Here is a 72,089-nt window from a genome sequence, read left to right on the forward strand (position 1 = left end):
CTTGGTTCCTTAGTTGCTCTAGATATTGCACATACGGATCGACGGAACCGTAACTTGGATTTCGGGAAGTGAGTGATCCATTTATTGAGCTTGACATCTCGTTAGGATTCTCAGGATGCTCTTCTTCCATTTCTTCCTCGGACTCCTCCACAGGGTCCTCATCTTCTTCGGGATCCTCTTCTTCATCGGGATCCTCCTCTTCATCGGGTTCTTCTTCCTCTGGTTCATCTTCCTCCACTGGTTGTGCAGTTTCGTTCTCCATTGGGGGCATCTTGAAACTTTCGTAGGGCATTACCCTCATTTTGGGCTTGTGGGACTGCCCTTCGTTATTCTTTGGTTGGGAGCTAACATCATTGAAAGTAGAGCTTCCGGTAAACCATCGACATGGGTCAGAATGGCACTTCATCTAATCGGAGGATGGGCTTTGTGGTTCTTCCTTTATGGGTCGGTTTGAAAGGAAAGTATATGATGGGTGTGCATTTGGGAAATATCCAGTGGGATAATTTTGTGGTTCTTGTGATGGTTGATACATCGGTATGGTTGGTGGATGATAACTGGAGTGTCTTGGTGGTTCAACACTTGGCTTTGGTGGACTATCGGGTATGTCTATCGGGTAATGCCTACTTCCGGGGTAATATAAGGGTTTGGACAAGTCTCGTTCCACGTCTTGATCAAAGAACGCTTCATAATATCCATCGCTCATGTTGTCCTCGGGGTAAGGTTCGGCTATACCGGCTTCCTTGGCCTTGCGAATAAAATTCTCCAAAAGAGCTTTGAATGACATCTAACAATTTTGGGTGGTTTAGAATGTAGAGAGGGATAGAAAGGTTACCAGCCTATCTTATCCTTAAAACAAATAATCAAATAATTTCCTATACTTGGATCGAAGCTGGGGTATTGTTTTATGATACCCAATTCGCTAAGATCGATGGCTCTGATACCAACCTGTCACACCCCCATCTTAGGCCTAGGAGTGCGACCCATAAGTTGGTATCGTATTTGTAAATAATTTAGAGTTGCGTTATTTTGCGGAAGACTTATAAAACTTTAAGGATCGAAAGTGTAATTTATATATACATTCGGACGGGAATTATAAAATACCCGTTTAAAGTTGTTAACAAAAGATTACTTGTTTATGTTTTACAAACCACCATATTAAAATTATACAAAATGAATCTGAGCCATCGGATATTAGTACTTCGTCATTTCCAAGCTCTAACTTTGTTCACCTACAAAATGTAATAAAATACGTCAGCAACGAATGTTGGTGAACACGCTGACGCAAAAATATTTTTTTTACTTTATTACTCCTCGAGACTACGCCTGCCTCGGCCCAACGTGGCTTAGGAATAACAAAGTCAAATAACACATTATAAATATGAGCCTCTACTTTAGGTCACCTCAGCAAACACCGCAGCGTTCGACTTAGTTAAGTACCCGTAAATATACACAACTGTCGTACTCCCTGCAGGAGAGCGTCCTACGACCAAGGGTGGTGCGATCATGCCCATACATCGCATAGTACCACCTATGTAAGGATCCAGACATACGTATACCACAGCCTGAGGGCTAGGTTCATACCCTTTATTTATAACGGTTTTAGGAACACATAGTTCCTTGTTAACAATTTCACAAAACAAGTTGACTCATTTTTAAATAAGTAAAAGTTTGGGGGCGTATTCACCTTCTCGCTTTAGGATCGGCTTCACTCACCGTCCAAGGGTCTTTCCCTTTCTTTATCTCGCACCTGTAGTACGAGTATAAATATTTGTTAGTCGGATACACGATCCGGCTTAAGACCTTTAGTCTTATATCTCAATCCTCGATGAACCTTTAGTTCATTTTCTTTTACTTGAAAACCTTTAGTTTAAAAGTAAATTATAAACCTTTAGTTTATAATAAAAACCCGACGTTTCTTCTTCTCCAAGAAACGTAATCATTTTCTTTATTATTTAAGAATACTCTTTATTCAATAAATAATATTTTCATAACAAAGAATATATACATATATACTTACACACATATATACGTATTCATCATATTCCATAATCAATCTTTTATTCATTTCTTTGTTATGTTTTCTTTTCTTTTCTTTTATCGAGGTATCGAGTATAACCTCGACTTAAGGCTCAAGCCTTTAATATAATATTGAATTATATTGAATTCGTTATTACGCCTAATCTTAGTGGCGTATAGAAACCCTAGGGACTCGAGCAGCACTCCAACACCGCTTCTTTCTCGAACAAATCAACGAACGCCAATCTTCAACACACGATGGCACGCTTATCGAGACTCATTGCCATAACGACAAACACCTTCTTGGTATGTGGGTGGAGGGTGGCACAAACTTCAAGGAAACGTCGGTACACAAATGAAGGTTCGGGACACGCTTTACGATGAAATATGGCACGTTTATTGAGGTAAGCTAGAGAGAGTAGTGAGAAGTGAAAGCTGAGTTGGGATGTTGAAAATGAGCATCCCTTGGCCGCTATTTATAGACAAAATTTTGGTCCCCATAGCGCTACGCGATAGGTCCCTGGGCAGGCCTATCGCGTATCGCGATATAGACCTGATGACGCAGAGGGGTAGTCAGTCACCGCTCCACGTGGCAACACGTGGCGGCAGTGTTGCCACGTGGTGACACGCGGCAGCACATGGTGCCACCGTGTGCCACGTGTCGACACGTGGCAGTCACCGCTCCACGTGGCAACACGTGGCGGCAGTGTTGCCACGTGGTGACATGCGGCAGCACATGGTGCCACCGTGTGCCACGTGTCACACTGTGTCAGACTCCCCATCGCGTATCACGATGGGAGTCTCTTCTGACTCATCGCGTAGCGCGATGGGTCAGGAAAATCATATTTTTATTTTTAACCCTCAACTTTGGAATTTTGGCAATTTTAGTCTCTAGACTTTGGAAAGTTGATACTTTGAACTTGAAATTTTCACGTTGTTACAGGCCAGTTGGCGATGACCTTTTGCCGTTGGGTCACCCCGTACGAAGTATTTAGGCAATTCTGTTCGTTGGTCGCTAAAAAAAAGTATATATATCACATGCAATTAATTAAGCACTAAATACATATGATTGTTTAGTTTTTACAAGTCTGTATTTATAATTGGATTTGTAAAACACAAAAAGATGGCAAAGCTATGATTCATTTCTTGCTAAATTAAAATGTAGAACTAATTACAGGAATGGTTCTTCTGTTTTTGTCAAAAACAATCATTTTGATTTTTGATATGTAACTTTGAAAATGTGTTTGTCAACTTACAATAAGTATGAGCTTTGACATTAACTTATCTATTGGAATTATGTAAAATAACAACTATCTTACCTCTTAGACAAGCAAGATGAACCATTTGTGTAATGTACTCAAAGTAATAATAAAATGACTATTTTACCATGTTAAAGCCACTCTCAAAATCCGATTGTCGGAAATTTGTCCCTTTAACCGTCGATTTTGATTTTGACTATTTTACCATTTTACAAACCACTACCAATTGAGTTTGATATTATTTTTAAAATAATTACATAGAAGGTCTCTCTTGTTTGTAAAAACGATAAAACAGCCGATGTACATAAATTAAACATAAATTTTTACAGGTGTTAACGATAAACATTGTTTTCATAAAAGTTAATAGTTTACCCAAAACTTTTACAAATTGACACTTACAAATCACCAATAGCAACACCACTAGTTTCTAACGACTCCTTCAAATAAACTACTAGCTAAATTCGCTATATAAATATACGCTTGCCTTCCGATCTAGGAAAAATCCTCATATAAGGCCAACACTCGTGAACACTCGTCCGAAAACACGACAGTGCGGTGAGATAAAACTTGTTCAGTTCAATGATCAAACTAGTGAACGGCACCAACTCGCTAGTCTCTCATCATCAGATGGTTTTGCCTAAAACTAAATAATGAGGACATGAATTGAACATGGGTCACATGAAACACAAAAAATATTTATCTACAAATTAAATCTATATATCTATCTATCTAAATGTTTACTAAAAAAATCATATGTATCACTATCTGGTTACTCCCACCATTTCTCAAACCACCAGATTGCTCGATTTGTGATTTAGGTTTCTCATGCTTTTGACCCGAGTTCAGGGGTATGAGTCTCACCAAACCCGATTAATTCTTAAATAAGTTATAACATTTCATTTATTTATGAAACTCTTTCATAATCAAACAATAATTTTCACGATTATGGGTCTCACTAAACCTGGAAACCCTTAAACGAGTTATAACATCTCATTTATTCGTGAAACACTTTTATCATCAAACTCTAGTTTAATTCCTCTCCTTTACATATTCTCCGTCGACAGCTATCATCTTCATCACCGGTTAACTTCGATTACCACCCAACATCATCAACATCCTCTCTCATGCATCAACAACTATTTATGTTCATGTTTGCTCGTTTAAAAAAATCAACATGTTCGTGTTCGTTTATATTCGTTCATTAAAAATCTAAAAAACCTAATAAAAAAAACATAATAAACCAATATATACATACTAAATAAAAACAAAATCACGTTAAAAACAAAATATAAAATAATAAAACAATTAAAAACAAAACTCAAACAACCAGTAGCCTGAAACTAGTAAAATACAGTAAATAAAATGACTACACACTTACGTCATAAACAAAACAATTAATTAATAAACCCATTAATATATCCATAAATTCCAATCGGAATAAAGTTAAAACAAAGAAAAGAAGCTCTCTCTCTCTCTCTCTCTCTCTCTCTCTCTCTCCCACCGACGCCCACACATTCCGGCGACATTTACATCTCCGGCTGACCATCAAAACCCATTTCCCTAAACCCGTCTCCAAACACTCCAATCTTTTGCTTTCACTACAATCTCACCCCATATTAATAATAATATCTTCTTCCAAATCCAATTCCAAGATCCACTCCGATCCAACATCATATTATTATTATTATTCAATACCCACTTCACCAATCGGATCATACCACATTTAATTCCGGATTTAATCTTCGATACCCATCTGGGTTTTTACTGTATTTTCATTACATTATTATTATTATTATTATTCTGTAAATAATTATTATTATTTGTTAGGTGATGAATAGAATACTTAGTTAGGGTTTTGGATAACTGGGTTTGGGATTATGGGGTTTAAAGTGTTAGGAGAGAGTAGAGTTGAGAAACTGAAGAGATCGGTCGGGTACTCGTATGCTCGGTCCGGTAAAATGAAGCTCTGGATGATTAGGGCTACTACTGCCGTCATGTTGTGGACTTGTTTGGTTCAGTTGACTGCATTAGGGGATACTTGGGGACCTATGGTGTTAAAAGGTTGGCCGTCTCATGAATCGGTTTCGGGTAATGCCTTAGATGTTAAGTTGTTGCCGGCTGTTCCCGTTAGAGTTCTTCCGCCCAAGAGTGAGTTTATGTTGCTGCTTGTGTTGTGATGTATTATGATTATTAACATGTTACGTATATCGGATTTTGTGACTTTTTGTGTGGTTAAAGAATCCATGATAATATATTCGATTAGGCTAAAACAGGTTTTGAATCCAAGAAAGTTTGCCTTTTTGTGATTCGTATGTGTCGTGTTTTATGAAACTTGTCGTTCACAGTGTGTTTTGTTCTCCAATATGGTAAAAGTTACATTTTTGTCTATTCGGGACAGTGGAATTATTTTGGTCTACAATTATTTTTTTGTTTTTGTATTGAATTGTTCTTATTGTTTTAAAAGGAAATTAACGTAACTAGTGCGAATCATTTGGTTCTACATTTGCTTTCTTGTTACGAAATCCATTTAGGAGATTTCTACATATGTTAATGCATCCAATGTTTGTTTGTTTGTTTGTCTTTCTATTTATGTTCTGTTTCTATTTTTAATTTGGTTTGCGTGTGTTTTCATGCTGTATGTAGGGGTTTACAAGAACAATGGTTACCTACTGATTTCATGTAATGGAGGACTTAATCAGATGCGATCCGCTGTGAGTGCTTTCAGTATGAAATGAGCCCACACATTAATCTTTTGACTTTATTCGTTTACAAACTAGTAAAATGATTATTATTTTTATTATATTTTCATAATGCAGATATGTGATATGGTTGCAATTGCAAGATACTTGAATGTTACGCTTATAGTTCCTGAGTTGGATAAAACTTCTTTTTGGGCTGATCCAAGGTATACCATTTGCCGAAGTACTATCAGGTTTTAGCATGTAGAATTAAGAGAGTTAATTTATTGTTTTTTGTTTTTTCTAAATTGCAGTGAATTTGAGGATATTTTTGATGTTGATCATTTCATTACGTCTTTGAGAGATGAAGTCCGGATACTCAAACAGCTTCCTATTAGGCTTAAAAAGAAAGTCGAATTAGGAATCCTGCATACCATGCCTCCAGTTAGTTGGTCTGATATTTCGTATTATCACAACCATGTACGTATTTTTTCTCATTTCAATTTTTTTGAATAATATATGTTTATAGTTTTACCTTTTTAGTTTGATAAGTTTCTTCTTTATTTACATGTAGATTCTTCCTTTGATTCAAAGATACAAAGTTTTGCATTTGAATAGAACTGATGCTCGGTTGGCCAATAGCGGTCAACCGGATGATCTCCAGAAGCTGAGGTGTCGAGTAAATTTCAGTGCTTTGAGATTCACTAGTCAAATTGAGGAATTGGGCAGACGGGTTGTGAACCTTTTACGAAAAAATGGGCCTTTTTTAGTGCTTCACCTTCGCTACGAAATGGACATGTTAGCGTTTTCTGGTTGTACTCAAGGTTGCAATGATGAGGAGGTGGAGGAGTTGACCCGAATGAGGTTTGAGTTTGACTATTTTACTTCAAACAGCTCGTGGTGTATAAATATATTCTTTTCTAGAATTTTAACTTTTTTTTTCTTTTTGTAGGTATGCATACCCATGGTGGAAAGAAAAGATCATTAATTCAGATTTGAAAAGAAAAGACGGTTTATGCCCTTTAACTCCTGAAGAAACCGCTCTTGCATTAAGGGCACTTGATGTAGATCCTAACATCCAGATCTACATTGCTGCCGGTGAAATATATGGTGGAGATAGGAGAATGGCTAGTCTTGCATCTGCATATCCAAAGCTGGTAAGTATGCGAAGTCAATGCATTTTTTTTTCTTTTACTTTTTTATCGGGAAATTTATATTATATAATTTGACAACAGGTAAGAAAAGAGACTCTATTGGGACCAGACGACCTTAAATTTTTCCAGAATCACTCGTCACAAATGGCAGCATTGGATTATCTCGTATCACTGGAAAGCGATATTTTTGTCCCTACTTATGATGGAAACATGGCCAAAGTTGTAGAAGGCCACCGCAGGTACCGTTATGCTTACTTTTTCACTACACGTGACAAGATTCGGGGTAGGGGTGGTGTTATTGGTTAAAACAGGTTCGGGTCAAAATGTTTCGAGTCAGATTGGGTTGACCAAGAAATACTTATTTGAGAAATTGACTTACAAACGCCGTATGAGTGTATGCGTCCTCTTAGTCAATTTTTTTTTATTTGACATAAAACACAACCCGATTTGACCCATTTGACCTCTATAAGTAAATGTTTTTTTGATGAAAAAGTTTATAGATTTGGACAATATGCAAACTTTTTTCTTGCATCTTTATGCATTTAGCCAAAAATAGAATGTTTTAAAGTTGTATTATAACAGTTCAAGAATTTTAAATCGCTTTTCCAGATATTTGGGCTTCAAGAAGACGATATTATTGGATAGAAAACTACTTGTTGACCTAATCGACAGATACACGAGTAACTCACTGAGTTGGGACGAGTTCTCGAGTGCTGTCAAGGAAGCCCATGCAAACCGAATGGGGAACCCGACGAATAGATTAGTTATTCCAGACAGACCGAAAGAAGAAGATTACTTTTATGCAAATCCAGAAGAATGCTTGCAGCAGCCTTCAGAGAATGAACCTGTGAATATGATTCAATGAAGTGAAAGACATCATTTTTATCCAACAATTTTCATAAATTTGTACAAGTGCTAGAATGCGGTTTAAGGTATTGAAGAGCGTCTTTCACATGACCGGAAACTAAACTATTAATCTCTTGTTTTTATTGCTATAAACCTATTGTCATTGTCACTGACTATGATTTATGTATAGAAATCCCCTGACATCCCAGGGTCATACCTTTTTATTTATAAATTATAATTGTCTTACAAAGCATATAGGGATCAACAACTCTAAAAAGAGTCGAAACCCTAAAATGCGCGACAAAAGCAACCTTGAGGCGTCAACGAAAATCCTAAACGGGTATGATAGAATCTAAATCTTCGATCGGACAAATCAATGGTTAAAAAATATATATCATAAAATCTCACTTTTTTAGAAGTAACTCATTTGATGCATTGAATTATATAAAAATATATATCATAAAATCTATCACTTTATTTTGAACGACTATTTGGATTATTAACGCCACTGATTTCATATAAAAGAATCTAAATCTTCGAGCGGACAAATCAATGGTTAAAAATTATATATCATAAAATCTATCACTTTTTTTAGAAGTAAATCACTTTATGCAATGAATTATAAAAAATATATATATCATAAAATCTATCACTTTTTTTTGATCGACTATTTGGATTATTGACAGTCACTGATCATCTCCATTCCATTTTTATAAGGAAACCCACCATAGACGAAATATATGAGACTTGAACCTCTTACTTTTTAGTAAGATGGCAACGGATTTACCACTATACCAAACTTAATCTTAATTATCAAATTTGTTTTATTATAAATCAAATAATACTATTGATGTATATAAAATAAACAATTTAAGAGTGATGTGAGCTTGGTTTGTTAGGATTTATGATTTATTCATCGTCTACATAACCATGCAGGGTCGGCTCCGAAAAAGCAAAAGAATTTTAGGTCGAAGGCGAATATTTTTAGGCCTTAAGTAAAATGGATATTTTTTTGGGTTTAAACAATTTAATTTTATACTCCGTATTGGTTTACTTGGTTATAATTTGGGTTGTGTAAAAAAACTTTTATATAAAAATAAGATTAAACATATCTCAAATGCGACTAAACACATAACCTTTTAGTTGAGAGTTATACCCCTTGCCACTAGAACAAGCTAGTGGTTATGTAATTAAGTTTAAACATTATATATACATATTATATTTAATAAAAATACATATAATTTTTTTTTAAATTGGGCCTAGCGTGGTGTCAGGCCTGTGGCCGTCAACTATCCTGCCACCCCTAAGGGCCGGCCCTGTAACCATGCATTAGGGCATACACCAGTGCATCAACATGTACAATGTTAGGGGTTTTAAGTGAAACATAATTATAATTAGAAAAAACAACGATGTTTCAGTGTTTTACTTTGCAAAATTTTAAACTTTTGTTAAACGTACTTACACCCATGAACCATTGAAACACATGATTCATCCATCTTAGGAGTTTTAAATATTTTTGTTTTTTTAGCATAAACGACATGAATGTGTGTTTTTTTATTGGTGGCAGCATTATGTGAGTTGGTTATTCGATTAAATAAACATGTTATTGGGGTGATGGTGAAATGTTTGAATGATGCAACAAAGTGGTATTTTTAAAACACCTAATCATTCTTGTCTATATATTATTATTCTCTTTACAATTGTTAATTCTTTCTTAAATGCCGTCCTAATAATGATGTTTTAGTTTACTAAAATGGATGTATTTGGGTGGGAATATTTCCATTCCGACCAATTACTATGTTAAATCATACTTAGGTTAGTGGCTTTAATGGTGTATGCTTTGGTCAAGTGTTGTTTTAGGTAAATTTTGGAAGATATCAATGAAAAATAAGTAGGATGTATAACATTAAGGAATGGTACTTATATTTTTTTGGTGTTAGTGGATGATTTATGGAAGTAATTTAAGATGTGATTAGGTTTAATGTAAACATCTAGTTCTATTTATATATTTTCGTAAAAACATATTATCAAAAGAGAAATACCACCCTACACGTAATTTATATTATCCATATTAAAATTCAGATTGACAGGTAGAAATTGATGAATTCAAATATGACTCGTCTTTTTTTATTTGGGTTAAGCATATCAATCCTAACTCCTTCAAAAAGTTCTTAATTACTCCTTCAAAAAAAATAAAAGAAATCCCAACTCGAGCATAACTCATACATACTTAAACCAAGTAACCCGAGCATGACTAGTACAACTTGTTTATCTAAACATGCCCAACGAGTGGTTTTACTCTGACAATAAGCCATCTCTTGAGTGTTTTAGGCAAAGAAACCTCAATCCATCAAATAATCAAATAATCATTTTCTTAATCAAATGTATAAAAAATATAAAATCAAACCTCCCTTTTCTTGCATTTTTCATCTCTCATCGTGTCAAAACTTCATAAACATAAAAATAAATAACTTATAGATGATTAAAAAATTGTTGATTAATCCATTTGGAATGCAAAAAAAATTCAAGAAACTGGTTAAAGATTGAATTTTTATTGACACTCCCGGATCTCAAGATATTAAGAGGAGAAACCCATTTATCTAAACATGTCAAATGAGTTTACGAATTATAAGTTATCAGCGAATAGCGAATGATTTTGTTAAAATTTGTCACCCCTAAACTACATTAATTAATCAAAGAGTGTTTTCTACAAGGCTAATATTAATAATCTATCTATCTATCTATATAAATGTATATAAAAAAATCACACGTGTCACTCTCTGATTGCTCTTTACTCCTCTCAAAGTCATTCGATTGATATAATTCGGCAATTTAAAAGATTTGAAAAGTTTATATGCATTTGAATAGGTGATTTTTAACAAAACAATATAAGATACCGTTGACTTATCACCAAGTCATCTTTTAGTTAGATTTTGTTAACATTATTTTTGTTTTAAAACATGCTTTGTATCTATAAAACATAATTTGTCCTACTGACGTGGTTCGTGGTTACAATAATTTAATGGTTCCAAATTTAAATATCATCTTCGGATACTATTAATTTTATGAGTTACTAGGATTATGTTAATAAGCTAATAACAAAATTTGAATTTATAAATATGATTTTTTATGTAATCTAAACACTAATGATACACGCCACCTTAATAATAAAAATAAAAATATAACACAAGTGAGAGGTCGGGGGTTCAAACCTCACTATCACCAACTTATATGGGAGATATGAGGGATGACCCTGGCTTGCCAGGGTTCGAGTCCTGATCTCACCCGGTTTTACCGGCTCCTCGCTGTCGTGCCGTTTGGCGGGCGTGGGGGTCGGGTTTTATCCGGTGAATCCCTCAACAGGTGGACCGCTAGGGGCTCCGTCCGTCCGGACTAGTGGCCAGCTCGAGCTACCTTTAGCCATTGGGGACCGCGTACGGAGTACCCGACGTTACTTAGTTGGCCGTTCAAAAAAAAATGAAAGTTGAGTGTCATTCCATATAAATGTGTGTGATTAATTGATTGTATTATTGGATCACAAAAGCTGACTTTTATAACGGCCATACTTGAACCGTTCAATGTGAAGTTTATAATATGTCAATACATTATAATTTGATTATACTTTATATAAAGTGTTTGGTTAAAAAATTAAAACATGATCTATCAGGTTTAAATCTTAGTACGTTTATATACTTTTCGTGTCTTGTATCCGTTTAATTAGTTGATTTTGTTTAGAATCATGAAAGTTTTGAATGATGTTTGAAAGGAATTTGTATGCATTTCGATTATGTTTAGAATTGTAAAGTTTTGAATGATATTTGGAAGGGATTATTCGTACATTTATGCGTGTGTATCGACTACCTGGGAAGTTAGTTGGCTTCAACTCTTTTAGAGAAAAGTCTGACGTGACAAGTGTAGGACAAATGTGTCGAGTTGATCTAAGCTCGAGACCGACCTCATTCATGAAAGTTTGAAATGAGGCCAGAGTATTAGTCAAATAAAAGGGCATAACTATTGTGTTGCTTATAAATTCTATTATGTGTTTAAAAGTGTACAGTAAACGGGTAGGCTCGATGAGCCAAGCCTCAATGCATTAAGATAAAGAGCCGAGTAAAGCTAAGCCTGAGCCCAACTTGGCTTAACTTAGGTGTGGAAGAAAGGTTTCACTATGCTAGAAACGTAGCAAAATAACGTTTGTTATTCTTTACTGTATACCATCGTATATATTAGTATAACCATATACTCTCTGTAACTCCGTAATCCGTATTATATTATAAGATAGGTATCACATTACCCCTATTGATCTGTGTACCTCTTTTGGCTATCCACCAACATGAGGGGTAAAATTGTGGAATGCAATGATGATGTATAATCAAAGGAGATTGTCATGAAGTGTAACAAAAAAATCAGCTCTTTAATATCTAGCAAAATAACAATGAAATGATGAATAATACAGTTCACCACCCGCACCAAACATATGTGAACAAAATTTAAGGTGAATAAACCACATGTACACAGAAACAAACACAAGAATGATCCTCAACATGTTAAAAGAGGACAATAAATGATTAAATTAGATTGAAATCATTTTACCAACTTTTTACTTTAATTTATGTTTGTCTTCAACCTCTTCAAACCTTTACCACTCTCCTCTTCCCAATTAGTGTTTGCTAATCGCGAATGTACCACCGATTGATCATCAACCGAAGGCGTTTCCTTTTCCTTTTGCAAACATAAAACCGGATGAAGAAACACTAACCGGACCCCGGACAGATTACTGGTAACCTGGGGGTTGGAGAGATGTTTCCCACGAGGGGTTAGACCCTTGGAAGATGGTTCTTCTGATAACCTGCAAAACAGACACCGTGAGCTCGTCACTGAGAAGGGGGGGTTCCTCCTTGTGACCACCCTCCGGCGTGAGAATCAGACTAGATTGCTCTTTAAATATAAAAGTATATTAAGAGATTGCTAGAGCAGATATCAGGTATAATATGATGATAATGTAATAAGATATGATAAGATGAGATGGTCATACCATTTGGGGTATTTATAGCCGAAGGTAGGTTTCCAAGGAGGTATGGCCGGCTGCTACAGTGTTCCTGTTCATCAACAGTAGCCTACGCACGTGCCCTGCTGGTAGTTGGTGGGTAGGTAGCGGCTGATAGTGACCAGGCCTGCTGTATACTATTCCTGTTCCACCAACTGACGGCTACGCACGTGGTATGGCAGTAGTTGGTGAGTAGGCAGCGGCTAATAGTGATACAGTACAGGAGCATGCTGCTCGCCATACTGTATCAGTGAGCTGTCGTATCTCTGATCAGATCTTTCGCCCATACCTCGTCAGGTACAGTAAAAGATCCTTCAGTATACGGACTGGCTTATTTGGGCGGGAGTATTCCCCCTCCCGCCTCTGTGCGGGATTGCTCCCGGCTTGGCTCATTCCTTCAGGTGACACTGATGGAGAGCTAAGTGCCTTGTGCGTGTAGCCATGCTGCGCGGGTGGCCTTCCCTAATGGCTTGTATCCGAGGCTGCGGGGACAGGCGGAGTCCTTCACCATTGGGAGGCATTTCCTGCGGGACCAGCTTGCGTACTGCGCGTAAGGACGTTACGTCTCTGAGCATGGTTGGTCCTGCGGATCCAGTTGGTCTCTGCGCAGACGTCCCTGTTTAAGGTGAGTCTTGCGGGTCCAACTGGGCTCTGCTGGGACCTACCTCTTCAAGTCCCCCCAGTCCAATGTTCTTCTCATGAGTGTTTAATAAAGTGAGGTGAACTTTTGGACTTGAGCAAAGGGTTTTGAAAAGGGTTTTGTAAGGTTTTCCATGGGGATTCTTTCCGCGGAAGTCCTTGTCACTTGCAGAAATGCCCGAGTTTCCTGCTTGGTCTTTGGGTATGATGCGGGTAGGTCTGTAACCTCCTCGCAAGTCAGGAGCATTGAGTCCCAGTTGTATGTATTTTCCATGAGGTTTTGGTAGTTTTGAACATAGTGATCAATTATGTTAAGACCACCAATTCCATCTTGGAGCTTCAAACAACGTAGTTCTCGACGTTCCCGCTATGCGGGGATGTTATTTCCGTTTCCGCAAGCATTGCCCAGAAGATCCTTCTTGGTTTCAATTCCCAGCGGAGCGCTAGGTATGTGAAGGGTTTTGCCTTAACACTGTACCTGTGCTCGTCTTACGGTTACTTTACTTCCAAGGTATTCCTGGCGTCAATTCCCTGCGGGTGCTAGGTATGTGAAGGGTTTTGCCTTTACACTGTACCCGCACCCGTCTTATAGTTACTTGGTTGCCGAGGTACTTGGCTTCAATTCCCTGCGGGTGCTAGGTATGTGAAGGGTTTTGCCTTAACACTGTACCCGCAGCCGTCTTACGGTTATTTGTTTGCCAAGGTTTATTTGGCTTCAATTCCCTGCGGGTGCTAGGTATGTGAAGGGTTTTGCCTTTACACTGTACCCGCATCCGTCTTACGGTTACTTGCTTGCCAAGGGGTAAGGGGTATTTTCCCGCTTACTTTTTAATACTTTCGAATTTTGAATTTTGAAATTCGAAGAGTTGGTGAAAAGATAAACCTCTGAAACGTCGTGCGACGGTTTCTTCTGACTGTGTCAGGACGTGCAGGAAGTTATGGTGACGTGACAGAACATGGTCATTCCAGTCGCTTTTTCAGGCGCGTGGGAGCGATTTTTCGGGCGCGTGGCCGCGAAATTACTGGCACACGTCCTTTCAACAGCTGTTGCCAGCTTGCTTTTTGCCACGTGTCATAGTTTCATTGCACATTTGATTTCTCTCTCCTCCGCATTAAATTCACCGCATTAATTGCGATTACTATATAAAGGGGGAGAGGGTTATTTGCAATTCACACTTTCCACTTTCATCTCTTCTTCTCAAGTAATTTCCGGCGAATTTTTCTGTTCAGTAAAGCATTACCCTGAAATCTCTTTTCGTCTTTCTTCCACCATGTCTTCTCATGATGCTGATGACCAGAAGACTGCTGGCGAATGCCAGTGCTCTCTTCCTGTCGATCTGTACCAGTATATCATCAGGAAGTTCATGCTCGAGTCTCTCGAGCCTGAGTTTCCTGAACCCCACCATACTGTGTACGATGCCCCTAGTGGCAAGATCGGGGTTTATGCTGCATTCTTTGTCTACGGGAACCTTAGGTTTCCGTTGACAAAGTTTGTGTACCGTGTCCTAGAGAGGCACGGTGTGCACCTGACAGAGGTGCACCCCATGGCCATTGCCAAGGTCCGGCACTTTGAGTGGGTGTGCCGGATACTGGGCCTTGAGCCCCTCGTTGATCGCCTGATGACCTTCTATACATGGAGGTGCATCCAAGGGTGGTACACTCTTACAACCCGTATCAAGGGTTTAAAGATTTGTACCACCGAGCGGAGTCTTCGCTCATGGAGAAGAGAGTTCTTCTTCATATCCGCTCGCGCCATCCCCATCGCTATGAAGTTCAAGAATGGCCAGGCGCTTCCGAACCTTCCCGCCCTCAACTACGAGGAGGCGGAATGGTTCTCGAAGATTTCCCGGGTCCAGTCCCCGGTTTTCCGTTTTCCGGAGTCGGCGATGGTGATGTTGGGGATGAGCCGGGTGTGGAAGGCGGCGAATGCGGATAAGGTTCCGATCGTCCTTGAATATGGTTCGAACTCTGTCCCTTATGGTACGTCTTGTTTCATTTTGCTGACTTCGATTTTTACTAACTTTCTTGTTGATTTCAGAGGGGAACGATCTTCAGTCGCTCCTGAACCCGCGGGAGGAAGATGGTCCCGCGCGGATGGGTACTCGTGCTCTGGACGAGAACGAGTTGCCCATCTTAGAGCAGACCGCGGGTCGGTTCGTGGAGGTTTACCCGCCAGGCCAAGAGATCCTGAGCCACCGACGGCCAGGTAAGCCTATCTTCTACCCTGAACCTCTCAATGCTGTGCCTGCTGCTGGAGTTCATGACATTTCTTCTTCTGAGGAATCCGCAGAAGGTCCTCCACTGGTGCGGAAGAAAAAGGCTGCCGTCGGGAAGGGCAAGGAGAAGGTGGCCTCTACGGCCGACCCGGTAGTCCTATCTGACTCGGAGTCAGATAATGCAGAGGTGGCGGGGAAGCCCGGTGGTGAGGAGACCACCGCTCCGGAGGCTGCAGGTGTTACCTCCGGGGAGGCAGCGACGACGACGGTTACCGGTGTCAAGAGGCCGGCTCCATCGGGTTCGCCCCCGCTCGTCCGTGCGTTCAAGCTCAAGAAACCCCGTGAGTACCCCCATAATTCTTGTCTAGATTTGTTTCAAATAAATTTTTCTAACACTTTTGCTTGTGCAGGTGTGGATGTTGACGCATTCCAGGGTGGAGTTGGAGCAAGTATTCCCCCACCAATGACGGTAGGCTCGGTCAGCCTTCCCGAGGCGTCGACCCAGGCGTCTACGCCTGCTTCCGCTGGTTCCAGCCTTCCTGAGGCTGTTCCAGCTGAGAAGGTGTCTCCGCCGGCCGTGAGTGCAATTTTTACAGCATCTTTCACGGAGCCGGCGGTTACTGTTGCTGAGGAGGTGGCGCCAAACATGGCTACCACAGCGGCTGCCACTATACCTGCGCCACCGGCACCGACGGCCGGACCATCAGGTATGCGCCAGGCTTCCCGCCGATCTATGCCACCTTCCCGTCTGCCTGACCTGTTGGATGGATTTCCTTTAGGTTCAGGTGATGGGTTTGGCGGCTATCGGCCTGTTATTGACCCTACAGGTACGTAGGGTTCTTTTTCCCTTATATATTTTTATCATCTTTTCCTAACTGCCTTTGTTTCTTTTGCAGTGTCGGATTCCAATGAAGTGTATGTTCCAAGATGGAACATACGCCGAGGAACAACCCTTCGCACCCCTGTGGAGTGCGTGGACTGGGCTCGCCACGCTGCTCCTCATGGTGCGTTGGGGGAAGCCATGGCTAGCTACCAAGAGGGTAGGCTAACCAATGAGCTTCGGGTTCTCCAGGCCCGAACGCAGCCCCGCGTCGAGCTGCTTTGTCGTGAAAACGACAAGTTAAAAGCAGCTCGCGCCAAAGATATATCTGAAGCGCGGGCTCTTCGGGAGGAGAACCGGCAGTTGGCCGCTGCCGCAGCCGAGAAGGAGAAGGCATTCAAGGCCCTCGAGGTTGAAGTCCAGGCGCGACTCGAGGCCCGCTCCAAGGCTGCCCAAGCTGTGAATGAACAGCTTCGGCTGGCCAAGGAGACTGCGCGAAACTCAACTGAGAGGGCTGCCAAGGCTGAAGCTGTTGTTGAGCCGCTTCGCGAAGAGAATGAGCAGCTTAAATGCAAATTAAAGGCTCTTCAGCATGCTCATGACGCCTTGGCAATGGAAGATGCCAAGAAGCTGCAGGAGATCCTTGACCAGAGGGGGGTGCTTGACCGCACTGAAAGGAAACTCAAAAGCGTCGAAGAGGCTGCCGCCAAGGAAGTTCAACTTGCCAACCTTGATAAAAACGGAGCCGAACGTGCTTACAAAGAAAGTCAAGCTACCCTCCAATGGCTGCTTCGAGAAGCGTTGCCTCAGGTATCTTTATCTTTTTCTTTACGCTTTCCGCTCGTAATTAGAAAATGTTCTAACTTGTATTCTTTTGTAGGTTGCGCGTCGGGTCCTTTCAGAGACCTCTTATGACGATGCGATGAGCGCAGCCCTCAACGCTTCTCATGAGGATGGGGAGAAGACTGGCTTCCTGCTTGGTCTAGGGTTTGCTGAGAGAGGCTTTCCGCCCTCCAACTTCCCTTTATTCAATGTTAATACTGAAGCTGCTTATGACCAAGCTGTGAACCAGTACGCTGCCTTCCCGCATCCAGTGGTGGAGAAGGTGAATGAGGCTGCTGCTGCTGATGATGGGCTAAACATCCTTAAGGCTTTCCTTGGGCAGCCACGCTCAGACGGTGCTGGTCCAAGCGGAGGTGGCCCTGAAGCCTGATCCTGAAGATCTCTTCCCACCGCTAGGATAGACTTAGCTTTGTATAGATTTCTTTTAGGCGGGTAGTTACCCGGCCACTGTATTACATCATTGAAATATTAATCTTTTTGCGTATAAGACTGTTATTTCCTTCTTTGGGTTCCTTGCTTTATAAACTTATGACTTGCATACTTAGTTTAAATTAGCAATTTTCCAAGTGTTCAGAATAAGAACCTTTGAACGTGGTTGATAGTGGGTTAAAGTTTCGCTTCCTCCTTCGTGATTGTGCGGGTAGAACCGTCACTTGCACTTGGTAGGATGGCTAAACTTTAACTTTTATCTAACCTGCGTGCTGGTTTTTCTTACTTTTTTAGGATAAGTTAACCTTTGAACGTGGTTGATAATAGGTGTGAAGTTTTGCTTCCTCTTTCGTGATTGTGCGGGTAGAACCGTCACTTGCACTTAGTAGGATGGCAGAACTTTACCCTTATCTGACCTGCGTGTAGGTTTTTCTCATCTTTTGAGGATAAGTTAACCTTTGAACGTGGTTGATAATAGGTGAAGTTTTGCTTCCTCTTTCGTGATTGTGCGGGTAGAACCGTCACTTGCACTTAGTAGGATGGCAGAACTTTACCCTTATCTGACCTGCGTGTAGGTTTTTCTCATCTTTTTAAGAATTTTGTTTTGAACCGTTCGACGCGCGGTTGTCGATAGGTTAGTGTTCATTTTCCTTTCATGATTCATGCGGATAGACCGGCACTTTCATTTAATGGGATGAACTCTTTCAACTGACCTGCGTGAAGGTTTGTCACGTTATTGGTTCGTGCGGGTAGGACCGCCTTCCCATGCAATGACTTCACGTAATTATGCGGTGAAAACCGGCATATTAGTGTCCAGAAAAGTATAAATGTAAAATCATCAGCTTCGATATTCTTAAAGAGAATCATTTCCATTAGAAGTGGCTCTTGGCCTTCTCTTTACAAATTGGAATTGATTACATGCAAACTGTGTAATTGAACTCCCTTCCATGTTGGGATGGGAGTGCCATCGAGCCGATACGCACCTGGTTCGGGATCTCGTTCTTTACGCAGCATGTAGTCTCGTTTTTGAAGCTGGAATTGGTTCGTGTTTTCCCCAGCTGGGGTTCTATACGCACTCGCCTGCCTAGCTTTTATTTCGCCACGAGGTGCGCGAGCGTCCCATCTCTGACGAATGTTTCGACCATGTCTTTTACGTCTATGCATTCTTCAGTGTTGTGGCCTTTTGTTCTGTGATAGTCACAGTACTTGCTCCGATCAGCATCGTGACGATGCCGGATTACTGGAGGCTTTGGCCATGGGAGCTCCTCAGTAGCAAATATGTCAGTGACGCTTTTGGTAAGTGGCGTCCATCTGGAGTTCCGGTGCGGCTTTACATTATCCCTTTCACCCAATCGGTGCTGTAAGCCGGATGAGGTGTCAAAGTTTACCCTTGACTGCCAAATGCCTTGCTTCCGTTTTTTGTTCAATCGGGCGGTGAGGACGTTGTCCTCTCTCGTCCTCTGGGTGTAAAGGTTTGTGTTCTGCGGAAGGTCTCTACCCAGTTGCTTCTCCGTTTCCGCATAGCGTTTGGCTGCTGTCACTTTATTAAACACTCATGAGAAGAACATTGGACTGGGGGGACTTGAAGAGGTAGGTCCCAGCAGAGCCCAGTTGGACCCGCAAGACTCACCTTAAACAGGGACGTCTGCGCAGAGACCAACTGGATCCGCAGGACCAACCATGCTCAGAGACGTAACGTCCTTACGCGCAGTACGCAAGCTGGTCCCGCAGGAAATGCCTCCCAATGGTGAAGGACTCCGCCTGTCCCCGCAGCCTCGGATACAAGCCATTAGGGAAGGCCACCCGCGCAGCATGGCTACACGCACAAGGCACTTAGCTCTCCATCAGTGTCACCTGAAGGAATGAGCCAAGCCGGGAGCAATCCCGCACAGAGGCGGGAGGGGGAATACTCCCGCCCAAATAAGCCAGTCCGTATACTGAAGGATCTTTTACTGTACCTGACGAGGTATGGGCGAAAGATCTGATCAGAGATACGACAGCTCACTGATACAGTATGGCGAGCAGCATGCTCCTGTACTGTATCACTATTAGCCGCTGCCTACTCACCAACTACTGCCATACCACGTGCGTAGCCGTCAGTTGGTGGAACAGGAATAGTATACAGCAGGCCTGGTCACTATCAGCCGCTACCTACCCACCAACTACCAGCAGGGCACGTGCGTAGGCTACTGTTGATGAACAGGAACACTGTAGCAGCCGGCCATACCTCCTTGGAAACCTACCTTCGGCTATAAATACCCCAAATGGTATGACCATCTCATCTTATCATATCTTATTACATTATCATCATATTATACCTGATATCTGCTCTAGCAATCTCTTAATATACTTTTATATTTAAAGAGCAATCTAGTCTGATTCTCACGCCGGAGGGTGGTCACAAGGAGGAACCCCCCCTTCTCAGTGACGAGCTCACGGTGTCTGTTTTGCAGGTTATCAGAAGAACCATCTTCCAAGGGTCTAACCCCTCGTGGGAAACATCTCTCCAACCCCCAGGTTACCAGTAATCTGTCCGGGGTCCGGTTAGTGTTTCTTCACCGGACTAAATAATAAGTTTAATAATTTACAAAGCTTCATTAGAGTAATTAAAGTACTAAGTACCTTGAGATCATCGTTCGGTGAGGAATCAAGTGCACTAGTGTTTGATCTCTTTCCAAGATCAATTTGTACCGAGATGTTGGCGTGTGATAAATCCAAACCCGACCTTGTTAGTGCTTCCGTTATAGCACTGGTCAATCTGTTTTTGAGTAAAAATAATTAGCCTGGTATGAGTCAAACGGGTCGAAATTGACCTGAAATCTTTGTATATATTCTTTTTATAACTCTTATTATATCTGTCAAACACTATGCATAAATACAATAACTCCACTAAAGTAAATTTTATTAGTAATTTAATAACACATTTTGAGTTATCATTTTTTTAAAATATTACTAGAACTAATTACATGGTTTACTCATACTACGAATGCGGTATATAATTTTAAAAATTACACCTTTAGTCCAATGATTTTTACAAAAGTAACACCAATGTTTACAGGTCAGCCCAACTTGACATGTATTAAAGGTTTGTGGCTTTAACTAGTTACCCGACCGTTAAGTGCATATGGTAAAGACTCTTACCCTTGCGAGTAGATGGTTGAAATGCTAATAGTACCACTTTCAATGACCAGTTCTTGATCTTTCAACTTCTCACTTGCGATAGTGCAGTCAGTTTTACACGATCTGCTATGCGATAACCCAGGTTGACCCTGTCGGCCCGTATCAGGAATCGGAGATGGTTCATTTGTTGGTTGACTGGTTTCCTTAGTACAATCTAACAGGTTTTGTCTCACTGGATGTCCCGGTTCATCAACAAAGATGTCAGATTGTCGGTTATTCTGTTAAAAACAAGTCAGAAAAGATGTACATTATTTGGATGGTGGGAATCAACTTATAATTTAAGACTTATAAGGTATATATAGATGTGTGAACTTACCAATGGCACTGTTTTTTGGGTCCACCTATGAGATGAATCCTCATAGTTATGCACCTTTTCTTGTAGAAACTGAATGTATTCAATAACCTAAAAAAAACTTCAGAAGATCAAATTTGTTGGTGTTGATTTATAAAATTTGGTCACAAAATAGAAAACATGTCTGTCTAGTACAATACCTCTAACAAAAAGGATGCCTTGTCTCTCTTTTGATCACCATGTGGGATGATTCCTCTCAACTTCGAAAATCTGAACAAGGATTAAAGAATTTTCAGTTGAAAGTTATATATCTTTAAAAGAGTAATTTGTGATAAGATGGACGGGTTGGGTTGACCTGTAAGCACTTTTGTTAGTCTATTTTTAACTTTTAACTAATACTTAATGCATTAATAATTACAAGATCATTAATTATTACAAATTTACAATAAAAGTATGAATCTTTGATTAAACTTTTAAGCAAGTTGTATACATTCAATTGACTAAGGGTAATTAACATTTAACAACCAAGATAATATAACTTTGTAATCATATTTGGCACACTAATATTTATATTAAAATTGAAAGTGTTGATTAAAGTGTTTTACATCACAACATGACATGTTTGACTCACTAGTTTTGGCACTTCTAATTTAATGAATTCATGTGAACAATTGAGGTTAGACAAACATACCTATCATTGATTTTGGTTCTTCTACGCTGTTCTGTAGCAGAATGCTTTGAACGCGAACTGCTGGACTTTCGATCAGGATTTGCAGAATCAACTTTAACTGATACACTGCCTGCCAATATAAAGATGAATTTGCAGTTTTGAACTACCACAGGTTAGGATATCATCTAAGACATTCATATATGTATGTATGTATATATGGTGAGAGAGTGAGAGATATGGACCTTTATGGTGAAAGGAATGTTCTTTCTTGATAATAAACTCTTCATCAATGTCTTCATCTTCTTGAACACTCTTAGAAAATTTCACCATATCAGAAAAATACCGATTCTTATTCGAAGATGACGGGCTGCAAAGTTACATAAAGAATGACCGTTAATTTGGCATTAACTAACAAAGTAGTCAAGAGTTTATAAAAGATATAGGATATGACTAACTGAGAGGTTGAGAGAGAACTAAAGGCTGTGCTTGGATTATTATTATTGATGGATGATGACTGTGAGGATGTCATCCATGTCACTCCAATCTTCATCACCCCATCTATAAAACACATGTAACAAATAATCTATCTAAATTTTCACAAATAGTGTTCGTGTTTCATTACTTTAAAACTGTAAACTTATTACCTCTGGTGGTATGACTAGATCTTGCAATATTCTCCTTCCTTGTCTTTCCCTTGGAGTCTTCCCATATCATGAAACCGGTATCGGCTCCTCTGTAAGAAGTGCAGTTTGAATATTCATCATTGGTATTGCTACTGCTTGATTGCGCAGCGGAAATTATAACTCCCTCAGGCTTTGCTACCTTTTGGCTTTGAGTTTTGTTCATATGTGAAAAGCTAGGAAGAATGTGTTCCACCATACTTGGTGGAGTTGACTTTTCGATGTAGTTTCCTTCTTTGTACACATCTTTCCTTACTTGTTCTAGTGGTTGCAAGAAGTCATGAGTTTTAAGATAATCACCTGGAATCAAAATATGTATGTATATAAAACATCACATTGTGAACGGTTATTCATTCGATTTGTAATCTACCGAAGATTGTCATGAAATATACGTATTTTAGAACTAATGGTGTTCTCTAACAACATTCAAAACTGAGAAATTGGGCACACAATTAATACAATTGTTTCTAGAAATAGGATATTCCTTTGTGTATATATATTGACCTGTAAGCGCGTTTTATCTCCTAATAGAATTATAAATAATGTATTCACTATATTTTACGGTGAATAAAATCGTTTTTTTTTTATGTTAATGGCGAGGTGAAGAAAATAGTGATCATATATTTGATAATCTCATTTAGAGACTTAAAGTCACTCATATCAAGATAATTCCTTGTATGTGATGTTTTATTATAATCTATAATTATTTGTTCTTTAATATATAGAAAGGACAAAAACCGCAAAATTGTTTTATTTTTCGCTCTTTCATCCTCCCTTCTCTCTTGGACCTTTCTATAGAACATCTTCTAAGTTCTAACCAATTGTCAGTTCTAGTGAAAACAAACATGTGTATGTAAAAATCATAAAACACACAATATGTGCATTGAATGTAAATTGGCATAACTTTAATAATAAACACGAAAAAAAAACATGTTCCACAAAATGGAAACTTGCATCTAAAATTGTAAATTATAAACTACGCAAACAACGATTTCAAGAAAACATTTAAACATATTGATAAACACATATGCATGTAATATAATGAAAGCTAGTATATTTTGCAGTAAACCCCAACACGAAAATGGTATATGCAGCACAATATGTTAACGAATATAATTAAAGTCATACATACATACAAACATTATACATGGATTGTAAAGTTACTCTAGTTCACAGTTTTAACTTCAGAAAAACCTGTACACATGCATGTAAATGTTGCATCTTTATTTTTGTTAAAATAGGATTTTTTTTTTTTTGGTAAAAAAAAGGTTATATGGGATTGGTTGTACGGACTAAACTAGTGATGTGTGATTGGACAGTAAGAAAACTGGAAAGCAGAATTGAAGTTGGAAACACATGATCATTATACAAACATCTGAAAGCCTGCCTGCTGACTTAAGTTTTTAACTTTTTATCCCTCCACGGGTGGGGGTTGGGTTACGGCTAAAAATCCAAATATTATGGCATGCTCAAACCGTGTGCCGGACCCACAGTTTCATTCATTTGAGGGTAGTCACGGGTACCACCTAACTCTTCTTGTGGGTCCTTTTCCTTTTACTTGTGTGGATATATAATCAGATATCATATCATGTCATCCAATTTTTATTATTTACACTTTAACGTATACAATATTTGTATTTGTGCTTAGGAAATTATGTGCTAATGTGTAGTTTACTATTACGTCACTTTGTTATCATTTTTTTTTGATGTTGGTACATATATTATTATATGTTGTTGATTTTAGAGTCGTGGGTCTCTCTTGTATCAACATATGTATCCTTATGTATAGAGATCATAATGCATCGGTTTACGTAAATCTTACATTCCTCAGACCCTACTAATAACGTTTGTTATTTATGAAATTTACTGGATACGTTTATTGTTGTATATAATATTTATATATCAAACATAACTAACCTTAATCACGCATAGCTTACACAAAGTATCAAACACAGTGGTAACATTACCAATCAAAACGTCACTTAAGTGTCCGCTTATCCTATAATGACCAATATAATATCTTAAATCAATTAAATTTTCGTAAATGACATTGACTGATACATGTTGGACGTCTATGTTTATTTGTCTTTTTTATTTTCTTGTCAAAATAATACATTAATATTTTTAAATAACATAAAATTGGGTAAACATCCATTTTGAGTTTTTTAATATAAAAATTTACAAAATTATCCTTTTATTAAATTGTGGAAAGATAAGTCTTTTATGGGCCCTCAATAAATATTATATGTCAATTTAGAAAAATACCAACCAACCAAAATATGCACGTGATCTGAAACGTAAATCACAAATTCAGTTTCTTTTCACAAAAATAAAGGTTTTGACCACACTTATAGCTTAAACTTTGTGTACGCAAAACATCATTTGAATCGGTTATCCCTTGCCAGCGTAATCAAGAATTGTCAGCGTAATCGAGAAGTGACATCAAAAGCATGATTTTTTACGTAAAAGAAGTTAAAAGGTGTGACATACGGTTTTTGGGTCGCAAGTCATCTTGATTATCTAGTAACTTAAATTAACAATGATATATATTTTTAAAAAAATATAGACAATTAAAATAGTTTTATTTGTGAAAATGACCATTTAGTGATACTACATTAACATAACTCAATAATTGCCCTTTATATTTTATTTTAATAAAAACAAATTAAACAAATTTCAATTAATATATATTGTCATAGGAATTAATATAAATTCTCATGGGTTGTCAGTTTAAACCCTGAGCACACATAGGTTTTCGTCTCACCGTGTGTCACGCCAGAGAGTTATGCTCTTGTGATGGCACAACGGCTGCCAAGTGGCAGTCGGAGGCATCGTTTTCCGGGGGAACGTCCTGGCCAAACTCTGACGCTAGCGTGCGTCCGGTTAAGACAACATAGTCTGGCCAGAATGAGACAGCGGGACTCTCTAAATTTAAAAGTATAGCAGCCTAAATACAACAAAATAGTCGTTCTAAAAACCTTACGAACTATTTCCTTTACAACACAAAACACCTAATATTGTATTTAAAAACAACTAAAGGATATAAATAATTAAATAGAAAAAAAAGTTGAATTACCTGTAACGCTGGGGGTTGGATCTTGGTGAGCAAGTGAATAAAGTGAGAGAAAGTCATGTGTGGGCTTGACACCTGCAAATTCAACATCACACAAACACACATACATAAATGATAAACCTGTTAAAATCTTCTCACACGCGCCACTCCACGCGCAACCAACCGTTTTAATTCGTACGGTTAATTGTTATCTCTGATAATAATAATAATAATAATATAGTAAGTACCTGGGGCTCCACAAGGACGTGGTTGAGAAAACTTCATATTTTCTTTCCGGATCCAATTAATAACGCCAAATTGCTGCTATTGATTTAAATATTAATCAACGGTTAGATCGCGGGAAATATATACTCAGATTCACATATTCAAATTAGCTTATTAGATTCAATTTCCAGATCTAATTAAAATTAGACGAGTTCGCACGTATACTTACTTCCACACCTCAATTCTGTTAGATGCAATAGATTCCGGTAAAAATTCAATAACAGAGTCTGTTATAACAGAATTACCAACTTTCCAACACTAAACAATTCATATAATAACAATTTCCAGATCTAATTAGTATCAGCAAAATTAGAGCAATTCGGTTACAAAAATATCTTCTGTGAGCTCAATTCTGTTAGATGCCATAGATTTCAATAACAGAAACACTAAACAGTTGATAATATAGCAGAATTCGGTTGCGAAAATATCGAGTAATTATATACAGATCGATTGATTGATGCGTACCGCAGAATTTAGCGAAATTCAGCTTGCTCTTTAAGAATTCAAATCTCAATCTCAGATGTGTTAATAACAAATGGAGTACTTGAATTTGATAATTGAGTTATGAAGCTAAATTAACAAGTGTGATAAAGATGGATGGTTACTCTCTCTCTCACACGTACACACAAACAAACTGTGTGTGTGCTTTTGATGAAGAGAATGAAGAAATGGTTCGTAAACGGTCTCCGTTGAGTCTTTTATATGTGGAAGACGGAGATGTAACGCCGTTTTACTGCTCACGTCATTTGTTTATTTAGTTTATTTTTTATAACTAAAGGTTTTGGATTTACTATAAGTTTAGTAGCGTGATTTGTATTTAAAACGGGATCAAGGTTAATTTTGTTAATATATATTCTATGTAAAGTAGCACGATTCTTTTGAGTTTTGATTATCTAGTTTTAACTATTAAATTGTGATTTTAATAACTTATTATCATAACTTTTGTCAAACATATGCTACTATTATTGACATTTTAATACATGGAAAAACCAATTTTGTTATTAAATAATTTTAAGTTTTTAACTTTTACAATTAGATAACATCCAGGTCATCGTAACCGGGAACACTCACACGCCCCTTCCCTTAAGCGGGGACTGCATAATGTGTCATATTTAACAAGCGTAAATAATCATTCTAAATGTTTTAATAGTATAAGAAATAGTTACGTTAAAAAAGTAGTAGCTTTTAAAGATTTACTGGATAAACTTAAATCGTTATGAACGGCCTTCATCTAAACGATGATTTTTTAGGGTTTTCGATATATTTAGATTTATTACTGAATTTGCAAGTTGTTGATGGATACATATGCATTATTAAGTAAATGTAGTGGTTTTTTTGTGTAATTTCAAATTGGAAATAGAGGAAAGAATGTGAACTTTAACTAGTTAGCAAGTCTCAGGTCATGTTCGAAACCAGGTTTTATGCCCACCTCTACAAGAAGTCAATAGAAGATCCTTCAAGTTGTAAATGTGGTGGTTTTTTTGTGTAATTTTAGATTAAAAATAAATAAAAGAATATGAACTTTGACTAGTTAGCAAGTCTCAAGTCATGTATGAAATCAGTGTGACATTCGTCAATTTCGGGTCTCATTTTATGTTCGTTTTTTTTGTAAGCATTTTGTAACATGTCGATTTCGTTTTTTTATTGATGTTATAACTCTAGCGTGTGTGGGGTATTGTCAAATACAATTATTTATAATTTATAAGCTCGGTTAAGTAAACGTTAAGGACTAAAGTGGATTTCTTTAAAGTTATACAAGTTTTAAACCTTTATAAACTAAATACCAAACATGAGGGGCCAAACTTAAACATTTATTAAACACCTATATAAGCAACAAACCCTAACCCTAACTTTATATTTTCAGCCGCCACCCACCCTCCAGCCGTTTTCCGGCGACACCGTTTTCCGGCGACACCAAAACACCACCACCGATCTCCGGCTATCCCCTATACCTCACCTCCCTCAACCCGACACCATCAATCTTCTTCCCTCGACCTTCCGGCAGCCGCCTCTGGCAGCCGGAGCAGCAGTCCGGCGACCCCACGGCCACCAGCCTCTCTCTATCTCTCCGGCGCTCTCCCTCTCTGTCTCACTTTCTCTCTCCGACGCTCTCTCTCGCTGCCTCGCTCTCTCTCCCCACGGTTCTCTCTCTATCTCTCTATCTTTCTCCGTCGGCTCTCTCTCACTCTCCGTCTCTCTCTCTGCTCTCTTTCTCTCTTGCGCCATCTCTCTCACTGCTATCTCTCCCTCTCCGGCTGTCGTCTTCAAATCTCCGGCAATTTCGACTCGTAAACTTATATAGGTACAATTTAATTCGGGTTTTGTTATTATTAATTTTCATGTCGATTGTCGGGTTTAAATTGTTAATAAACGGATATATTGTTTGGTTATATACTTTGAAACGAGTTGGATTGGATATGATGTTGTTTTGATTTGGGAAAACTGGTTTTGTCGGCAAACTTAAACAAATCGGGTTTGGTTAGTTAAGACGGAATACACTCAGGTTACTAACCACTTAAAAATCGGTCTTGGATTTATGTTTAAAAATAAATATATATAATTGTTATATTATTATTTTAGGTTTAATTCATATTGTTACTATTATATATTACTATCACTATTATTATTATAATTAGATATATATATATATATATATATATATAATATATATAAAAGACTCATTTTTTTTAAGTTATTAATACTATTACAATTATTATTATTAGTATTAGTATTATTGTTAATGTTATTGTTATTATAAATATTAAAGTTGTTAATATTATTCTTAAAGATCATATTATTGTTATTTATTAAAATTATATTTCTTATCATTTATTATTAGCAACAATATTATTATATTTATTTTGTGAACTCGTTTAGAACTCGAACCGACATCGAGAATAGTATCATTATTTATTATCGATATTATTTACTATTATTATTATTTTTACCAACAACACTTTAATTAATACCAAGGCTTTTATCCTATAACTATTCTTACTTGTATTATTAATAATAATTAATGTTACATATACTATACTCTATTAGTATTAGTAATAATAATTATTGTTATTATTATTATCATCTTTATCTTATACATATCTATATATATATATATAACATATCTTTTTAGAATTATTATTATCATTACTATCATTATCATTAGTAATTTTATTATAAACTTTATTATCAATTCATTTTTATAAAACCGAACTCTTAATTTAAACCCGTCTCGTTTCTATTTACTATTGGTTTAGTTATTTAAAGCCCAATAAAATAATATTATTTCCATATTAATTATCATTTAAGTGCGAGTCCCTAATCATTAACAAATTAACCGGTAATCCGATTAACAACCTAACCTTCACGTCCAATGTTCCAATTTAGTTTCATTATAGTTTCAAGTTCATTAGTATATATTACATTATTTATTTTAGCTAAGGTGTTTATCGTTTCAAGTCGGATCTGTTCGTTTACCGTTCGAGCTTCATTTATTTATCTATTTATTTCTCGGTTCCTCAATCGAGGTGAGTAACTTCATACCCCGTTTTCTATCTTTTGTTTTGGGGGTGACATTTCATACTTATTAAACTAAATGCTTTAATTACTTGAATCTTTAAACCCACAAACTTGATTGTATACATTTACATGAATAATTGCTTGATTTGGTGTCCTATGCTTACATGCTTATATGCTTATGTGTTTATCGGTTTTGGATGGTGAAACTATAAATCCTATACCATTTGGCAACCCCTCATGGCAAGGTGTTGTTAACGTAATGCAATTAACGATAACTATAAAATCATAGAATAGCTAGGTGGTGCTAATGTGTTTAGAATTGTCATAAAATCCTAGATAGCTAGGTGGTGCTAATGTGTTTAGCAATTGTCATAAAATCCTAGATAGCTAGGTGGTGCTAATGTGTTTAGCAATTGTCAATTTATCCAACTCTAGTGCTTTTATTCATTGTTTTGTATACAAGTATTGTGGCTTCTTATTACTATATATTTATATGCTCAAACTTATGAATTGCTGACCAACCTTTGTGTTGACAAACTTTATTTTATGAAATGTTACAGGTTTGACTTTTGTTGACTTGAGGACTTGACGAAAAACGTTACCAAGACCATTAGGGTATTAGTAAAACGAACAATATAAATGTTACTTGTATTCAATTTGTTTGTGTGGACGATTTTATTTGTTGAAATAAAAAAGAGTTGATTAAATATTGTCACTTTAAATAGTGTCTTGTGTGTTTGTCCAATCACGTTGCACCCCGGCATGTTCCGCCGCCTTTGGTCGGGGTGTGACAGATTGGTATCAGAGCCACAAGACTATAGGATAGGTGGTTAGACATAACGACCTAGTATAGTCTTTACTTTAGGTTCCTTATACGTGTTGCCTATACGTGTTTACCCTACTTGATTGTTCAATACACTTGTTTATTTATATACTTATTTATTTTATCAAATAATAAATATACACATACACACTTTCATAGTACTCCAAGGTATCCTTACCTTAAAACGCAAAATCATTAGTTTTTATTGTGTTTTATGGATCACGAGCTTAACTTGGATCCCGTTGTTTCAAATCTCCTTAAAGATCGTCTTATATGAGATGACCACTTTAAGTAGTCGAATGCGAGCGTTCCGCCCACCATCCTAATTTTCGGTGTTAAGACAATAGAACTACGGTGATTTCGTGGACTAGTATTTTGACATTACGTTGTATTCTGATTTATTATTTTTGCTAAAATCGTTATTTGAGTCGAAGACATGAAAAAGATGCGGTGGTACGTGCACACGTTTAGACTCCAACATGTATTTTTGTAATAAAGGTTTTTAGTGTCGGAATATCAAGTCATGGTGGTTCATGCATGATTTTTCCGCCTTAAAATCTTAAAATAATATTATTACACTTCAAGAATTTAAACCATTTTTCCTTTATTTTGTTATAAATTCTAATCCCAAGTCTTCATTTATAAATGTTATATATTTTATATATATATATATCTCAATTTTATATGGTAAAGTTTTACACCAATTTTCTCATTTTGATTTCACATGGATTTTTTTATTGCAAATTTCGTTCATTAAAATCCCTTCGTTATAAAAAAATAAATATATGTATATATAAAGTTTGATCTATTCATAATACCATTTATTTTCATTAAGACAATTTACAAACAAAAATCTTATTATATAAATTTCATCATGCAATCTTTGGTTCATTATAAATTTTTGCAAATAAAAATTTACATCATACGATTTCCGCGTTTTAAAATTTTTGTGATAGTTTTGCCATGATTTTTCAAGAAAGTCACAAACTTATAGCTTGTAATCTTCTTGAAACTCTCATGCAAAACTTCATAGAAATTTTACTTTATAGACCAAAAAAAAATCGTTTACTTGTAATTTCTCGATTTACAATGCCGGTCATTTTAACTCACCATGATATTCTTCATTACACGATATTAAATAACGAACTTGGTAAAAAAAATTCATTACGCAACTTTGTATTCCCAAAAACGACATTCATCATTTAATATTGAGACTTCATAACAAATTTTAACATTCAATTCACGTATTTTAAATTTCCTCATAAGCAAAATAATAATAATAATTATTATTATTTTAATTTTTATAAAAAAAAATCGTGTGATTCACATGCTCGGATCTCAAAAAAAAATTCTATTTATATAATATAAATATTAACTTGTAATTTTTATTATCAAAATTTTCGTGGATGCTTCAAACATTATTTATAAATTATGATATTTTCAATTTAATACATATTATTAGTAAAAAAAAATCTCTTTATATGCAACCACGAGCTTCCAAACACCCGTATCTCATCTCATACTACCATCCTAAATCAAACCATCCTTACATTTCAAAAGTTTCCCGCGCACTCAAATATTTCCTCAATATAAACGAAACCTAACACATCAACGTTATACCCTCACCTACTCAAACCCCATGCAAAATTCAAGATGCACAACATTAACCCAACAAAAAGCTTTAAATACCGACGACACCTTTACGCCACGAACACCTATCAAACTCACTATCCAAATACTTCAAAGACACCGACAAACACACCCACAAAATACCTTGAACATACAATAAACAAAGCTTACCCAACTATGACTCAAAACCCTTCGACCCGTGCTACGTCGAGTCACAAACCATATCGCCACAATGTTTCCCCATCCAACCATAGAGTTTGATATCAAAATAGCAACCCAAACAATCCTTACAAAATACATGTATAAAGCAAATCTCAACCCAAACTAGCCTAGATCAAAATTATCCAATCCATCAATTTACCCGAGCTCAAATAAGCCAAACTTCACCTATTAGACCAACCACTACTCACACAAACATCCAAGCCTAAACCACTCAAAAGACCTAAACTCAACAAACCCCATCGATTCAATTCAAGAAAACCCAACTACTCAAGCCTACCTAAACACCCTCACTTACTACTAAATTTCCAACCCATTCACCGTACGAAGCCTAAGACCCCTCCCTACGCATGCAAGCTTCGTTTTTCCCTAAATTTTTATTTATTTATATATATACAACTAGTGTAATTATAACAACCTCATGTGTTCAAATAATCACTTATAGATTATAAACTCTTTCAAGATTAACAGTTTACATGTTATCTCCATATTTTATAAATTATCTTTGTAAAATGTAATATTGTCATGACAACAAAATTTGATTATGAGGATTTGCTTTAAAAGATTATTAAATGATTATATGTGTGATTTCAAAAATTATAAATATTGTCACCTAAGGTGATAAATCTCATAAAGACTTTATAAATTTGAGGTTTCATTTTGAATGATGAATGCGGATTTATTTAGTAATAAAATACAACTTTCACCATAGTGCATAAACTCAATGACCATGGCTTTGCAAATCTTTTGGGACGCGTTTATAAATATCTATTATTGTTACACAAATTTTTGCTCAATAACGATTTACGCGACTATTACCTCTTATTATCGCAAGCATCATCACTTTATATAATTTATTTTCATCACAATAACTCTATGTATACAAACTACAAACTGGACTTACAAGATTTACATTTGATAATGATCAAAACGTTTCTTACGCTACGCGATTTACATATTTCGTCATTTATTCGAGTCTCACTGTTATTGCGACTTTCTTTTCCATTGATGAGATGTTTCGATGGTAAATTTATGCACATGAGATTTTCATTTTATGTCTAGTTTATTCATGAGCAAATCTAAACTATTCAATAACAATCTCGTTTATCTTTTAAATGATATTTTCATAGCTATGTTATTTATATTCGAGCATTTATGTAAGGACGATTCTATACATTACTCAATACCATTTTATCTAATCTATTAACGACCTATGTGTGGCTGACTACAAGTTTTGGCGCAATTAGAAACCGTTATTATAATGACGATTATATAAATGGTTTCACGATAGTGGTCGTATTCACGTTTTATCACATTTCGTCGATTGTTTTGGTTGTTAATCAAATACTATTTTAGTTATTTTGATACACGTATGCGTCACCCCAAAGAACTCACCTCATTCTCTTGATACTTAATCATTCCATGTAATCATATCCTCGAATACTTATAAGCTCAAGTTTGTTCACGTGTGAAACTCATCGTACGACGATATTACACGTTGTATAATCATTTATCCCAACTTTATGTGATCATTTATTGGACTTTTCATTTCTATTTATCGGGTTTCATCTTATCAATTTTATTTAGTACCTCGATTTATAGACCTTGGTAACTATCTTGATGACTTTTGACTTCAAAAACTCATTTCACATTGTTACCCTTAAATATTTTTTTTAGTTATTTAAACCGATCGTCTTTACTTATTTCAACTGAATTGTTATTATCACCTCGATTTATACCGTCGGATTTTGTTGCTTCAATTATGTGCCCAATTTCCTACTTATTAAAAAGTCAATCTCGAAATTTTCAACCGCTAGTACTGTTTTGTCAATATTGGTAAAATTCAACAAATTTATTTACACATCTATGTTAAATATTTCAAAATAAATATGTTTCTTAAACCACACAATGGACGAACCATGTGGACCATACGGCGATCTAAATAATTTTGGGTGCACACTTAATTATCGAAATCCCCGTATGGAAGCCATAGTAAGTACACTCGTGTGCGATAACTCAGGCCCGAGGATGATAGCAGATAGACGGTAGAAATGCGAGTTATGATAAGGGCATGGTGGATACACCGCTGGTACTTCCTATATATAAGTGCCTTTATCATGTTTTTCATTTGTAGCGTTTTTCGAGTCATGCTAGGATTTGACGTTATTCTTTTGATTAAATTCTGTTCATGCAAGTATCTTTATAAAGACAATATTCGTTAATAATTTGTTTTTCTTTGAGTTATCTTAATTCCGGGACGAAATTTCCAAAAGTTGGGGATACTGTGACATTCGTCAATTTCGGGTCTCGTTTTATGTTTCTTTTTTTTTTGTAAGCATTTTGTAACATGTCGATTTTTCGCGTTTATTTTAATAAATTTATACATCGTAGATGTGGTTAAGCTTGTAAACTCGAACCGGCATTTTATCAAATTATTGATGTTATAACTCTAGCTTGTGAGGGGTATTGTCAAATACAATTATTTATAATTTATAAGCTCGGTTAAGTAAACGTTAGGGACTAAAGTGGATTTCTTTAAAGTTATACAAGTTTTAAACCTTTATAAACTAAATACCAAACATGAGGGGCCAAATTTAAACATTTATTAAACACCTATATAAGCAACAAACCCTAACCCTAACTTTATATTTTCAGCCGCCACCCACCCTCTAGCCGTTTTCCGGCGACCCCGTTTTCCGGCGACACCAAAACACCATCACCGATCTCCGGCCGTCCCCTCTACCTCACCTCCCTCAACCTGACACCATCCATCTTCTTCCCTCGACCTTCCGGCAGCCGCCTCTGGCAGCCGGAGCAGCAGTCCAGCGACCCCACGGCCACCGGCCTCTCTCTATCTCTCCGGCACTCTATCTCTCCGGCGCTCTCCCTCTCCGTCTCACTTTCTCTCTCCGACGCTCTCTCTCTCTGCCTCGCTCTCTCTCCCCACGGTTCTCTCTCTATCTCTCTATCTTTCTCCGTCGGCTCTCTCTCACTCTCCGTCTCTCTCTCTGCTCTCTTTCTCTCTTGCGCCATCTCTCTCACTGCTATCTCTCCCTCTCCGGCAATTTCGACTCGTAAACTTATATAGGTACAATTTAATTCGGGTTTTGTTATTATTAATTTTCATGTCGATTGTCGGGTTTAAATTGTTAATAAACGGATATATTGTTTGGTTATATACTTTGAAACGAGTTGGATTGGATATGATGTTGTTTTGATTTGGGAAAACTGGTTTTGTCGGCAAACTTAAACAAATCGGGTTTGGTTAGTTAAGACGGAATACACTCAGGTTACTAACCACTTAAAAATCGGTCTTGGATTTATGTTTAAAAATAAATATATATAATTGTTATATTATTATTTTAGGTTTAATTCATATTGTTACTATTATATATTACTATCACTATTATTATTATAATTAGATATATATATATAATATATAAAAGACTCATTTTTTTTAAGTTATTAATACTATTTATTATTATTACTATTACAATTATTATTATTAGTATTAGTATTATTGTTAATGTTATTGTTATTATAAATATTAAAGTTGTTAATATTATTCTTAAAGATCATATTATTGTTATTTATTAAAATTATATTTCTTATCATTTATTATTAGCAACAATATTATTATATTTATTTTGTGAACTCGTTTAGAACTCGAACCGACATCGAGAATAATATCATTATTTATTATCGATATTATTTACTATTATTATTATTTTTACCAACAACACTTTAATTAATACCAAGGCTTTTATCCTATAACTATTCTTACTTGTATTATTAATAATAATTAATGTTACATATACTATACTCTATTAGTATTAGTAATAATAATTATTGTTATTATTATTATCATCTTTATCTTATACATATCTATATATATATATATATATATATAACATATCTTTTTAGAATTATTATTATCATTACTATCATTATCATTAGTAATTTTATTATAAACTTTATTATCAATTCATTTTTATAAAACCGAACTCTTAATTTAAACCCGTCTCGTTTCTATTTACTATTGGTTTAGTTATTTAAAGCCCAATAAAATAATATTATTTCCATATTAATTATCATTTAAGTGCGAGTCCCTAATCATTAACAAATTAACCGGTAATCCGATTAACAACCTAACCTTCACGTCCAATGTTCCAATTTAGTTTCATTATAGTTTCAAGTTCATTAGTATATATTACATTATTTATTTTAGCTAAGGTGTTTATCGTTTCAAGTCGGATCTGTTCGTTTACCGTTCGAGCTTCATTTATTTATCTATTTATTTCTCGGTTCCTCAATCGAGGTGAGTAACTTCATACCCCGTTTTCTATCTTTTGTTTTGGGGGTGACATTTCATACTTATTAAACTAAATGCTTTAATTACTTGAATCTTTAAACCCACAAACTTGATTGTATACATTTACATGAATAATTGCTTGATTTGGTGTCCTATGCTTACATGCTTATATGCTTATGTGTTTATCGGTTTTGGATGGTGAAACTATAAATCCTATACCATTTGGCAACCCCTCATGGCAAGGTGTTTTTAACGTAATGCAATTAACGATAACTATAAAATCATAGAATAGCTAGGTGGTGCTAATGTGTTTAGAATTGTCATAAAATCCTAGATAGCTAGGTGGTGCTTATGTGTTTAGCAGTTGTCATAAAATCCTAGATAGCTAGGTGGTGCTAATGTGTTTAGCAATTGTCAATTTATCCAACTCTAGTGCTTTTATTCATTGTTTTGTATACAAGTATTGTGGCTTCTTATTACTATATATTTATATGCTCAAACTTATGAATTGCTGACCAACCTTTGTGTTGACAAACTTTATTTTATGAAATGTTACAGGTTTGACTTTTGTTGACTTGAGGACTTGACGAAAAACGTTACCAAGACCATTAGGGTATTAGTAAAACGAACAATATAAATGTTACTTGTATTCAATTTGTTTGTGTGGACGAAATGTGTCGTTTATTTATTTGTTGAAATAAAAAAGAGTTGATTAAATATTGTCACTTTAAATAGTGTCTTGTGTGTTTGTCCAATCACGTTGCACCCCGGCATGTTCCGCCGCCTTTGGTCGGGGTGTGACAACCAGGTTTTATGTCCACCTCTACAAGAAGTCAATAGAAGATCCTTTACGTTGTAGTTGAAATCCCAACTTGAATCTAGAGTCGATCAGTCTAGGTGGTCATAAGCAAGAGGTAGCTCATTGGTACGTAACTAAGTATCCTCCTAATCTTTTATTATTATTATTATTATTATTATTATTATTATTTTATCTCTAGTAGGCCTGGCAAACTAGACTAGTCAGGTGGGTTTGGGTCACTGATTAAAACGGGTTTTGGTTAATATGGGTTCTGAACAAATGAGTTTGGATCAAAACGAGTCGTTTTAAAACATCAATTAGATTCCGGTAAAAACAGTTTTTGCCAAAATGAGCAAACTAGATTCAAATCAACTTTAACTGTTAATTTGAACATGATCAAATAGAGACAATAGTTAAATTTGGGTTTAATATCATATGTTCAACTATCATTGTGCCAAGGAATAAGCACTTGGTAGCTTATTCAGCTAAAGTGCATAAAGGTTATCAGAATTGAGTACACATAAAAATATATTTTATATAAAAAAATGTTTAATTAGCCTCGTTATTCAATTATTTTGCAAGTACCCATTTACCTAGGTTGACTTTGGGTTTTGGCTTAATGTGCCTAATTTGGTATGCATAACATGTTTGTTCTAGTTAATATATGCTAGCTTCTAGATAGGGTGTGCTACTATTGGTAAAGTTCGTAATGCCAGAGAAATCATTACCGTAGGGCATAGAGGGGAGGTCATAAGCGTCTATACCGTAAAATAGATTTTCGACGGAATGAAAAAGACATATATGGTAGAATCGTAACCATAGAATACGACCCGAATCGAAATGCATACATTTGTCTCATACACTATAAAGATGGTGAGAAGAGATATATTTTGAAACGGTTTAGAAACCAGTGATTTGATTCCCTTGTAATCGAATGCGGGAATTTATGATTTTTCTACTATATTTAGGACATAAGGTTGATTTGAGATTCATGATTTTCACAAAAACTTAGAACGTGGCTGGTTCACGTGAAATTGAATTTGCGAACTTACGGATCTTCATGCGGTTGGTAATTTGTGTATTCGTTAGAAGGTTTAGAAGATTATGATCATCGTCACAAAATATATTTGGAAATGATATGTTGAGTTCAAACTTTGAGGACATGATTATCAATAATGTATCACCGAGGTCAGTGAATCCCATAACATGTTACTTTTGGATTGATGTTATGAGTGTGTAAAGTGGGTTTGTTGTGCATAGTAGATTATCATCTCGTTCTTTACTAATACATGATTTGGTTTTTGAGTCTTAAAAGCATTATAAAGAGCTTTGTCTTGGTGAACATAAAAGTAACTAATTAAAACGATTCAACGGATAAACAAGGCAAATTGGCTGAATTTGCAAACAATTAATAAAACTCAAATGCTATAAAAGAAAAAATAAAAAGTGGTTTGCTTAAACTCTATAGTTATTCTATCCGGTTGGAAAGAGTTTTTGTTTCACAAATGCTTTCAAGTCTTTTAACACTTTATGTACCCGTTTAACCATGTTAACGTGTTTGTGGTTTATATTTTCGAATAAAACACAAAAATGGTTAGAAGAAAATGAGGAGCCACATGAGAGATTGAAAATAACAAAATATATTATGGCTTACATCATATCAACCATGCTCATGAATTCTCTCTCGTTGTATTACACAACTAGATTATAACCACGTATACTACACAGGTTGAATAAAGTGAAAATCAAGTAGTTAGTAATTGAGATGCTCTTCAAATTCCAAATACCTTTTATGTCGTGTCTGATCAAAACGTGTGGGTTTACCAAGATTATAAAGATGAATGCATTTAATCTATTTTAAACAATCGTCGGAATCAATTGATGGTGCTTAAGTGATGGTGGTTGGTTGGCGGTGAGTCAATTGATGGTAGTGGCGGTGTTCAGGTGATGTTTTATGGCAAAAAAATTGACTTTCCCGAGCAAAAAACGTTTTTCCGGCGACCTGAAGCTAATGGCTTTAGGATTCTGTTAGCCGTGGACCTTTATGAAGAAATACATTAAAAGTTTGGACAATCAGTGACCAATTCGTTAGTTGGGACCGTCAATGACCAAAAGACAACAAGTAAGATCAATAAAAACCAATTTTCCTATTTAAAATTATACGTGTCTAAGGCTTCTAGTATAATGATTTCATTATAAATGTGTATATACTACGGTGTTACTCAATAACCGATACGTGACTTATTTAAAACAAATTCTTTCAAAGTAGATTTTGCAAACAAAATATTAAAATAATATATAAGGAAAATGGGAGAGTTCCATGTAACATGGACATTCTTCTGAAGCAATCCTCATAGGGATCAGTTAATAAATATATCCTCTTTCTTTAACCAGATTAACTTAATAATTCTTATTAAATAATTAGTATCATATAAAGTCATGCCCATGCTTTTTATATTAAAGTAAAACACATAATAATTGTACTTAAGTACTTAACACAAAGAGTGGTCAATTTTGCATGATGCCAGATCGATTATAAACCTATATTTCACATTTTAAATCCTACTGAACTTTTAACTCCAAATTTATTAACTTCTTATTGATTAACAAGATATATATGATAGTGATTTTGTTTTATAAATCTTTTGAAAATGCTTATTACTGAAACACAATAACAAAGTTTATTTTATAAAAATTAATAATGATTTATTTTCTTCAACTACTCTGAATTTTCTTTTGTCACGCATTACATATAAAAAATGCACCTTACTTAGAATGGTGTTTGCATCAAACGTACCTTACTCAGGGGCGGATCTAGCATGTAGGATACGGGTTCACGGGAACCCACAGAGTTTCGGATTTTAAATAGAATGTTTATATAAAATATTGGAGTGAACCCACATAATAATGTTAAGTGAAATTATTCATAAATTTAACCTTGGTGCACTGGTAAAGACTCTGTCCCGCTATACTAATAACCCGGGTTCAATTCCCTTCCAATGCGCTCCTTTTTCCATAAGGGTTTCTGTCATTTTTGGATGCACACAGAAGGCGACTAGAACCATTGTTTTTTGTTTGCTGTCTGAATAAAATTAGTAGATTGTGGTCAGTTGTGCATAATAGGCTAAAACGTTTGAGTTTTTGGTTCTGATTGCCGGCTAAATTACTTGGGATAACATTGGCTAAAATATATATATTCATATGCTTCTGTTGGTGACTAACTATTGAAGCAGTTGCAACATGGTGTTAAGTGTTAAGATGCAAAACCTTCTACATTGTTTCATATCAAATTAATGGTATTGCTAAAGCACCTACAACTTATCCATTATTGTGTTATATTATATTTTTAATTATGAAAGTAACAAGGAACAATATGTGCGGTCCAATTGAGTTAGGATGTAGAGGTAATATTCAAAGAAGGTAATGTAGCTATATGAAGAACCTGGAATACCAAACACAAAATGTATCACTTAAAACCACTTTCACAAATTGTCATATATATGAAGAACATGAAATACCCAACACAGATAGTATCACTTACTCACTTTCACAAAATGTCATAATCCCCTAGCTAGTCTGAAGAGGTAGGTCCCAGCAGAGCCCAGTTGGACCCGCAAGACTCACCTTGAACAGGGACGTCTGCGCAATGACCAACTGCTCCAGCAGGACCCACCAGGCTCAAAGAACCTTACGCGCAGTACGCCAGCTGTACCCGCAGGGAAAGCCTCCCAATGGTGAAGTACCCCGCCTGTTCCCGCAGCTGCGGATGCAAGCCATCAGGGAAGGCTACCCGCACTAACAGCAAGGCTACACGCACAAGGCATTAGCTACTTCAGTAGTCACATGAAGGAATGAGCAAGGCGGGAATACTCCCGCCTAAATGAGCCAGTCCGTATGCTTCTGGAAGGTCTTTCGTACTATACCTACTAAGGTATGGGCGGAACAGACAATTTGACCAGAGCAGCCCATGAATCAATCACAGGGTGACAGCTCACCGACAACAATACGAGGAGGAGCACCCTCTAGTACTGTTTGTCACTATTAGCCGCTGCCTACTCACCAACCCTTACGATGGGACGTGCGCAGCCTACAGTTGGTGGAACAGTGCGTAGCCGGCAGTAAAGGAACAGTATACAGCCGACCTTTACTGTTGGCCGTAGCCTATCCACCAACCAGCATGGCCTGTGCGTAGTCCACTGTTGGTGGAACAGGAATACTATTCAGCCGGCTGTACCTTCTAGGAAACCTACCTTCGGCTATAAATACTCCAACACCTTGGAATGGTAAGGACATCATCTGATATCTCAATCTTATCTAGCAATCTCTTAATATACACTTATATTCAGAGCAATCTAGTCTGATTCTCACGCCGGAGGGTGGTCACAAGGAGGAACCCCCCCCCCCCCTTCTCAGTGACGAGCTTACGGTGTCTGTTTTGCAGGTCTCCAGAAGAACAACCTTCTCTGCTGGACCTCATCCTCTTGGGAAACATTACTTAACCCACAGATTATCTATAATCTGTCCAGGGTTCACTTAGTGTTTCTTCATTGGCGCCATCCGTGCATAAAAGCTAGAACTAATTTAGTTTTTTCAAAATTTCTGAAGAAATGGTTAACGTTACTCCGGTCCCAAGGCCAGTAACCGACCAAGAAACCCCGGTAACCACAACCCCAGCAACTGGGGGGAACACCAGCGGTTATACAAATCTTACGAACACTACCCCGACTACCCAAGCCGGGGCAAGTGCAGTAAATATTCCACTGGGGTTCACTGATGCCCAGTTGGAAAAACGAACGAGGGTCCCTCGCCAAACACTAGATCAAGTGAAGGCGTGGGCCGAAGCACGTCAGAGAGAGTTCCAAGCTGAATTGGATGAACGCTTGCGTTCAGTTCAACAGGCTGACGAATTCGGCAGTACTCGCCAACATCTCAATATGAACAGCGAGGGCGAGTACTCAGACGACGAGAGGGAAGAATCCGATACCGACGCAAACCCTCGCCATAAGGCGAAAGGGAAGCGTAAGGAAACGGACTTCCAGCCGAAAAGGAATTTTGGGGAAGCTTTCAAACCAACGAATGCGGAGAGAAACCCGCGTGACTTCTCCAAAACCTTTAGGCCAACTGCTACAAATGCAGGAAAGTCAAAGTTCGCAAGGGACATTGCGGAAGCAATCGCCCCGAGAAGTGCCAAACAAATGTCCAACATTGGCACTTATGATGGTCTATCCGACCCAGACGACCACTTGAACAGATTCATTGCGGGGGCAACCGTCAGTAACTGGACGGAACCCACGTGGTGTTATATGTTCCAGATGACTCTGGTTGGAGCGGCCAGGGCATGGTTCGATCGTTTACCGGTCCACCACATTTATGATTGGGCGGACTTTCAGAACAAGTTCAGCCAGCACTTCAGCCAACAGAGGAAATATACTGAAGAACAGTGGACGATCCTCAACTGCGTTAGAGAGGAGGTTGAATCTTTACTAGACTTCATCACCCGCTTCAACTCCAAAAAGCTAAGTCTCGGCAACATAAGTGAAGATCTGGTTCGCGCCGCTTTCATCCAAGGCGCCGAATACCCAGAGCTTATCCGCACATTGACGGGTAAGGATGGCATGCCATCAACATGGGATGCCATCATGACGGCGGCCAAGCGCTTTGCCGAGACGGAGAAGCAACTGGGAAGGGATCTTCCCCAGAGTACACACCTCTACACGTAGAGGACAAGAGAGAACAATGTTCGGATCGCCCGGCAGAACAAAAAGAGGAAGCTAGTTATCTGGCAGTCAAGGGTAAACTTTGACACCTCATCCAGCTCTCACCCTCTTGTTGGCGGAAGAAATCACACACACCCTTCAAGCCAAAAGCACCGGTGGACGCCACTCACCAAAAGCGTCACGGAGATATTTGCCACTGAAAAGCTACCATGGCCAAAAGCTCCAATGATCCGACAGCGACCTAATGCGGATCAGAGTAAATCCTGTGACTTCCACGGGACAAAAGGTCATGGTACAGAAGAGTGTACATCCTTGAAGGATATTGTTGAAGCATTCGTCAAGGATGGAAGACTGGCACACCTGGTGGCATCAATCAAGAAGGGAGGAAGGAACGACAACCGGTACCGAGGCAACGGACGAAAGCCCGTTGACATCAGCATCAACATGGTTCATGGTAATATCAGAGGAAGAAAAAGGCGAACGACAGAACCATGTGCGTGGAAGGAAGCTGAGGTGCGCTTCCCGCGAGTGCCAGGAGGACCCAGCAAAGAAGGCCCTATCGTCATCAAAAGCCAGCTGGGGCACTACATCACTTCTCGCACTCTTGCTGACAACGGCGCCTCGTCAACGATGATGTACAGGCAGTTCTTCGACAAGCTAGATGACGAAGACAAGGAACGCCTGGAAACGATCTGCGCCTCGATGGAAGGGTTTGATGGCAGCACAAACACCCCCCTGGGTATCCTATCTTTCCCCGTCACTCTTACGGATGGGAAACACTCCCGCACAGAAGATGTGGACTTTGTCGTGATGAGGAAGCCACACCACACATACGACAATCTCTTCGGGAGAGACGGGATGGCAATATTCAACGCCGTGGTATCCTCAGTCCACGGCATGATGGGATGGCCAACAGCTGAGGGTGTAGCGATGATCACCGGTATTCCCCAGAATTTGGTGAGCGATAACGGCACCAACTTTGCTGACAAGAAGCTACAACAGTGGCTGAAAGAACTTCAAATCACCCACACCTTTACCTCAGTGGCACACCCGCAAGGTAATGGTGAGGTGGAAAGAGCAAATAAGAGCATCGTCGAAGGCATCAAGAAAAGACTCTTGGAACACAGATCCGGCTGGGTGGACGAGCTTCCGCACGTCCTTTGGGCAAACAGAACGCTGAAGAAGGCCAGTACGGGAGAAACCCCGTTCAGCCTCACTTATGGCACGGAAGCCATGGTCCCGGTCGAAATTGGGTTACCCTCACCAAGGGTCTTGATTCAGCCAGAAGACAATGATGCGGAAAGACGGTTGGATCTTATGCTAACCGAGGAACGCAGAGACTTAGCCGCAGTACGTGAAGAGAACTACAAGCGACAAATGCAAAAGTACTACAACACGCGGGTAAAACTCTGCAACTTCAAAGTAGGAGACTACATACTGCGTAACAACGAGGCTTCGAACCAAGAACGCCCAGGAAAGTTGGCCCCGGTCTGGGAAGGGCCATACATCATCAAAGAAGTCCTGGGAAAGGGCGCATACCGGCTCGAAAGGCTCGATGGCACTCCCATCCCAAGAACATGGAATGGAGCTCAATTACGCAAATGTTATATGTAGATCAATTCCAAACTTGTAAAGAAAAGGCCTAGAGCCACTTCTAATGGAAATGATTCTCCTTTCACAATGTGTTGATAGCCTTACCTTTATACTTATGAACTTCCCACACTAATGTGCCGGTATTCACCGCATAAATGGGGAAGAAGTAAGTCGTTACGTGTGGAAGGCGGCAAAACCCGCATAAACACAACGCTAAAAATCACAAGTTTTAAGGAAAACCTACACGCAGGTCAGATGTAAGTAAAGTTTAGCCATCCTTGTAAGTGCAAGTGACGGTCTTACCCGCACAATCACGAACAAGGAAGCAAAACTTCAACCTATCATCTACCACGTTCAAAGGTTAACTTATTCTGAACACTTAGAAAATTTCAAAGGAAAAGATGAGGAAAACTTCCACGCAGGTCAGATATAAGTAAAGTTAAGCCATCCTACTAAGTGTAAGTGACGGTCATACCCGCACAATCATGAAAGAGGAAGCGAAACAAACTTATAATTTACCACGTTAAAAAGTTAACTTATCTAAGTACTAAAGAAATTGCTAAGTTAGATCAAAACATGCGTAAAATAAACAAGGCAAAGAACTAACACAATCTTTATTTCATCAAATTCAAATATTACAAAGCTATACAAAAGCAAAATCTACGCTAATGGTGGAAAGGGATCTTCAGAATCAAGCTTCAGGACCACCTCCACTTGGACCCGCTCCATCAGTAGAGCGTGGTGGTTCAAGGAAGGCTTTAAGAATAGCCAGCCCATCATCAGCAGCAGCGACTTCGTTCACCTTCTCCACCACCGGATGCGGGAAGGCGGCATACTGGTTCACTGCTTGGTCATAAACAGCTTCAGTATCCACATCATACAAAGGGAAGTTGGAAGGCGGGATGCCTTTCTCAACGAACCCTAGACCAAGCAGGAAGCCGGCCTTTTCCCCATCCTCATGAGAAGCGTTGAGGGCTGCGCTCATAGCATCGTCATAAGACGTCTCTGAGAAGACCCGATGCACAACCTACAAAGAAAAAATACAAGTATCAGAACCTTTTCTATTTTACAAAGAAAAGCGTGAAGACATAAAGCTAAACATACCTGAGACAACGCTTCTCGAAGAAGCCATTCCTTGGCAACCAGAGCTTCTTGGAGGGCAGCTTGAGCTTCGTTACGGGCGCGTTCGGCTTCACTCTTGTTGAGGTTGGCAAGCAACACTTCTTTAGCCGCAGCCTCTTCGACGCCCTTTAGCTTCCGCTCAGTATGGTCAAGCACCCCCCTCTGGTCCAAGATCTCCTGGAGCTTTTTGGCGTCTTCCATCGCCAAGGCATCATGAGCCTGCTGGAGAGCCTCTAATTTGGCTTTAAGCTCTTCATTCTCCACGCGTAGAGGCTCAGCAACAGCTTCAGCCTTGGTGGCCCTCTCGGTTGCGTTCCTTGCAGTTTCCTTAGCCAGCCGAAGCTGTTCATTAACAGCTTGGGCAGCCTTGGAACGGGCCTCGAGTCGAGCCTGAACTTCAACCTCGAGGGCCTTGAAGGCCTTCTCCTTTTCCGCAGCCGCTGCGGAAAGCCTTTGGTTCTCCTCCCGGACAGCCCGCGCCTGAGCTACTTCTTTAACGCGAGCTGCTTTTAACTTGTCGTTTTCACGACAAAGCAGCTCGACCCGCGGCTGCATCCGGGCCAGGAGAACCCGAAGCTCATTGGTTAGCCTACCCTCTTGGTAGCTAGCCATGGCTTCCCCCAACGCACCACTGGGAGCAGCGTGACGAGCCCACTCCACGCACTCCACAGGGGTGCGAAGGGTTGTTCCTCGGCGAATGTTCCATCGTGGAACATACACTTCATTGGAATCCGACACTGCAAAAAACATAAAGCAGTTAGGAAAAGATGATATATAAAAAAAAATATATATATATATATGGAAAGGGCCAAAAGAACCCTACGCACCTGTAGGGTCAATAACAGGCCGATAGCCGCCGAACCCGTCACCTGAACCCAAGGGAAATCCATCCAAGAGGTCAGGCAGATGGGAAGGTGGCAGAGATTGGCGAGAAGCCCCATGCGTACCTGATGGATCGGCCGTCGTTGCCGATGACGGGGGCATGGTAGCAGCCGCCGCGGTCGGCGCCGCGGAATCCGCAGCAAGAGTGACCGCCGGCTCAGTGAAAGATGCTGTAAAAATAGCACTCACAGCCGGCGGTGACGTCATCTCAGCTGGAACAGTCGGCTCAAAGGAGTGAGCAACTGAACCAGCGGACGCAGGCGCAGGCGCCTGGGTCGTCGCCTCAGGTAGGCTGACCAAGCCTACCGTCATTGGCGGAGAGGTACTCCTCTGCGCTCCACCCTGGAATGCGTCAACATACACGCCTGCGTAAAGAAGAAAAGTGTTAATGATATTAAGCTATGAAGTAAAAAGACAAGAAATTTGTACTTACGGGTTTTCTTGAGCCTAAAGGTACGGAGAGGCGGGACGAACCCGATGGAGCCGGCCTCTTTGTGCCGGTCACCGTCGTCTTCTTGGGCTCTCCGGAGGTGACAGTCGCAACCTCCGGAGCGGTGGTCTTATCACCACCGGGATTCCCCGCCACCTGTTCGCTCTCGGTCTCCGAATCAGACCGAGGCGCTGGATCGGCAGTGGAGGCCACCTTCTCCTTCCCCTTCCCGCCGGCAGCCTTCTTCTTCCGCACCAACGGAGGACCATCTGCGGATTCCTCATCAGAACATACGATTAGAGGAATTCCAGCAGAGGTTTCAACATTGAGGGGTCGAGGGTCGAATAGCGCCTTACCTGGCCGACGGGCGCTAAGGATCTCGTGGCCGAGCGGATAGACCTCCACGAACCGATCCGCTGTTTGCTCTAGGATGGGCAACTCGTTCTCGTCTAGAGCGCGAGTACCCATCCGAGCGGGACCGTCAGCCTCCCGCGGGTTCAGGAGCGACTGCAAGTCGTTCCCCTCTGAAATAAACAGGAAAGAAGTTAGAAGAAATTCAAAATCAACAAAAGGAAACAAAGCATACCGTAAGGAACAGAGTTCGAACCGTATTCGAGGACGATCGGAATCTTTCGCGCATCAGCCTCCTTCCACACCCGGCTCATCCCCAGCATCACCATCCCGGACTCCGCAAACCGGTAAACCGGAGATTGGACCCGGGAAATCTTCGAAAACCATTCCGCCTCCTCGTAGTTGGAGGCGTGAAGGCTAGGAAGGGCTTGCCCGTTCTTGAATTTCATGGCAAGGGGGATGGCGCGAGCGGAGATGTAGAAGAACTCCCGCTTCCACGTGCGAAGACTGCGCTCGGTTGCGCAAATCTTCAAACCCTTTATCCGGGTTATCAACGTGTACCACCCCTGGATGCACCTCCAAGTGTAGAAGGTCATCAGGCGGTCAACATAGGGCTCAATGCCCAGAATCCGGCACACCCACTCGAAGTGCCGACTCTTGGCAATCGCCATCGGGTGCACCTCGGTCAGGTGCACACCGTGCCTCTCAAGGACACGGTAAACAAACTTTGTCAATGGGAACCTAAGATTCCCATAAACAAAGAATGCAGCATAAACCCCGATCTTGCCTCTGGGGGCATCATACACCGTCTGGTGGGGTTCAGGAAACTCAGGCTCGAGAGACTCGAGCATGAACTTCCTGACGATGTAATGATACAGATCGCCAGGCAGAGCACACTGGCACTCGCCAGCAGTACTCTTGTCATCGGCTGTAGAATCGAGATCACGAGACGACATCTTGCAAAAGAAAGAAGAAAACGATTTCGGGAGAATGCTTGCCTGAAAAGGTGAGTATTCGCCGGAAATCGCTTAGAAGATGAAGAGAAGAGTGAAAGTGTGGATTACAAAGAACCCTCTCCCCCTTTATATACTAATCGCAATTAATGCGATGCATTTAATGCGGAAGAGAGAGAAATCGAAGGTGCAATGAAACTATGACACGTGGCAAAAAGCAAGCTGGCAACAGCTGTTGATAGGACTCATACCATTAATTTCGCGGCCACAGCGCCCGAAAAATCGCGCCCACGCGCCTGAAAAGGCGTCTGGAATGACTATGTACTGTCACGTCACCATAACTTCCTGCACGTCCTGACACAGTCAGAAGAAACCGTCGCACGACGTTTCAGAGGTTTGGACTGTTCTTATCCTTCCACCAACTCTTCGAATTTCAAAATTCAAAATTCAAAAAGATTCAAAAAGTAAGCGGGAAAATACCCCTTACCTTGGCAACCAAGTAACCATAAGACGGGTGCGGGTACAGTGTCAAGGCAAAACCCTTCACATACTTAGCACCCGCAGGGAATTGACGCCAGGATTCCCTTGGAAGTAAAGTAACCGTAAGACGAGTGCGGGTACAGTGTCAAGGCAAAACCCTTCACATACTTAGCACCCGCAGGGAATTGACGCCAGGAATACCTTGGAAGTAAAGTAACCGTAAGACGAGTGCGGGTACAGTGTCAAGGCAAAACCCTTCACATACTTAGCACTCTGCAGGGAATTCAAACCAAGAAGGATCTTCTGGGCCATGCTTGCGGAAACGGGAATAACATCCCCGCATGACGGGAACGTCGAGAACTATATTGTTTGAAACTCCAAGATGGAATTGGTGGTTTTAGCATCCCCATGGAGAATCCACACAAGTGGGACTCAACGCTCCTGACTTGCGAGGAGGTTACAAACCTACCCGCTTCACACCCAAAGATCAAGCAGAAAAGTCGGGAATTTCTGCGTGACATCAGGAAAACCGCGGGAAGAATCACCACGGAAAACCTAAAAACTAAATCCTTTTCAAAACCCCTTTCTAAGTCCAAAAGTTCACCTCACTTATTAATAATTCATGAGAAGAACATTGGACTGGGGGGACTTGAAGAGGTAGGTCCCAGCAGAGCCCAGTTGGACCCGCAAGACTCACCTTGAACAGGAACGTCTGCGCAATGACCAACTGCTCCAGCAGGACCCACCAGGCTCAAAGAACCTTACGCGCAGTACGCCAGCTGTACCCGCAGGGAAAGCCTCCCAATGGTGAAGTACCCCGCCTGTTCCCGCAGCTGCGGATACAAGCCATCAGGGAAGGCTACCCGCACTAACAGCAAGGCTACACGCACAAGGCATTAGCTACTTCAGTAGTCACATGAAGGAATGAGCAAGGCGGGAATACTCCCGCCTAAATGAGCCAGTCCGTATGCTTCTGGAAGGTCTTTCGTACTATACCTACTAAGGTATGGGCGGAACAGACAATTTGACCAGAGCAGCCCATGAACCAATCACAGGGTGACAGCTCACCGACAACAATACGAGGAGGAGCACCCTCTAGTACTGTTTGTCACTATTAGCCGCTGCCTACTCACCAACCCTTACGATGGGACGTGCGCAGCCTACAGTTGGTGGAACAGTGCGTAGCCGGCAGTAAAGGAACAGTATACAGCCGACCTTTACTGTTGGCCGTAGCCTATCCACCAACCAGCATGGCCTGTGCGTAGTCCACTGTTGGTGGAACAGGAATACTATTTAGCCGGCTGTACCTTCTAGGAAACCTACCTTCGGCTATAAATACTCCAACACCTTGGAATGGTAAGGACATCATCTGATATCTCAATCTTATCTAGCAATCTCTTAATATACACTTATATTCAGAGCAATCTAGTCTGATTCTCACGCCGGAGGGTGGTCACAAGGAGGAACCCCCCCCTTCTCAGTGACGAGCTTACGGTGTCTGTTTTGCAGGTCTCCAGAAGAACAACCTTCTCTGCTGGACCTCATCCTTGTGGGAAACATTACTTAACCACAGATTATCTATAATCTGTCCAGGGTTCACTTAGTGTTTCTTCATAGTCTCATAGTCGTTCCTCACGAAGTCATGACGGCATTGTGATTCGGTCTCTAACTTTTAAGCACTTGATCATTAAGTTTTTGTTTAGTTGTGTACTTGTTGTGGTATAAACTTGAATGATTGAACGACTAAATACCATATTTGAATACTTCTTTAGTTTTTATTATGATATCGTATTTTATAATGTTCTTCGACTTGACCCGACCGACCTGGAAAATTTAACGTTTGGTTGTGGGTAATTTGAAATCTGAAAAATGGTGAACCCATAGAAAAATAATCTTGAATCCGTCACTGACCTTACTTGGCTACTTGCAATATAAAAAAGTAATTCAGATATGTTATCAAAAGAATTTTTCTTAATTTGGATGATAATGAATTGCAATAATGAATGATTTATAATGAAATCTTAATCAATAATAATAATAATAATAATAATAATATTGTATAGTTAATCCACCTAGGTTGAGATAACTAATATTGTATAGTTAATTGACAAAAGGCCACTAAAAGCAATACAAGCGACTTTTTTGATAATCATTGGATGATCTGAAAATGCAGAAACAATTATGGTGCTCAATAATAGAAGATTTCAGATAGTTAACGCGTTGGATTTGATTAAGAAAGAGGCCGATCTCTAGTTTAAAACCATATCATATTTCTTCTTTCCTTTTTTAATTTAAACATACCTGTATTTATATTATTGGTTGGGTCATGCTCCTTTTAGGCCTAACTGAGAATAAATTTTGTTAAAATGAAAATAAATGAAGATAATCAAATGAGTCAGTGATCCGTTAGTGATATAATGATATAGGGTTAGAAAAAGAATAATAATTTAGAAATGATTTATGGGATAAAAAGGGTTGGTTGATACACCTTGAATTGCGGGGATAGTCACGTGACAGTAAGTGTGTGGCAACCACTAGGAGTCAGTGGATATGTTAAAGGAGGCCGAGATGCTCACGTGGCCAACTCACGCCGTGATGTTGTCCCTTTCTCCCCGCAATTTCTGGCGTGACACTTTTTTTTATTTATTTAACATTATTATTACTATTTACAACAAATTTAATTTACATGAATTCTATATCAACCCCATTTACTATTCGTGTTAACTAGTGTTTTTACGAATCTATTCGTAAAAATACTATGTATGACCAGAAATGCTTTATACAAATGCTAAGGTAAATTTTCATTCATGTTTACATCAAAAGAAAAGGCAAACGAGGAACAAGTTGCGCCGCTACCTTTTTTGAATTGCAAAACCAAGTTTTTCAAAAACTACATCGATAAATCTTTGAGTCATAACATTACTATGTATGACCAGCTGGACACTGTTAAGTAGCACAACAACTTCAATCCAGCGACGGACCTAGTTAATAACTAGGGGTAGCGAACTTTTCGTCGGGTAATGTAAATTTTTTTTATTTTTGGGACGGTTTTCCTATTTCGCTACCCCTGAAATAATATAACGTTACCCCTATTTGTTTAAAGTCCAACCAAACTAAAAGCTAAAACAAATCGAAGTCCAACCAAAGTTTAAAGTCCAACCAAATTAAAGCCCAAACCAAATAAAACCATTTTACATTGTTTCTCCGGTCACTCGACCTTCATGCTGCAGGCAAGTAGCTGATGGCTGGTGTTCTCTCAGTTCCTCTTCCACATTTTTAATTTTGAGTAATTGGGTTATTACGTGTTGGGGTTGTGCTTAAGTTCCTTGGTTTGATTGTAGTTTCTATTATTATTTTGTGTACTTTGACTTCCCAAAAAATATATATATATATATATATATATATATAAAATTAAGAAATCTCTCTACCCAGTTTGAAATCTTTTTGACAAATAAAACTTAACCCAAACCCAAGACCTTCTCCTTTTCTACATATCTATTCTTCTTAAAATCTTGAAAATGGACAGTTTTTTCTAATATTATGAATATATCAAAAACATTATTTGCTATTTAATTATCAACGAGTAGATTCAGATTATGATTGTGAAATGACATGCACTTTAGAACCATTTGTGGTATAGTTGATCATATATCACATGTCTTGATATTGAATTTTACGGACTCGTATTTTTATATTAAAGTTTAGCATCTATATATATATATACAATGAAAAATGAAAAGGACATTTACAAATATAGATTGGATAGTATTGCAGTTGGCATTATAGTCTAATGACATGGAATGATAGTTAGAATTTGAGATCTTAGAGTTTGAGGTTTGAAACCCAACTCAATTTTGTTTGAACACAATGATACGTTTCTTCATTGATGGTGTTGTTATGTAAGTTAGGTTAGAGTGCCAAAATCAGTATGGACGGTCGACATTTTATCTTAAGAAAACTTACTCGAATATTAGTAGTTTCAAACGTTGTTAAAAAAAAAGATAGGATAGTATTACATCAAAGTCATTTAGCTAACTTGTTTCATTTTTAATACAGTGACAAAACATATGAGAATGTAAGTGTAGCGTAAATGATTGAATCAATAGATCTCAAATGATAAAACTCAAACACCCATAAATTTTGAATAACTCCAAAAAATTTAATATACTCATCTCGTTTCTTTTGTGAAACCCTAACTCGTATTATTTAAATATAAGCCAATATAATTTAGCTTTAGTTAACATGTAATCTTAAATCTTAATGTGGTCACTAAGAAATATTTTAAAACCTTAAACTCAACGTGTTGGGCACGTTTCTTGAGCCAAACAACAATATACTAATCGCGTTTTCTTTTATGAAACCCTAACTCGTATTATCTAGTTATAAGCTAGCATAATTTAGCTTTAGTTAACATGCAATCTTATTAAATCTTAACTTGGTCACTAAGAAATATATTAAAACCTTTAACTCACGTGTTGGGCACGTTTCTTGAGCCAAACAACAATTAACTCAACATCGGGTTAGGGGTGTTCAAGTCGGATATCCAAACATTTCAGATGGTGAATTTCATTATTCGAATGCGAAACTTTGGATATCCGAAAAGAAACAATTATTATACATAAATTTAAAGAATACTTTTTTAAAATATTTCGAATATCCGAAATATTCGAAAAATTGTTCGAAATATTCAAATAAATTATCCGAAGTATCCGAAAAATTATCCGATATATCAAAAAATTATCTGAAATTTATAAATAATATTTATTATTTAATAACTTAAATAAGAATTCGAATAGTTTGGATATCCGAAACACAAATTTTCAAAATCACTACCCAAATCCGAAAATTCGGATATCCGAGATTTGGATGTCCAAAATTTAGAATATGTGAAATCCGGAGATTTGAATTTTCGGATAATTCGGATTCAGATATTTCAAATACAAATTCAGATTTTCTAGACACCCCTACATAATAGCATTACATATTTTAGTTGGGAGAAATCACAATTTGATTTTCCGGAGTTTTTGTATATTGGATTGTAAAATTTGAAAGTACAAGTAATTTAGATGCAATTTATTTCTTTTTCAACAATGTTTGACGTTTTAGACATAACTCATCTAGAAACACTATCAAAGAGGAATCTCATCACTATAAAAAAACCTGATTAAGTCAAATTTCAAACCCAAAACTTGTAAAATCTTAAAATCACTCCATGCGATTTAAGTGCAAATTAACCAAGAAAATAATTGTGTGAGAAAAAGTAAGGAAGTAGGTCCATTAAATGGGATGGGTGATATCACGTGGTTTACCCTACCCTACCCTACCCTACCCTACCCTACCAACTAGGTTCGGATCAGGAGGCCTTGCGCCGCTCTTTCTATCACGTGATTACGTCCTCACGTGGGTGATGTTCTGAATGTTCATTTTACTTTATTTTTATATATTTTTTTATTTCACGTATTATTATTTTCGGATAATGTCCCGACTAAATATTTTTTAACAGTAACATATTAAAATTAGTATATACATAGTCTAATTAAGTATACAATTTCGTTGAAACAAAACTCACTAAATAATGTTGAGTTTCCTTTTTTTCTTTTTGTTTTTTTAGGGGCATTTGCATATTCTCTCCCTAAGTTCCCTTATTACATATTTACCCCACCCCAAAAAATCAATTATACATTTTTCTTTCCTAAACCATATATATTACATATTTTCTAATTTCATTAAAATTAATTTAAAAATGACTATTTTACCCACTAATTAAAGACTTATTTACGTATTTCCTCTTCTTAATATCAAAAAATACACATATCCCCAACTTAAAACCAAATCAAGTCGGTGTTAATACGAACATATCGAAGCTAATCAATTCAGTTGTCGATTTTTTTACTCGTTTTCAAGTACAAAAAAAATATTTTTCACAAAAAAATATCCATTCACTAAATCAAAAGAAGAAAACTAAAAAAGATGTCAAAAGTTTACATCATTCCATTAGTAGCTTCCAAATATTTCAAAATGATTAAACCAACATTCAAAAATGGTCAAACCAACATTACAAAAAACAAGAGAATACAAAACACAAGAAAATTATGCATTTTTTGCTCATTTCGCTTTATTTGTTGAAGGTTGATATTGACTTTCTGCATTTTTGCATGTCTTTGCACGGTGTCCATACTCACCACAACGCTTGCATTTTTGTCTCTTTTTAGTCTCGTCATTTGGTTTGATTCTATTCTTTCTTGGTCTTCCTGGTGGACGTTTAATTGTAGGTGGGTGTATCTTTTTCCTCGGTATCTATATGCACCCATTGATCCTTTGTAGGCATAGGAGCAACACCTGAAGCATAAGCTAATATGCACTTCTCAATAGTAAAATAGGAATCAACATATATTTCCCAGTTTGCATCCCTTGTGAAAATGATAAAAGTTGCTGCATGCGAACATGGAATACCTTTAACCTGCCAACGCCGACAAGTACATGTTCTTTCATCAAGTGAAACCTCCCAACTTTGGTCCATGTGTTTTACTTAAGCTCGGTTTTCACCACTTCTACAAATCTCATACTTACCCACATCCTACAAAAACATTCAAAATATATTAAAAAAAGTTCACTCAAAACATTCAAAAAAATATTAAAACATTACACTAACCTTAGAGATTTTATTGACATAAGTCTTAGTATTAGGTACTAAGGTACCCTTATCTTTTCTAAGAAACCTTCTTTTCTTATCCAGTCTTACCATAATCATATATCTAATGGAATCAAGTAGGTCAACTACCGGTTGATAGCGCACCTCACCTATCCAAGAATTAAATGCCTCTGAAATATTATTGGTAATATAATCACACTTTGATGTTGTCCCAAACTTTCCACGACACCAAATCCTATTGTGATTCTCATTAAGATAAGTAAGTGCGTCCTTATTTGCTACACCAATTTCATTTAACAATCGTTCATGCTCAGTTAAACGATAGGTCCTTGCAGCATGCCATAAGTTTCTAGTAAAGAATTCACCATGAAAATGGCACTTAAATTACTATATAGGTGCCTCATGCATTCTCTATGCTCAACAGTAGGATATACTTGTGTAATTGCAATGTCTAGACCTTTTGCATATCAAATGATATAACTAGTCCATTAGGCGTACCAATTGCTTTCTTAAGTAACTCAAGAAACCATATCCATGAATTTTTATTTTCTGATTCTAACACGCCATAAGCCACGAGAAAGATAGAATTGTTATCGTCAACACCTGTTGCACCGAATAGTACCCCATTAAACCTCCCTTTTAGATGACATGCATCTAGAGAAATGTATGGCCGACATCCATCAAGAAACCCCTTCGAGCAAGCTATTAACGAAACGAAAAAGCGTAAAAATAGCTTTTTATTACCTTTTGTCTCATAATCAACCTCAACAACACTTCCCGGGTTTCGCTTGAGTAGTTCCTCTTTATAATCATTAATCTTCAAGAATGAGTCATCCCACTTTCCGTACATACTAGCTTGAGCTTGTTCTTTCCCTCGATGGACTTTCATGTACGGTACATCAACATCGTAATTTTTCATAATCCATTTTTGGAGTTTTGTAGGTGAGACATCCCCATCAGATTTTAGCTTATCTATAATAACACTTGCAACCCATCCTTGAGTTTCCACCTTAGCTGCACCTTTGTTGCTTCGAGTGCAAGAATGTATATCTACCAATTTCTTTACCTACACGATTTTGGTTAAAAATATACTCTTTATTAGCAATCTATCAAGGTGCAAAAAATTATAAAAACACACAGGTCAACACATACCTCAAATGTAATCCCGTCTTGCATGAGAGAAGCGTGTATCCTCCATTTGCACTTTAGGTCGAAACACCTTGCCGTGACTCGTTTCGGTTCACTTTTCTCAATATAGTATGAAAATCCTTTAGTGATTGCATAATGGGCCAACGCTATTCTAAACTCTTTCACATTTTCAAATGTTGAGTTTATTGTAATGGCTCGACTTTCCTTTTTATAAGTTTTCGGTTGTGAATCCTCCTGCTCAACTTCAATATCTGTACTATCAACTTCAGAATCCGTACCATAATATCTATGATAACTATCATCACTTAATGCATACTTCGATTGTTCCTCGCCATGTTCTTCACCACGTTCTTCATCGTGTTCTCCATCCCGAACCCTACAAATGATGTACAATGCTCATACGAAACTATTTGAACAATATATTAAAAGTTTATTAAACAAACATATACCTTTGTTGCATAAACGGTTATTATCCGTTGTCACATAAACGGTTAACTCTTTAGCCACCTCATGCACACTTAGCATTAGTTGAAAGGTATCATGAGAATCAACCTTAATATATGATTGCTCACTCGCGTATTTGTCAATGTAATACAGTGAGAAAACGAGCTCTCTGTCTAAAGGATAATGAGTGACAACCTCTTCAATCAAACCATCAAAGCCGAATATGCATGCGTCAATGTAAATGCATTTTTGAGACCCAAAACAATACCGTTTTTTAGATGAGTTCTTAGCTAACCGAAAGTAGCCTCTGTACTTTAGTTTTATTTTGTACTTGGAAAATACTTGGACACTAGCATTCACGATTGTTGGTGATCGATCCATATTCTCCCATGTTGGTGTAAATGAGTGGTTTCCCATAACATCTATGTTTTCATCTTCCATTGAAGAGGTAGGTCCCAGCAGAGCCCAGTTGGACCCGCAAGACTCACCTTGAATAGGGACGTCTGCGCAATGACCAACTGCTCCAGCAGGACCCACCATGCTCAGAGAACCTTACGCGCAGTACGCCAGCTGTACCCGCAGGGAAAGCCTCCCAAGGGTGAAGTACCCCGCCTGTTCCCGCAGCTGCGGATACAAGCCATCAGGGAAGGCTACCCGCACTAACAGCAAGGCTACACGCACAAGGCATTCGCTACTTCAGTAGTCACATAAAGGAATGAGCAAGGCGGGAATACTCCCGCCTAAATGAGCCAGTCCGTATGCTTCTGGAAGGTCTTTCGTACTATACCTACTAAGGTATGGGCGGAACAACCAATTTGACCAAAGCAGCCCATGAACCAATCACAGGGTGACAGCTCACCGACAACAATACGAGGAGGAGCACCCTCTAGTACTGTTTGTCACTATTAGCCGCTGCTTACTCACCAACCCTTACGATGGGACGTGCGCAGCCTACAGTTGGTGGAACAGTGCGTAGCCGGCAGTAAAGGAACAGTATACAGCCGACCTTTACTGTTGGCCGTAGCCTATCCACCAACCAGCATGGCCTGTGCGTAGTCCACTGTTGGTGGAACAGGAATACTATTCAGCCGGCTGTACCTTCTAGGAAACCTACCTTCGGCTATAAATACTCCAACACCTTGGAATGGTAAGGACATCATCTAATATCTCAATCTTATCTAGCAATCTCTTAATATACACTTATATTCAGAGCAATCTAGTCTGATTCTCATGCCGGAGGGTGGTCACAAGGAGGAACCCCCTACTTCTCAGTGACGAGCTTACGGTGTCTGTTTTGCAGGTCCCCTGAAGAACAACCTTCTCTGCTAGACCTCATCCTCGTGGGAAACATTACTTAACCCCCAGATTATCTATAATCTGCCCCGGGTCACTTAGTGTTTCTTCATTGGCGCCATCAGTGCATAAAAGCTAGAACTAATTCTTAGTTTTTTCAAAGTTTCTGAAGAAATGGTTAACGTTACTCCGGTCCCAAGACCAGTAAGTGACCAAGAAACCCCGGTGACCACAACCCAGTAACTGGGAACACCGGCGGTTATACAAATCTTACGAACACTACCTCGGCTACCCAAGCCGGGGCAAGTGCAGTAAATATTCCACTGGGGTTCACTGATGCCCAGTTGGAAAAACGAACGAGGGTCCCTCGCCAAACACTAGATCAAGTGAAGGCGTGGGCCGAAGCACGTCAGAGAGAGTTCCAAGCTGAATTGGATGAACGCTTGCGTTCAGTTCAACAGGCTGACGAATTCGGCAGTACTCGCCAACATCTCAATATGAACAGTGAGTGCGAGTACTCAGACGACGAGAGGGAAGAATCCGATACCGACGCAAACCCTCGCCATAAGGCGAAAGGGAAGCGTAAGGAAACAGACTTCCAACCGAAAAGGAATTTTGGGGAAGCTTTTAAACCAACAAATGCGGAGAGAAACCCGCGTGACTTCTCCAAAACCTTTAGACCAACTGCTACAAATGCAGGAAAGTCAAAGTTCGCAAGGGACATTGCGGAAGCAATCGCCCCGAGAAGTGCCAAACAAATGTCCAACATTGGCACTTATGATGGTCTATCCGACCCAGACCACTTGAACAGATTCATTGCGGGGGCAACCGTCAGTAACTGGACGGAACCCACGTGGTGTTATATGTTCCAGATGACTCTGATTGGAGCGGCCAGGGCATGGTTCGATCGTTTTCCGGTCCACCACATTTATGATTGGGCGGACTTTCAGAACAAGTTCAGCCAGCACTTCAGCCAGCTGAGGAAATATACTGAAGAACAGTGGACGATCCTCAACTGCGTTAGAGAGGAGGATGAATCTTTACTAGACTTCATCACCCGCTTCAACTCCAAAAAGCTAAGTCTCGGCAACATAAGTGAAGATCTTGTTCGCGCCGCTTTCATCCAAGGCGCCGAATACCCAGAGCTTATCCGCACATTGACGGGTAAGGATGGCATGCCATCAACATGGGATGCCATCATGACGGCGGCAAAGCGCTTTGCCGAGACAGAGAAGCAACTGGGAAGGGATCTCCCCCAGAGTACACACCTCTACACGCAGAGGACAAGAGAGAACAATGTTCGGATCGCCCGGCAGAACAAAAAGAGGAAGCTAGGTATCTGGCAGTCAAGGGTAAACTTTGACACCTCATCCAGCTCTCACCCTCTTGTTGGCGGAAGAAATCACACACACCCTTCAAGCCAAAAGCACCGGTGGACGCCACTTACCAAAAGCGTCACGGAGATATTTGCCACTGAAAAGCTACCATGGCCAAAAGCTCCAATGATCCGGCAGCGACCTAATGCGGATCAGAGTAAATCCTGTGACTTCCACGGGACAAAAGGTCATAGTACGGAAGAGTGTACATCCTTGAAGGATATTATTGAAGCATTCGTCAAGGATGGAAGACTGGCACACCTGGTGGCATCAATCAAGAAGGGAGGAAGGAACGACAACCGGTACCGAGGCAACGGACGAAAGCCCGTTGACATCAGCATCAACATGATTCATGGTAAGATCAGAGGAAGAAAAAGGCGAACGACAGAACCGTGTGCGTGGAAGGAAGCTGAAGTGCGCTTCCCGCGAGTGCCAGGAGGACCCAGCAAAGAAGGCCCTATCGTCATCAAAAGCCAGCTGGGGCACTACATTACTTCTCGCACTCTTGCTGACAACGACGCCTCGTCAACGGTGATATACAGGCAGTTCTTCGACAAGCTAGATGACGAGGACAAGGAACGCCTGGAAACGATCTGCGCCTCGATGGAAGGGTTTGATGGCAGCACAAACACCCCCCTGGGTATCCTATCTTTCCCCGTCACTCTTACGGATGGGAAACACTCTCGCACAGAAGATGTGGACTTTGTCGTGATGAGGAAGCCACACCACACATACGACATCCTCTTCGGGAGAGACGGGATGGCAAGATTCAACGCCGTGGTATCCTCAGTCCACGGGATGATGGGATGGCCAACAGCTGAGGGTGTAGCGATGATCACCGGCATTCCCCAGGTATGCATCGCATCTGTCTCATCTAAACCCAAACCAAAGATGGCTAAACCAACCATCACCGAACCAGAAAGATGGGCCTTCAACGGCAAGTACCCTGACCAAGCCGTCACCATTGGCCCAACAATTGTTGATCCCACACGCACCTTACTCAAGCGCTTACTACAAAAAAACGCTGACATCTTCGCGTGGACACCAGCTGACATGACTGGTGTACCCCGAAGTAAGGCAGAGCATAAGCTCAAATGCGATCCGGCTGTTACGCCGATCGTACAAAAGCGCAGAGTAATGGGGCCAGAACAAACTAACGCGTGTAGAACCCAAGTCAAGGAACTCCTTGACGCAGGCATCGTACGCGTTAGTAGATATCAAACTTGGGTTGCAAATCCCGTTATGGTACCGAAGAATAACAAACAATGGCGCATGTGCATAGATTTCAAGGACTTGAACAAAGCATGCCCCAAAGATTGTTATCCGTTACCCGAAATTGATCTTAAGGTGGACTCGTTGGCACCGTTCCGCCTTAAATGCTTCCTGGACGCGTATAAGGGGTACCATCAAATCCACATGGCCGTTAATGATCAGGACAAAACTGCTTTTCGGACGCCCGATGGCACATTTTGTTACCAAATGATGCCATTCGGATTTAAGAATGCCGGGTCCACATACCAACGCCTGATGGACAACCAGTTTCATGCCCAAATTGGGAGGAACTTGGAAGTCTACATGGATGACTTGGTCATCAAAAGCCCTGACCCAGAAACGATGTTGAAAGACATCGAAGAGACTTTCAACACGCTCAGGAAGATAAACATACAGCTCAACCCGAGCAAGTGTGCCTTTGTAATGGAAGAAGGGAAGTTCTTGGGGGTCATCGTCACTAAAGATGGCTTTAGAGCGAACCCTGAAAAGGTCGAAGCCATTATCAAAATGGAATCACCTACTACCATCAAACAGGCTCAGACACTGAATGGACGACTAGTGGCACTTAATCGCTTTTTGGTAAACCACGCAGAAAAGTCGTTTCCTTTCGTGTCAACGTTGAGAAACTGTTTAAAGAAAACGCACTTCCGCTGGACACCAGAAGCGGAAGCAGCTTTTCAGGAGATTCGGTCACGCTTGATCGAACTCCCAACGCTCACAGCACCAAAAGCGGGAGAGGAGTTAATCCTATACCTTTCCGCAACAGATAGAGCAACCGGGGCAGTCCTGCTAGTAGAGCGGAAAGGCATCCAGATGCCAATATATTATGTCAGCCGTATCCTAACAGACGTAGAAACCCGGTACTCTACCCTCGAAAAATTAGTCTTAGCACTTATACACGCTTCACGCAGGTTAAGACGATATTTCCAGGGTCACCCAATCACCATTCTCTCCAACTTCAAACTTGCAAACGTTCTAGGCAAACCCGAGTTATCGGGACGCCTAGCCAAATGGGCAATTGAGTTGGGGGAATACGCGATAAAGTATAAGCCAAGACCAGCCATAAAAGGCCAGGTTCTGGCCGACTTTATTGCAGAAGTGCCTGCATCGCGGGAAAAAGAGTGCCAGGAAGAGGCTCAACCCTCTCCAGCACAAGACATCAATGACGTCTGGCGACTCTACACTGATGGAGCAGCCAGTAACGAGGATTTAGGCGCAGGGCTGAAACTAACCAGCCCAGCAGGCCAAGAATACACTTACGCTATTCGACTGGATTTTCCAAGTACGAATAACGAAGCCGAGTATGAGGCATTCTTGGCTGGACTGAGAATTGCGCGTAAGATGGGGGTGAAAAACTTGGAAGCCCATGTGGATTCCATGTTGGTAGCCAATCAAATCAACGGGACGTACACGGCCGTGAACGACACAATGGCCCTGTACCTCGCACAAGCAAAATCCCTTATGCGCGATTTCAACGACTGCAAAGTCATACACGTCAAGCGAAGTGAAAACAAATCTGCGGATGCGTTAAGCAAGCTTGCATCATTAGCCTTCACCCACTTAGGAAAGGATATCCGCATTGAACTCCTCGAGGCACCTTCGGTCCCGCACAAGGAAATTTGTGTCATCCAAACCGGCACGGAAACGTGGATGACACCAATAATAAAATACCTTGCGGCAGGTACACTACCAGAATCAAAAACACAGGCAAGAAAACTACGCTGTAAAGCACTGAATTATCAACTCATCGATGACATCCTTTACAGACGTAACTTTCTTGGCCCACTCTTAAGATGCGTGGAAAACCAAGATGCTGACTACCTCCTAAGGGAAGTACACGAAGGCATCTGTGGAGTACACGCAGGTCCCCGCGCTGTTGTAGCTAAGCTAAACAACGCGGGATACTTTTGGCCGGGGATGCATACGGATGCACTGGCATACATCAGAAAATGCAGGTCTTGCCAGCTTTACACACCCAACACGCACCGCCCGAAGAATGAACTTGTTCCAGTCACTTCTTCATGGCCATTTCAGAAGTGGGCCATCGATGTGACAGGCCCATTTCCTACAGCAGTAGGAAATGTTCAGTTCCTTGTGGTAGCCATCGACTACTTCACCAAGTGGATAGAAGCAAAACCCTTAGCCCAAACAACCGCAAAACATATCAAAAAATTTATTTGGGAATTTATTATTTGTCGTTTTGGACTTCCACAGAATTTGGTGAGCGATAACGGCACCAACTTTGCTGACAAGAAGCTACAACAGTGGCTCAAAGAACTTCAAGTCACCCACACCTTTACCTCAGTGGCACACCCGCAAGGTAATGGTGAGGTGGAAAGAGCAAATAAGAGCATCGTCGAAGGCATCAAGAAAAGACTCTTGGAACACAGATCCGGCTGGGTGGACGAGCTTCCGCACGTCCTTTGGGCAAACAGAACGCTGAAGAAGGCCAGTACGGGAGAAACCCCGTTCAGTCTCACTTATGGCACTGAAGCCATGGTCCCGGTCGAAATTGGTTTACCCTCACCAAGGGTCTTGATTCAGCCAGAAGACAATGATGCGGAAAGACGGTTAGACCTTATGCTAACCGAGGAACGCAGAGACTTAGCCGCAGTGCGTGAAGAGAACTACAAGCGACAAATGCAAAAGTACTACAACACGCGGGTAAAACTCTGCAACTTCAATGTAAGAGACTACATACTGCGTAACAACGAGGCTTCGAACCAAGAACGCCCGGGAAAGCTGGCCCCGGTCTGGGAAGGGCCATACATTATCAAAGAAGTCCTGGGAAAGGGCGCATACCGGCTCGAAAGGCTCGATGGCACTCCCATCCCAAGAACATGGAATGGAGCTCAATTACGCAAATGTTATATGTAGATCAATTCCAAACTTGTAAAGAAAAGGCCTAGAGCCACTTCTAATGGAAATGATTCTCCTTTCACAATGTGTTGATAGCCTTACCTTTATACTTATGAACTTCCCACACTGATGTGCCGGTATTCACCGCATAAATGGGGGAAGAAGTAAGTCGTTACGTGTGGAAGGCGGCAAAACCCGCATAAACACAACGCTAAAAATCTCAAGTTTTAAGGAAAACCTACACACAGGTCAGATGTAAGTAAAGTTTAGCCATCCTTGTAAGTGCAAGTGACGGTCTTACCCGCACAATCACGAACAAGGAAGCAAAACTTCAACCTATCATCTACCACGTTCAAAGGTTAACTTATTCTGAACACTTAGAAAATTTCAAAGGAAAAGATGAGGAAAAATTCCACGCAGGTCAGATATAAGTAAAGTTAAGCCATCCTACTAAGTGTAAGTGACGGTCATACCCGCACAATCATGAAAGAGGAAGCGAAACAAACTTATAATTTACCACGTTAAAAAGTTAACTTATCTAAGTACTAAAGAAATTGCTAAGTTAGATCAAAACATGCGTAAAATAAACAATTCAAAGAACTAACACAATCTTTATTTCATCAAATTCAAATATTACAAAGCTATACAAAAGCAAAAATCTACGCTAATGGTGGAAAGGGATCTTCAGTATCAAGCTTCAGGACCACCTCCACTTGGACCCGCTCCATCAGTAGAGCGTGGTGGTTCAAGGAAGGCTTTAGAATAGCCAGCCCATCATCAGCAGCAGCGACTTCGTTCACCTTCTCCACCACCGGATGCGGGAAGGCGGCATACTGGTTCACTGCTTGGTCGTAAATAGCTTCAGTATCCACATCATACAAAGGGAAGTTGGAAGGCGGGATGCCTTTCTCAACGAACCCTAGACCAAGCAGGAAGCCGGCCTTTTCCCCATCCTCATGAGAAGCGTTGAGGGCTGCGCTCATAGCATCGTCATAAGACATCTCTGAGAAGACCCGATGCACAACCTACAAAAAAAATACAAGTATCAGAACCTTTTCTATTTACAAAGAAAAGCGTGAAGACATGAAGCTAAACATACCTGAGACAACGCTTCTCGAAGAAGCCATTCCTTGGCAACCAGAGCTTCTTGGAGGGCAGCTTGAGCTTCGTTACGGGCGCGTTCGGCTTCACTCTTGTTGAGGTTGGCAAGCAACACATCTTTAGCCGCAGCCTCTTCGACGCCCTTTAGCTTACGCTCGGTATGGTCAAGCACCCCCCTCTGGTCCAGGATTTCCTGAAGCTTCTTAGCGTCCTCCATCGCCAAGGCATCATGAGCCTGCTGGAGAGCCTCTAATTTGGCTTTAAGCTCTTCATTCTCCAGGCGTAGAGGCTCAGCAACAGCTTCAGCCTTGGTGGCCCTTTCAGTCGCGTTCCTAGCAGTCTCCTTAGCCAGCCGAAGCTGTTCATTAACAGCTTGGGCAGCCTTGGAGCGAGCCTCGAGACGGGCCTGAACCTCGACTTCAAGGGCCTTGAACGCCTTCTCCTTCTCCGCCGCCGCGGCGGAAAGCCTCCTATTCTCCTCCCGGACAGCCCGCGCCTGAGCTACTTCCTGAAGGCGAGCTGCCTTTAACTTGTCGTTTTCACGACAAAGCAGCTCGACGCGCGGCTGGATCCGGGCAAGGAGAACCCGAAGCTCATTGGTTAGCCTACCCTCCTGGTAGCTAGCCATGGCTTCCCCCAACGCACCACTGGGAGCAGCGTGACGAGCCCATTCCACCCACTCCACAGGGGTGCGAAGGGTTGTTCCTCGGCGGATGTTCCATCGTGGAACATACACTTCATTGGAATCCGACACTGCAAAAAACATAAAGCAGTTAGGAAAAGATGATAAAAAAATATGAAAAGAGCCAAAAGAACCCTACGCACCTGTAGGGTCAATAACAGGCCGATAGCCGCCGAACCCATCACCTGAACCCAAGGGAAATCCATCCAAGAGGTCAGGCAGATGGGAAGGTGGCAGAGATTGGCGAGAAGCCCCATGCGTACCTGATGGATCGGCCGTCGTTGCCGATGACGGGGGCATGGTAGCAGCCGCCGCGGTCGCCGCCGCGGAATCCGCAGCAATAGTAACCGCCGGCCCGGTGAAAGATACTGTAAAAATCGCACTCACAGCCGACGGTGACGTCATCTCAGCTGGAACAGTCGGCTTAAAGGAGTGAGCAACTGAACCAGCGGAAGCAGGCGCAGGCGCCTAGGTCGACGCCTCAGGTAGGCTGACCAAGCCTACCGTCATTGGCAGAGAGGTACTCCTCTGCGCTCCACCCTGGAATGCGTCAACATCCACGCCTGCGTAAAGAAGATAAGTGTTAAATGATAAAGCTATGAAGTTAAAAGACAAGAAGTTTGTACTTATGGGTTTTCTTGAGCCTAAAGGTACGGAGAGGCGGGGACGAACCCGATGGAGCCGGCCTCTTTGCGCCGGTTACCGTCGTCTTCTTGGGCTCTCCGGAGGTGACAGTCGCAGCCTCCGGAGCGGTGGTCTTATCACCACCGGGATTCCCCGCCACCTCTTCGCTCTCGGTCTCCGAATCAGACCGAGGCGCCGGATCGGCAGTGGAGGCCACCTTCTCCTTTCCCTTCCCGCCGGCAGCCTTCTTCTTCCGCACCAACGGAGGACCATCTGCGGATTCCTCATCAGAACATACGATTAGAGGAATTCCAGCAGAGGTTTCAACATTGAGGGGTCGAGGGTTGAATAGCGCCTTACCTGGCCGCCTGGCGCTCAGGATCTCGTGGCCTAGCGGGTAGACCTCCACGAACCGATCCGCAGTTTGTTCTAGGTTGGGCAACTCGTTCTCGTCTAGAGCGCGAGTACCCATCCGGGCGGGACCGTCAGCCTCCCGCGGGTTCAGGAGCGACTGCAAGTCGTTCCCCTCTGAAATAAACAGGAAAGAAGTTAGAAGAAATTCAAAATCAAAAAAAGGAAACAAAGCATACCGTAAGGAACAGAGTTCGAACCGTATTCAAGGACGATTGAGATTTTTTGCGCATCCGCCGCCTTCCACACCCGGCTCATCCCCAACATCACCATCCCGGACTCCGCAAACCGGTAAACCGGAGATTGGACCCGGGAAATCCTCGAAAACCATTCCGCCTCCTCGTAGTTGGAGGCGTGAAGGCTGGGAAGAGCTTGCCCGTTCTTAAACTTCAAGGCAAGGGGGATGGCGCGAGCGGATATGAAGAAGAACTCCCGCTTCCACGCGCGAAGACTGCGCTCGGTTGCGCAAATCTTCAAACCCTTTATCCGGGTTATCAACGTATACCACCCCTGGATGCACCTCCAGGTGTAGAAGGTCATCAGGCGGTCAACATAGGGCTCAATGCCCAGAATCCGGCACACCCACTCGAAGTGGCGAATCTTGGCGATCGCCATGGGGTGCAACTCGGTCAAATGAACACCGTGCCTCTCAAGGACACGGTAAACAAACTTTGTCAATGGGAACCTAAGATTCCCATAAACAAAGAATGCAGCATATACCCCGATCTTGCCTCTGGGGGCATCGTACACAGTCTGATGGGGTTCGGGAAACTCAGGCTCGAGAGACTCGAGCATGAACTTCCTGACGACGTACTGGTACAGATCGCCAGGCAGAGCACACTGGCACTCGCCAGCAGTACTCTTGTCATCGGCTGTAGATTCAAGATCACGAGACGACATCTTGCAAAGGAAATAAGAAAGCGATTTCGAGAGAATGCTTGCCTGAAAAGGGGAGTATTCGCCGGAAATCGCTTAAAAGATGAAGAGAAGAGTGAAAGTGTGGATTACAAAGAACCCTCTCCCCCCTTTATATACTAATCGCAATTAATGCGATGCATTTAATGCGGAAGAGAGAGAAATCGAAGGTGCAATGAAACTATGACACGTGGCAAAAAGCAAGCTGGCAACAGCTGTTGACAGGACGCGTACCATTAATTTCGCGGCCACGCGCCCGAAAAATCGGGCCCACGCGCCTGAAAAAGCGTCTGGAATGACCATGTACTGTCACGTCACCATAACTTCCTGACCGTCCTGACACAGTCAGAAGAAACCGTCGCACGACGTTTCAGAGGTTTGGATTGTTCTTATCCTTTCACCAACTCTTCGAATTTCAAAAAAATTCAAAAAAGATTCAAAAGTAGGCGGGAAAATACCCTTACCTTGGCAACTAAGTAACCGTAAGACGGATGCGGGTACAGTGTTAAGGCAAAACCCTTCACATACTTAGCACCCGCAGGGAATTGACGCCAGGAATACCTTGGAAGTAAAGTAACCGTAAGACAAGTGCGGGTACAGTGTCAAGGCAAAACCCTGCACATACTTAGCACTCTGCAGGGAATTCAAACCAAGAAGGATCTTCTGGGCCATGCTTGCGGAAACGGGAATAACATCCCCGCATGACGGGAACGTCGAGAACTATATTGTTCGAAACTCCATGATGGGATTGGTGGTTTTAGCGTAATTGATCAGTATGTTGAAAACTACCAAAACCCCATGGAGAATCCACACAAGTGGGACTCAACGCTCCTGACGTACGAGGAGGTTACAAACCTACCCGCTTCACACCCAAAGATCAAGCAGAAAAGTCGGGAATTTCTGCGTGACATCAGGAAAACCGCGGGAAGAATCACCACGGAAAACCTAAAAACTAAACCCTTTTCAAAAACCCCTTGCTAAGTCCAAAAGTTCACCTCACTTATTAATAATTCATGAGAAGAACATTGGACTGGGAGGACTTGAAGAGGTAGGTCCCAGCAGAGCCCAGTTGGACCCGCAAGACTCACCTTGAATAGGGACGTCTGCGCAATGACCAACTGCTCCAGCAGGACCCACCATGCTCAGAGAACCTTACGCGCAGTACGCCAGCTGTACCCGCAGGGAAAGCCTCCCAATGGTGAAGTACCCCGCCTGTTCCCGCAGCTGCGGATACAAGCCATCAGGGAAGGCTACCCGCACTAACAGCAAGGCTACACGCACAAGGCATTCGCTACTTCAGTAGTCACATGAAGGAATGAGCAAGGCGGGAATACTCCCGCCTAAATGAGCCAGTCCGTATGCTTCTGGAAGGTCTTTCGTACTATACCTACTAAGCTATGGGCGGAACAGCCAATTTGACCAGAGCAGCCCATGAACCAATCACAGGGTGACAGCTCACCGACAACAATACGAGGAGGAGCACCCTCTAGTACTGTTTGTCACTATTAGCCGCTGCCTACTCACCAACCCTTACGATGGGACGTGCGCAGCCTACAGTTGGTGGAACAGTGCGTATCCGGCAGTAAAGGAACAGTATACAGCCGACCTTTACTGTTGGCCGTAGCCTATCCACCAACCAGCATGGCCTGTGCGTAGTCCACTGTTGGTGGAACAGGAATACTATTCAGCCGGCTGTACCTTCTAGGAAACCTACCTTCGGCTATAAATACTCCAACACCTTGGAATGGTAAGGACATCATCTAATATCTCAATCTTATCTAGCAATCTCTTAATATACACTTATATTCAGAGCAATCTAGTCTGATTCTCACGCCGGAGGGTGGTCACAAGGAGGAACCCCCCCTTCTCAGTGATGAGCTTACGGTGTCTGTTTTGCAGGTCCCCTGAAGAACAACCTTCTCTGCTAGACCTCATCCTCGTGGGAAACATTACTTAACCCCCAGATTATCTATAATAACCTAACATGAATAAACAAAAAGCAAATGTTTTTAAAATTTCACGTACTAAAAAAGATGTAAAAAAAATGCCCACTGTGAATTAACTTCACAACAACAAATACTATATTGTTCTGTTTAACTATTTGGTTGTAAGGGTGGGAACACCCGGGTCAACTACCATGTTTCTATAATCCATGAAAATATGGTTTGCTATAAGTCAATCAATCACTATCTAACAAAATATAATCGTATTATAATAACCCTACTTTTTAAAATAGCAGCAGCAGCAACTATGGAACTTTAATAATCCATAACTACATGGTTTGCATCAACTATAATAATCCTCGATGTCGTTTTCCGTCAAAAAACTTACCAAATCGTTGATGAATGTTTTCCGTCAAAAAACTGATGAATACTTTAATAATCCTCGATGTCGTTGTTGTGTTTGTCGGCGTTCCGTGTTCGCCGGCGTTTCATGTTCGCCGGATTAGATTGCCGTGAAAATCCAATTGAACTATCAGTTTGTTCTCTAATATGTTAGAGGACATTGAAACGACGATGATTTTACTAGGGTTATTGTTAATTGGAAAGGATAATATGGTAATTACATACTAGAAGGAGAAATATATAATTATATGTTTAATATTGGGGAAATATGTAATAAGGCTAGTTAGGGAGGGGATATTTGTAATTTTTTTTTAAATCCAAAAGATAAGTCACATTTAGATATCATATACAGTTTTACATTATAATAAAAGTCAAACGGATAACAAGTTGCACAACTAACGTTAAAATTATCCAGTGTCGTTAGATTATGTTCTGTAATTTTTAGTTGCTTTTAAGGTTTACAGCGATTATATCATTTTGTTGTTTTTTTTTTCAAATTGGTGTAATGTTGCTCATCCACTTTCAAAATGAATGTTAAGCATTTTTATTTCTTTTTCTTTTTTCCTTTTTAAATAATCATTCGCGTATTAAGTTTTATATGATATCCTTTGAGTATAACATGTACTAGTTTTAGAGCTCACAAAAAACACGAGATGATCTAAATAATTAAGTTACAAATAAACCAATACATGATGTATATAGAAAAATATATTACATCTATGCTTGTATCATTATACATAAATTGATTTTATTTATATCACAAAATGATTTTTTTTAATGAACTTAATAAAAAAAATAATGTGATGCTAGACTGTCGCTATCTAGTAAAAAACAAGTAAAATAAGTTCCTAATCACCTAAGCAAGCTAGGGTAAGTAGGGTATCAAACACAAAGAGTATGTGGTCAATGTAAATTGTGCAAACAAGTTTCAGTATTATGAAGTAATATGTTTTAGTGCTGATCACACAAGAAATTAAGTTGGTTTTAATAATGATTAATCAAATTCACAAATTCAAGCAAATAACAAAGATGAATCATCCTCGGGTTTCAAGAATGCAATTTAACAGTTTCTCATGCAACCTAACCAATAAATTATCACAGACTGACTAAAGACTGATTAACAAGTTAAACCTTAGGCACCAACAATCCCTAACACACGACACTAGTTATCAAACGGTCCCTGCCAGTGTGACTCAACTAAGAGTAATTGTGTGCTTCGTTGTATTCAATCTAGTGAAATGTAACATCCCGAAATTTTAGAATAATAGTTAATATATTATTGCGTCGGGTGAAATAAACAAGTTAGTGGAACGATAATAATAATAGAATATGAAAGAGTAAGTAGGATAATTAGATATGATTAGTTATGGACCAAAAAGGAAATATGGGCCTTAGGTCCATGGGCTTAAGGGAGTATAAATACCCCCTTAAACCCTAAACCTTTCCATTTTCCATCCATCTTATCCATCCTAATCTTTACACACTCAAAACACACACACTCATCCATAAACAGTCGCGAGCTAAAGGAGCATTCCAAGGCCAAACCGAGCCTATAACTTGGTAGATCTTGAACGTGCAAGCAAGATACAAGATTTGTAGTTCATCACCAAACTAACCGTAACCTTAAAAACACGTAAAGGTACGTTCTTGATCTTAAAGTCTATGCTTTTATGAACGGTTGGTCTTGAAACTTAAACCTAAAGTAGATCGGGTATAAATGAGTATTAAAGTAGCAAACTTGATGTTAAAACGAACCTATAACCATGAACGGCTCGTTTAAAATATACCGTAGAACTAGTATTGGACGTTTTTAGCTTAAAAGATCAAACTTTATGATTTGTTCGGGTCAAGAGTGGGTCGCAATCGGTCTAGGGAATGGTGGGGGATAAGACTGAACCATAATAAGCGAACAAGGGATGCAAAACGCGTGTTTTGATTGATGAAACGAACCCTAGCAGCAGCAGCTCGCTACAGCAAGGTTAACTTCGCTTGATGTGTAAGTTCGCCATGCCTTAACTTCGCTTGTGGTATAAG

At 39.9% G+C, this 72,089-nt stretch overlaps 3 protein-coding genes across 3 annotated transcripts; 1 reads left to right on the plus strand and 2 right to left on the minus strand.

The window, feature by feature from the left end:
* The first annotated feature begins 5,131 nt into the window (after window positions 1–5,131).
* LOC143586907 (rhamnogalacturonan I rhamnosyltransferase 1-like) lies at window positions 5,132–8,201 on the plus strand. Its single transcript, XM_077068355.1, has 8 exons — window positions 5,132–5,423; window positions 5,919–5,986; window positions 6,092–6,180; window positions 6,268–6,433; window positions 6,528–6,817; window positions 6,906–7,110; window positions 7,189–7,346; window positions 7,717–8,201. Exons 1-8 carry the CDS (start codon window positions 5,153–5,155, stop codon window positions 7,970–7,972), a joined length of 1,503 nt encoding a protein of 500 aa, XP_076924470.1. The 5' UTR covers window positions 5,132–5,152; the 3' UTR covers window positions 7,973–8,201.
* A 4,230-nt stretch (window positions 8,202–12,431) lies between these two features.
* LOC143586911 (transcription factor BIM1-like) lies at window positions 12,432–26,218 on the minus strand. Its single transcript, XM_077068358.1, has 11 exons — window positions 26,070–26,218; window positions 25,846–25,917; window positions 22,734–23,069; window positions 22,545–22,647; window positions 22,332–22,456; window positions 22,111–22,219; window positions 21,620–21,689; window positions 21,444–21,530; window positions 21,089–21,345; window positions 20,570–20,705; window positions 12,432–12,675 (listed from the first exon to the last, which is right to left on the minus strand). The coding sequence occupies exons 1-11, from the start codon at window positions 26,104–26,106 to the stop codon at window positions 12,559–12,561; spliced, it is 1,449 nt and encodes a 482-aa protein (XP_076924473.1). The 5' UTR covers window positions 26,107–26,218; the 3' UTR covers window positions 12,432–12,558.
* Window positions 26,219–54,882: 28,664 nt separating this feature from the next.
* Window positions 54,883–57,618, minus strand: LOC143586914 (uncharacterized). Its single transcript, XM_077068360.1, has 3 exons — window positions 57,183–57,618; window positions 56,737–57,128; window positions 54,883–56,650 (listed from the first exon to the last, which is right to left on the minus strand). The coding sequence occupies exons 1-3, from the start codon at window positions 57,616–57,618 to the stop codon at window positions 56,036–56,038; spliced, it is 1,443 nt and encodes a 480-aa protein (XP_076924475.1). The 3' UTR covers window positions 54,883–56,035.
* Between the last annotated feature and the right edge of the window lie 14,471 nt (window positions 57,619–72,089).

Source organism: Bidens hawaiensis, unplaced genomic scaffold (assembly GCF_021521415.1).
Source record: "Bidens hawaiensis isolate Kalapana, Puna unplaced genomic scaffold, B.hawaiensis_p1.1 tig00035045_1, whole genome shotgun sequence".
Lineage (NCBI taxonomy): Eukaryota > Viridiplantae > Streptophyta > Magnoliopsida > Asterales > Asteraceae > Bidens > Bidens hawaiensis.

Excerpts from the sequence above, each read along its gene's own strand:
- LOC143586914 (XM_077068360.1), bottom strand. The coding sequence starts at position 57,618 with ATGGAAGATGAAAACATAGATGTTATGGGAAACCACTCATTTACACCA. Across the intron at positions 57,129-57,182 it reads TAACCGTTTATGCAACAAAG|CATTGTACATCATTTGTAGG; the intron begins GTATATGTTTGT and ends GTTTCGTATGAG. Across the intron at positions 56,651-56,736 it reads AAGACGGGATTACATTTGAG|GTAAAGAAATTGGTAGATAT; the intron begins GTATGTGTTGAC and ends AAAATCGTGTAG.
- LOC143586911 (XM_077068358.1), bottom strand. The coding sequence starts at position 26,106 with ATGAAGTTTTCTCAACCACGTCCTTGTGGAGCCCCAG. Across the intron at positions 23,070-25,845 it reads TCCAACCCCCAGCGTTACAG|GTGATTATCTTAAAACTCAT; the intron begins GTAATTCAACTT and ends TTTTGATTCCAG. Across the intron at positions 20,706-21,088 it reads TCAACCATCTACTCGCAAGG|ATTGACCAGTGCTATAACGG; the intron begins GTAAGAGTCTTT and ends ACTCAAAAACAG.
- LOC143586907 (XM_077068355.1), top strand. The coding sequence starts at position 5,153 with ATGGGGTTTAAAGTGTTAGGAGAGAGTAGAGTTGAGAAACTGAAGAGA. Across the intron at positions 6,818-6,905 it reads GAGGAGTTGACCCGAATGAG|GTATGCATACCCATGGTGGA; the intron begins GTTTGAGTTTGA and ends TTCTTTTTGTAG. Across the intron at positions 7,347-7,716 it reads GTTGTAGAAGGCCACCGCAG|ATATTTGGGCTTCAAGAAGA; the intron begins GTACCGTTATGC and ends TCGCTTTTCCAG.